The following is a 72,089-nucleotide window of genomic DNA, read 5'->3' as shown; positions in this document are numbered from 1 at the left end:
TCATTTAATCAGGTTTTTCCTTTAATTTGTCACCCGAGTGTGTGTGTGTAATATATATATATATATATATATATAATTGACTAAAAAGTCATGGAGTGTTCAGTTGGAATTTTGAAGTTATTCATAGGGGGCACTCTTCTCCCAGTCGTTTTTAAAATCTCCAACATAAAGAGGCACATTTGTGCACACGGCTTATTTACTTTCTTAATACATCTACATATTTATATATAACTCTCTGTACATCTTCAAAGATAGGGAGACTGATCCAGTTATATCAGTCAAATCACTTGGAAATGCTTGGCAGCCCTTAGACGAATGTGAATCTGATTCAAAATAAATTTTCATTCTAGGCCAGATCAGATGTTTAATAACAGCATTCGTCTTTGAGAGCTTCTCAGAAATACAGACAATTTGCAATGACTTTGTGCATCAAGCTGTGGTCTGGAAAGCTATAATGCCAGAAACTGAGAGGAAGCAGAAGACTTGGACAGGCTTGAGCCTTCAGAAAAGTCAGGCTCATGTCTCCTGAACATCAAGAATATCAGCAAGAATACATGTGTGTGTGTGTGTGTGTGTGTGTACACATTTTTACAATTTAGCACAATGGGTAGCAACTAGCAACCCATTGAACAATCAGTGCCACTGCACTGTACATCCAATGCTTATTTCCCTGAAACAGAGTCTGTTTGCTGTTTTTCTCTTCCCTTCCTTTAATGAATGAATGAATGAATTAATTTTATCCAACAGTGTCTAACAGACTCCTTGGGCTGGTAAAGTGAGGCCTACACTGCTCTTGTGGCTTTGCGTTCATCCCAGAGAGGCCCCCTCACTCAAATGATGAGCCAATTCAAAGCCGCTGTAGAACTGGGCCGAAAGTCATTGCCGTCCTTTTTGTGCTTGTGGGACTTCTAATCTACATTTCTGGTCATAATTTATATAATATTTATATATTTCTATTCATAAATATATCACTATATAAATCTATTTATCTACTCATACGACAGATCTTTCCTGCTGTATGACTGACACGTACAGTGATATTCAAAAGTTTTGGCAGCTCTGGTCCAATCACATTTGATAAATTTTCTTAGTGAAAAAAAGTTAACACAACATCTGTAGTGAAAATGTAAAAAAAAAAAAAAATTCATTTTAATTCCAAATATTTTTATTTAAAAAAAAAAATCATAAATGTGGCACGTACAAAAGAACAAAAGTTTGGGCACAGCACGCTGTCAGTCAGTACTTAGTAACAAAACCTTTGGCAGAAATCACAGCTTCCAGCCACTTCTAGTAGCCAACAGTCTATTCTTGGCTTGCAGAGAAGGTTCAGAAATATACTTCAGTCTTCCTGCATGCACTGCATGCTTGAGATCCTCCCACAGATTTACAATAATTTTCAAGTCTGGGGACTTTGAACTGCACTACAAACCCTTCACCTTTCATTCCTTTAAGCAGTTCCTGCTTGGTTTTTGGGTATGCTTTGGATCACTGTAAATATCCAAACAGTTTTCAGCTTCATTTTCTTCACCGTCACTGGGACATTAGCTTCTAGGATTTGTTAGTATTGAGTTTGATCCATCCTTCCATTCACATGCACCATTGCACATATGCAAATACAGAGAGATCCATAATACTTGGGACAAAGGTATTTTTTTTCTTGATTTGGCTCTGTACTCCATTTTCATAAATTTTGATTTCACCATGTAGAAATCACAGCACTTTTTACGCAGACTTATCTAATTGTCGTGTTGCATACTTCAAACAATGACTTCTGAGATCACAGGAAAGTTTTATTTCTGGCAGCCCTTCCATGCAGATTATTTTTTGATAGCAATGATGCATATTGGACCAGAGAAACACTACTCATGGCAGTTAAAACTTTCTGCAGGTCCTCTGCAGTAATATGTGGGTTTTGCCTTCTGTACCTGACCAGACTATGAGCAGTTCTATCTGAAATTTGTCTCCGATTTCCAGATCTTGCCGTGACTTTAACAGTTCCTCTCAAGGTCCGTTTCTAAATGGTGTTTCTGACAGAGGATACTCCAGACCGGGAGCACTTAAATATCTTCTTATAGCCTTCCCATATTTTTTAAAGGACAATCTTCTTTATTTTTTAGTCCTCAGTCTGATGCTTAAAGGAGTCTGGGGTCACTGAGAGTAAGCACAACACTCTGAGAGGTTACATGTGTCAGAGGGGAAGACAACTCCACAATTGTATTTGCCTAGTTTAATGTAAGGCCTCACAAATCAATCACATTTTGAACCTTATGTAAAGGGATGAAATGGAAGGGTCCCTAGTCCCATTTACTTTTTCAAACTGTTCGGTTCAGCAAATAAGTACTAACTGTGCATTACATTTTTCAGCAATATAACAAGTATGTTTAATTTGGTAGCCTACAGATTACAGAAGTTATGTTAACTTTTTTTAATTTAGAGATTAAACAAATCATGCAATTTGACCAGGGCTGCTTTTTGCATACCAATGTATGAAGTGGACTGAGCGATGTGTGTCTGAGTGAAGTTTGATTGACTTTGACCGTCCTAAAATGAGAAATGTGTGGGTTGTATAAACTTGAGTGAAACGCCTGTCAAACTGCCTCACAGTTGTGATTGGATTGTTTAATCTTGTTCCATTGCCTGCAATGCATATAATTCTACATTCTAGCATGACATTCCAACCATTTTTAAGCTCCTCCTGCCTCTGCCTCCTGGGAAAAGCAACAATGGCCCAAAGGCATGTGACAAACTGCACAATCTAACCCAAACACAACCTGCAAGCCAAGAGCATCTGTACCATAGACAACTTCTGTGAATCCTTCAGCAGTTTCTCAGAACCAGTCATATTTATTCTTTGGTGCCAGGGAGTCAGTATGCCAGAATGGCCACTGTTGCAAAATATTTAATGCACCAATAAAGCTGTGGGAAACAAATCTTGAACTGGGAGAGGTAATTCTGTTAGAAAAGCTGATTCTTCAAAAACGCATTTCAGAGGAAACTTCTCTCATCCAGTTATTGTTGGATGGCATGCAAATTTAAAATGATATATTGTGTCTGCTAGCTGTTTGTTCTGAGAGTGCAAACAATAATAAAAAATGTATGGATATAAAAGCAGAAATATGCAGCAACTCCCCTCTGCGCACATCTCCACCAGCCTCAACCCCATCGGCCACATGCATGTTCAAATTGAAAATTTCAATCGGTTTTTCTGCGGATCTCTTCCAGCAAAGTTGTTGTGATACTGATACATGAAGCTCCCACATTAATCATTTTCCTGTCAGAAGCAACAGCATCACAAACCCAGTAACCTGACCGCGTTATTTAAAAAAAAAGAAAGAAACAGCCTGGCTTAAGCCTTTGAGTGGGGCCGGACCACTGTGGATATGCGTCAACAGTAAACTTACAATACTGTATAAACTACATTTTGTTCTCAGTTGCAGTGTCATTCTAGGGTAGAAATATTTGGCTTGGCAGCCTACAAATTTATAGTGATGCACACACGACATTAGTTTTCTATTTGATTCCCACTTTGTCAGACCACTGTTGTATTTAAAATTCTGCAACTTAGCTGTTACCACAAACTCCGTATGCCAGAGCATATACGCAAATATATTTTTTCTGTGGTGGTTAATGACTTTCAGGCTGATACTGCAATAGCGGAAGAGTTGCTGAGACCAGCATAATAATGAAAACAATTATTTGTGTTTGTATCGGAAAGTGAGCCATTTTAAGTCAAAGTTAATTCCAGGAAAAATAGAGTCTGAGTCAAGATAAAAGTTTTGTTTTCTCTCCTGTCTTTTCTGTTTTATTGGCAAGGCATGGCCAGTTCACCCCTCTCACATGGGTAAATGAACACAATATTACTGAAGATAACCATACACTGTTTTATTTGGAACAAGGGGAAGTACACTTTTTCTTGTCACTTAATACTGCAGCTGATCATGGGGTGTATAATGTGTCTGACAACATCCAGATGCCATCTCAGATCATCCAAGGAAGTGGACGTTTCCAACATCAAAAAGTCACTGTGTAGAAAGCCTCTCTACCACTCTGTGTATTTAAAAAGAATGTCTCTAGGTAGTGTTATATTACCAATACTACAGGAAACTTTGGACAAACCTGCTTGCCTAAAGTTTGCCCATGGCATCATTGTGGATACACAACCACAGCTCAAAGCACTTTTATACAGTTGTAAGTGACAGAGAATTGCACTGGCCTGGGACAAGTTCATGCCACCAAATTGCCTGGGATCGCCACGGACATTCTCATGCGAGGTTACCTTGGTGATCCGCAGCCTGAGTCAGGGCCTGAGCACTTTGTAATAAACACACCGTAAGCACATTGAAGCCTAGCCATGTGGAGAGGAAACTCACGGGGGGAAATGCCTTCAGGGCCAGAGAAATGGGGTAAGAGTGTAAACAACTTTTTCATCATCTGCAATTAACAAGCAGCCACGATAAATCATACTAGCTCAGTATGCCACATAAATTAATGACTCCTTCTGTGTGTGAAATGCATTATTTATAGTGCACTGGCCATTGAATCCAGGTAGAATTTATTTCTTAGGAGCATAACTAGACTTGAAGGGTTTGCAATGTTTATTTTTTATGTTTATCTTCACTTAAATATGCATAATATTGAAGCAATATATTTGATCTCTCTCAAAAAAAACGGAAATGCTTTGATGTGTTGTGTTTTGTGTGATAGTTATTTTTTAAAATTCATTTCATTTCCTTTTTTCATTTAGAATAAAAAGTCATGTTTATATTCATACAGCACGTCAATAACTGAAACATAAATCTGTCTACAGGTAATAAGTAGAAACATCAAATCATCCAAACCTAATTAAAAGATCTCACTTTTAGTCATAAGTAAGGGTTTGGTACATTATATGTGTCCTTGTGGTGTTACTGTGTTTAGAATATACAGTTGTATTCTGACAAAATACTTGTAGGAAGGCATAGACCTTTAGTGCATTGTATTTCAATTCCATTTTTAATTATGTTACAGCACCAACAGGAAATGAACGCAGTTATTTACCATTATTTGTTCAGTGCAACTTGTCATTGCACAACAACTCTGTTGTTTTCCACAACACTTTAAAAAATATGAACTGTCAGGCTTTTTGAACTCATTTCCAGAACTAAATGGGGTAAAGGTTAATTAAGATGAAACCTTCCCCCTCCATTTTGTGGTGTAAGCCACTCCCACACTGAACAGGGCAGCCAGACAATTGCAATTATTTAAATTAGTGGGACAGAGAACACAAAGGTAACAACTATGGAATTATCGGGATATGGTCAATTTTATTTATGCATTAGCATATTTGTGTGGACCTGGTTTTGACCCACTGATTTGTGGAAGCAGATGGAAAATTTATTGCCCCGCTTTCTTGTTTAGGGCCAGTTTATTGAGGAGTATAAAACATACAGCATACGATTCCTTTGGTGCTTTCAGCCTCTCCTCCCCAAGACAAAAGTTTATTAATGCTTTATTGGAGCTGCTATGAAGGGTAAGTGGTTTTGCCCAGAAAGACCCTTTTAAACAGAGCTGTGTGACTGATTCCGTTTCTGGCTGGGCCAAGGAGGGGTGTGCGGCGTCTGCAAAACACACCTCACACCTTCCCCTGCATTCTGAAGTTGCACTGCAGGTCAGCACTTCATTCCAAAACCATTTTTGTCTTGCAAAGCATGCTGGGTGCTAATGAGACGTGGAAAATATGAAATGTGTTTGGCTATTAAACTGTGCTTACCAACTGCATTGTGCTCCATAACCCATTCAATCTCAAATAATACACAGAGGCTTGGTTAAAGTGTGATATATCCTATAAACTATAAACGAAAGAAAATGCATTAGTGCTGTATACACTAATATAAATATATTGATACCACACTCAGTGTATGTTGACATTGGTCAGCTCTCCCCATATAAAACAGTGATTTTTGAACCACCGCCGTTTCAAAGCCATTCTCAACGCAATTTCACAGGTGAGCTACAATCGTCATGGGCTCACCAAATACTGATTATGGTATAGCTACAGTATGATATTACAGTGTGGATACCCCCTAAAAATTGAAGTGAAAGTAAAATACTTTTGTAAATCATTAATTCTTATGTGAAGTTTCTTATGTATGTGTGGTTGATTATCCATGAAACGTAATTTCAATTTCACACACAGGGCTATATTTCCAACCATTATTCACATAAGCCATTTGCCATTACCCATTAGTGTAATAAATTATACACATTTTTTGTTTTGTAGAGTTGTATATATCACTGTAAATATCTTTATTGTTGTTATTGTTGCTGTTCTTGTTAGTAATTACCTTATTTATTTGAGTGCTTTCTTTAAATTTCTTTTCTGGCTAATGGTAGCTGTGAACAGCTTGAAAAGCCTCCAGCGGCATTTAAGAGAGAAATGTGTCCAGATAAAAAAGTTTTAAATGCTAGTTTAAATCACAGGCTGTGACAGGACTGGTCATGTGAAACTCCCATTAATTTCCCCGTAGAGAAATGATCCTTTGATTCGGAAATTCTGAGGCCCATGTATACTGTACTTCAAACAACATGTACTCATCACTGAAAATTAAGCATCAATCAACACAGAAACTGTGAATAGAACATCCACTCCAATTTGTTTAGTGAGTTTCTTGTCAAAAAAGTTTATTTTCTTTCCTTGAAAGAAATGCATAACAGCAATACAAATGAAGGTGTAACATTTCCTGTAACATTCGGATAAGGGGGATGAATCAGCTTTGCGTATGAGGTGTTCTGATCGATCGCTGGTTGATACCGTTTCAAAGACTAATGCTGTCCTAGTTCAGACTGTTCTGGGATTGCAGTTTCAGATGGATTAAGTCTGATCAGTGCATTTGGTATTCCCTGCCATTGACCGCTGGCTTAATCATTCCGATTGACTGATGCAAGTAGCAGAAATGGGTGAAACAAACTGTGGAAGTGGTGCCAGTTCTTTTTACCAACACATGCTTCACCCATTTATCGTGGACCTTTCGTACATTATATGCAGAAAACATAATTGTTTTTCATAAACTGAATACATTATTTTCCCCCTTTCTCATGAGGATAACCATTTTTATTGTTTTCAAGATTATTTATGCAAGACGCTGTATGTTTCATCGGCTGTTGAGGTCACTCCTGAAAATGTGCATTTCCACTGTATGAACACCATACAAACTTACTGAAGTTTCTCATCAGTTTATACCAACAAGAATACTTGCAATGAGCAATGATACTGTCTGATGCTATTTATCTTTAGACTACGCAATTAAGTACAATCCGCATGTATTAGACATACACTTGAGTAATCAGAGTCACTCTTATCTTCAAACACAGTTTGAAGACAAACATTTGCCCCAGGTAAATGAGACACAATCGGAAATCTTAATCAGGGTGCTGAGTAAGACTGCCATCTTTCAATCACTTCCTCCCCATTAACCACCCACACACAATAAAATGGATCTGGCTGTTGTTTGGTACATGGAAAAACTCTTTTACAACAAAAGTTCTATATCATATGAGAATTTATATCTGATTATATTCAAGTGAAATTCAAATACACTTACCATATACAATAACTTTTATCATTGCTGCTGTGATAGTTTATTTAATCTTAGCTTCTCATCATGAGTAGCTGTAATTGTTTGATGTTCTGTTTATGGCATTTTTGTGTAAACAGAAGAAGCAAAAATATTTGCACAGCATGTTCAAATTTCCCAGTCAATTTGAAAGCAAGCCTTCGAAGCTGATGTATTGCTTCACTGTTTATTTTGGAACTGTCACTCTCCAGTACTGGGATAGTGGTGTTTATTGCATCAGTGTTCTAATAACTGACAAACAGGCTAACACGATCTTGTCCTGCCGCAGAATGCAACTGTGTTGCTGTATCTCATCAGTGGAGAGCTCGCTCACTCAAGAACTGTTCCCTCTAAATATACATTGTTTGTCACTTTACAAATGGAATGGTCCATGATAATAGTTATTCCCGGCGATAGCACAAAACAGCACGATAAAAAGCATGCTGTGCTGTTCTGACATTTTGCACAAACAGACAAACAAAAATAGTCAGATTTGTATGTCTTCCATTGAAAAGCTGCACCTGAAGCACATATGCAAAGAGGAGACACAAGCAAAATGCGGTTGGCAGACACACTTGTACAGTAACTAAGCAGGGAGCAGTGTCGGATTTGCATACAGGCCGATGAAAATTTGCATAATGCCTTAATTAGCGCTGCAAGGTTTTTGTTTCTTACGTTGCTTATCTCTCAGCACCTTCCCCTCCTTTCAAAAGCAAAAGAAGTTCCTTTACACCACGAGCATGATTCCCTTTAGCCCTCCTTTTTAAAAATGTTTCACCATATGTGGTGAAAGCAACAGTATGCCGACAAGCAGACTGCAAATATTAAGCACCTCCCAGAGGGTTCGCAAAATGGCAATGTGTAATTGAGTTTTAACACTAACCCCCACCGACCAACATTTCCCAAAAAAGAAAGGAAACGCTGTGAGCGGAGGCAAACCAGATCCACAAACAAATCCTGGCTTAATGAGGTGCAAAGTCAACTGTCTCTAATTACCTTATGCAGCACAGTATAAACAGTTTGGAGGAGGTCCTGGGTTTTTAAATGTCCCTGGTGGTTGAGTTGGAGCCCGTGGCAAGGGCGGAGGGGAGGCGAGAGGAGGAGGAGGTTAACTCCAGGATGGGAATCAAAAATGCTCCTTCAGAGGTGATGAAGCACATAAACGCTCCTTTACCACAGGCATCTCCAGAGTGTTTCTAATAAGCCTTCCCTGGCAACCGTTTCAATAACCACCCAATATATTTTTATTTAATCACTACATCCACCTCTCATTGCTTTGCCGCAATCCCATCAACACAACACATTTTACTGTGGTTTTAGCCTTGTTCAGGAAGGGGCACGCGGCACGCAGTTACACCGCCTACCTCACTGTAACTGTCTAACGATCACTCGAACCGCGATCGGTTCTGCACTCTGTTTAAGACGTGATGATGCATGCTGTCGGAAATAACTCTTTACGGGACTGAACTCTGTGCGGCAGGAAATTGCCAATCAAAGGATTCAGAATGCCTGCCATTTTCAGACCCGGAGGAATTGAATGCAGTCATGACTCCGATCCAATAATCGCCACAGTACACGCGGCGGCAATATTCCTGCGATCAGAAAATGCAAGAAATGCACACATGACTGATGACTTCCAGAGAGGGCTGACCCTATTACTGGCATTCATATTGAGCCCAGATAAGACAGGAGAAGAGAGAGAGAGAGAGAGAGAGACATTCTGAGAGAAAGAAAGAAAATGTGTGATAGAGAGAACAAAAGAAGGAAAGAAAAAAAGGAAGCCTTCAATCATTTTGTGTTCCTGGCAGCCAGCTAAACTTTCGAACGTAGAGGAAGACCTTTTATGAGTTTTAGAAGACCTGGCTGAAGTGGTTTTATTTCAATTTTATATCTCACTTACCCGCCCCCTCTCCCAGATTTCTCTTCTCTTCTAATATCCAGCTCTATCTTCACTTTCCTATCCCATTATGTCACAGAGAAGGGCCAGGGAAATCACAGCCAAGCAAATATTGTTCAAAAAGGATAAGTAAATAAATCCAAGTAATTTGGAAATTTGGTCATTTAACACAGTACACACAGTCTATACTGCAAAACCTTTATATTACGTCAGAACCTTATATTCATCATTAATTTTTGAGAACTTAATTTAATTTGATAATTGTCATTCTTTTAAATAATTAAATTTTACACATAATTATGTATGCAAATATTATGCCGGGTTAATGAAAGCATTATGAATGTTCCAAGGAGACGTCAGGTTAAAACGTTTTCAAGTGTAACTGAGCTTAATTTCCCATAGTTACTCGTAATACATTATGTAACAATGTTGTTGTAGCTGTGGCTTTAAAATCTTTAGCCCATCATATCACTTATAGAGTCCATAGAGGCTTTATGATTTATGGTTATGATTCAATTTTGTTTCAGCTGATGCTTATTATTTTTTATCCATTTTTTCTCCAATTTCTTATTTTTTTAAATTATTTTGTATTTTGTTTTATTGTACCTCGACACCATTGCAAATGAGGGTCCCACCCTCAATATCTCACTGAGAATGTTAAATGAAATAAATACATTTGCAAGAGTGCATTTCTCAGTGTTGTATCTTGTTCTGTAATCAGACACGTATCAGTACGGTATCTACCCTTAAGAAACTTATACACCCGTTAAGCAGTCTGCCCATCCCTTTGCTCTCAGCTTCCCTTGCAATAAACAGCCTGCACTCCAGTGATATGTGCCGATTCAATTATTGCGGTCAATTATTTTGCATTTGATGCGTGAGTGGTGGTGACATACCATCGGTGCATTTAGCATTTTCCAGTCGCATCTCTGACTGGGGGTGGGGGGTGTTTCACTTGGGGTTACTGCCACCACCACAGTTGCCTTTTCCTCCTTAAGCATTTTCAAAGTAATGTCCCCCACGCTAAATATTTCATGGTCAATATGTGACCTAGGTCAGTCTCCCTGTAGACTCCATGTATTATACTGTATAAAGTCATTTGCCCAAAGTAATGAGCTCCACTGCTGTGGCAGAGAGCTATTATTGAGCTGGAGGGGTTGTGGGCACAATGTTGAAGTAAAGTAGTGTATGAGTGTGTGTCTGTGTGTGTGTCTGTGTGTGTGTGTGTGAGAGAGAGAGAGAGAGAGAATGAGAAAGTTATTACATTTATCATTATTATATTTCAATATTATTATTATTCTACATATTATTTATATGTATGCATTGGCAATAATTACATTTCATGCCAATAAAGCAACATGAATTGAACTGGATTGAATTGAGAGAGATAGAGAGAAAATTGGTGCATGTGTGTGCCTGTGTGCATGTGTGTTTGTGTGTGTGCTTGCAAGTTTGCGTGTGTGTGTGTGTGTGTGTATGTATGTGTGCCTAATGTATATGTGTGTGTGTGTGTGAGCGTGTCTGTATGCATATGTGTGTGTGTATTTGCATGTATGTGCCTATGTGCATGTATATATGTGTATATGTGTGTATACATGTATGCCTGTGTGCCTGCCTGCATGTGTATGTCTGTATATACGCATGTGTGTGCCTGCATGCTTGTGTGTTTGCCTTTGTATGCGAGTGTGCAAGCATCTGTGCTTGTATTACCATTAGCCTCAACAGCATGTGAACCTTGTAACATGTTCCAGTCTGCTCATCTTACAACAACTGTGCTGCCTGGACACAAGCTGCGTTTATGTCTGCAGGCGTGCTAGCGTGTGCCGCTGCTGTGTTAGCTGTGTATGTGTCCTTCTTTTCTCAGCTCAACTCTGACATTTCCTGGTCCTAAGGAGATTTCGTTCCCCACATTTCCCCAAGCCACTACAAGACTCTGCAGAATAAAAGAGTCTGAGGTTAAGTGGGGATCACTGTGATGCACTGCAGCCACTGGTCATGGGTTTGATAGCGGACCCCTCTCTAAATCAGCAGGGCGCTCTCTTTCTGGCCCTCTCGTTGGCATGGTAATCCTCAGTGACGGACTGTGAGACCCATGTGACCTGTCTTAACACACACCTGAGGAAGACGTTATTATAGAACGACCAGCCTCCCAGTCCCCCTCTGTCAGTTATACTTAAAAAACCCACAAATTACTCCTTTTTCTGAACGGTGATATGCACAGAGGCCCAATTGATTAGGGAAACTGGAGGGAACAAAAGTAAGCACAAATATGAACTTTTTTTTTCTCACTGAATGTGGTATTTGAGATCTATGTATGAATGGCATCAGTACACTTGCAGACCAATTTTGTCACAATGTCCATCAAATGACAAACCAAATTAACTAAATCAGACAACAAAAACTGATTAGTATTATAAGAAGCCTTCTCTGAAAGGAATTTATGGACATTAACAAAGGTGACCCAAAGACATCTTGCTTTGTTAGCAGTCCCTGACCACTGTTTGCAGGAGAGAAAGAAGGCATAGCAGGTGTCTCTATCAAGAAGAAGCAGGTGTTCAGACCAGACATTATTATAGCTGACAATGAGAACCACCCCACCCGCCCCCTCTCTCTCTCTCCCTCTTTCTCTCTCTTTCTCTGAATTCATTGTCTCTGTTTAATAGTTCAAAGAGAATAGGGTATTTCATGAGTTGGAGGTTTTGGAGTTGAGTTGTCTTGCTAAATGGACAGTGCATGAATTACTAAAACATATTAAGCTAGAGGAGAAATTCCTTTTAACCACATGACTAGAAGGAAACACTTATAATATATGTCGGGAGATAATTAAACAAATACGCCATACATGCTTGGCAACGACATAATTGAGACCCAATGTTTCTGCTAGTTTCTTCCTTCGATCGTTCCCATTTGTAAGTGATAATGTAAAACTTCAAAACGCACACAAACATACAAACACACAGCCAACACAGCCTATTAAATGGATGGTTGGCATATTGACTGACAATAATCAACAGTATTTCAAGCCCCTGCTCGCAACCTTTCGGTTTTTAAAATAATAATTATCATTCAGAGAGACCTGTATTTTCATTATTCTCCTTCTCAGGTTGCCCTTGGGCACTGTTAGCGAGAGGAAATTTTACCTTTTGACGGATAATAGTGATTAAAACTGGAGTTAGCTATCTCTTCAGCACTAATTTTGCTAACTTGTCCCATCATTTGATCAGCTGCAGCGTACTTCTATTAGCTCTTAAAGAAATGATATAACCTAGATCCTGCACAAATGATCTATTTATAGCCAACCGAAGGAAATGGTTGGCTCTAAGCTGATAGCACTTCATTAAATATCAGTGTTAATGAACTCTGCCTCCATATTATTTAACTGCATATAAAAGCATGAAGCACCTAGTATTATGTTGGGTTCAGGCCCTTAAAAGATGAAAGGAACTACCAGTCTCTGAGAATAATTGCATTTTTGTTAAATGACTGGATAGATATATTAAAAGAAAAATTAAGCTGTTGAAGGAAATATAGATAACTCCACACAAGGTTTGAATTTAAATCGAGCCAGAAAATAAATAAAAAACTAATATCAAATTCTTCAATAACTTCCTCCTTCAGATTGATATCAAAATGATCTCAAAAAGTAGATTAAAGGATGTCATGCAATGACTCCTTCATTCAAACAGAATTTGTGCAGTCTGGCAGGTTACAGTGTCCCCAGGTTACAGTGTCCCCTATCAAATTTAGATACTGCACTTGCCATTTTTTTAAATTGACAGCTAAATACCTCCAAATAACTTGAGATTCAGTCCAGTAATACAGCTAAGTCAGTGACTTGTGAAAATCTGTTGGTCACAGCACCCCTTCCTATGTAAACGAGTGCGTTAAAATCATTGGAGAGAAGCAACAGCATTGTTAGCCTCTGTGGCTACTGAGTGTGATCTGGGAAGTGGCAGTTGTTTTGTATTTCCATTTAAAATATGTTTTTATACCCTCCAGTGGAATTTGATCTAAATCAATCCTGCAATTTGAACAATGGTAGGCTGTCTCAATGATGGAGCTCTGTATCCGCAGTCAAATCTCAAGTATCAAATGCTGCCAGTAACTCAAGGCACTGGCAGATTAGGTAGTGTTCAACTCAGGTTTGCTGGTTGGACACAACGGACCCGTTTCAATAAGAATAAATTAACTGTGGGTGTTGTGGAGGCGTGGTTTTATTATTGCCAATCAGATCACCCCATTTATTTCACTTTAAAAACAGTGCCTTAGCGTCAAATCCAACAGCTAATCTTGTCTTGGCTGCAGATCATACAAAAACACAGCTTGGATTTCAAATAGTCAAATTAAAATAAAATAAAAATCATATATTTCAAGCATCTGTGTGATAATGCTTTCACATGTGCAGTGCATTCATAGCACCACCAAAATAGCACAATGTGGCAGCATTTCAGTTTAAGCCGGGTCAGGATTAGTTTAAACGTAAATGCATTATTCAACACCGAACTTGCACAGCGGCAAGTGTTTTTATTGACACACCCCCTATTGTGATGCTATTGTGATGCCCCATGCTGATTGATGCAAATAAGTTTATTGCAGACCACAGAACTACCAAACCCGGCACAGGCAACAAGCATTCCATTTGCATGAGACAAAACTAGAAATTCTACTTGGACTCAGGCATGGTTGTCCTTATGTTGTCACCAAAATAGGGTCCGTGGTGACACCAATGGGGTACAGAAGTTTATTTAATTATTAAATAAAGACCTGGGATCCTGATCAAGAGCTGGGATAATTACCTTAGAAATGACAGTATGGGTATATATAGGTATATACACTACCTGACAAATATATGAAGTCCTGACATCCAACATCTCATTCAAAATTGCGGGCATTAATATGGAGTTGGTGCCTATATAGCCGGTTACCAGCATAGCTGGATACCAGCGTGACCAGCATATCATGTGTTTTGGACAGTGTTCATCAGAATTGGATGCCGGAATGGTTGTGGCTGGTCACCAGCATGGTATGCTGATGTGATGATATCAGCTGGACTAGATGAATATCATAAAAAATGTCACATAATGTTTCTTAATGTGAGTGTGCTGTTAACTAGTTAAAGGCTATTTATGCTTTCCATGCAGTATGATTATTTAATAAATAAGAGCAATAATCAATATTAACAGAACAGAACTTACTAGTTCTGTTATTTCAGCCCACCCGTGGTGAACCACCCACCCACACACACACACATTTAATCATTTCCGTTATGTTTTTCTGTTATGCAATGCCCAGCCCTCTTCCAACTCTGTTTTTCTTTTGATGCCACTCCTTGAAGTAGACTGAAAAGACAAATGCAGATACATGTTATCAGAGTAACACATTTGGTCCCAATTATGTATTTTAATTATGTATATTTTTGCATACAAATGCATGTCCACTGATACATTTTCTTTTGTCCAGCAACAGTCATGGCAGGAAAACAGCAACAGCAACATAGCAGAAAAATGTGTGCATGAATTAGTTTATGTGACTAATATGCTCTGCTGATACATATTAGTAGAATAATTCAAATTATATCCTGAGTATGCTTTAACCACTGAGTGGAACTCATATAGGTTTAAAAGGGTCTACTTACCACACTTACATTAACATGCATAATTGCTCCATTCATTGCCTATAAAAGAAGTGGAAAGAAAAGGGGCCAAAAAGGTGGTGTGGAAATGACTTATCAAGCTGACGCCTCTGTCACTACAGAGCAAAGAAAATATTAAGCGGTCTGTATTGAACAACCCTACCCATAACACATTTTTTACACACACAGCATGTGGCTGCTGCTGGAAAGATTGATGCACCCTTCATTGTTTGAAGTTTCTGTGGGGTTAGATTCTGTCTGGAAGCTTTTGTTGTGGGACACTCTTTCCCTGTGAGGTTCATCTCCCCAGTGTTTTGGTTTTCTAAATCCCCACAGCCAACTCCTTCGCATATAACAAGTATTTTATGTTGCTTTGGGTTCTGGACCAAGCCTCCTTCTGTATATGGATATGTCGCCCCCCAAATGAATCTGAGAAAAAGCCCCAAAACAAATATAATCAGAGCATTTGATTATATATATATGCGTACAAAAATGTTAGTAATACTTGATATTATTTGTGTAATTGGTATTAGCATATTACCTAACAAAGGCAAGCCCAGATGTGATGTTTTGTTTAATTTTACCTGTTTACAGTAGTTGTTCTGCTGCTAATGTTATTGTAATACTTTGGGACTTTGTCGATCAAAAAGAGAAAGAACATGCCAGAAGTTTGTGAGATGATGATAAACATGAGAACATAAAGAACATGTCAATAGGTAATCAAGAAGCAGCATTTTATGTGCTCAAATAATTCTACGTCACCCCCTCCCAGTCAGAGATAGACAGTGGAAAATTCTATTTTTAGCTAAAGAACACTCTCTGAGGTCAGGGAGAATGAAAAGAAATAAGTTGTCCTCACCACTGAACTTTGCTGTTGATGAGAAGTTCATTTTCCTCAGCAGATGTTGTTGTAACTCTGTGTTTAGAGCTCTTAATGTTTTATTTTTATCCTCAAGTGCCTCTCTATTCAAGCTCCTTCAACCTGCAACAGTAAATAAAATATGTCTTGACCAACTGACATTACAGGTATCCATACTTAAATGCTCAGTGAAAAGTATTAGATGAGGTATATGGTGGCAGGGTGGACGAGGCTACTGATAAGAAAAGAACCTTCCTTTCTGTGCAGAGACACATGCCCGATGAAATAGTGTTGCACTGGGTAATGGTGCATAAAGGTCTGGTTAATACCAGCAAAATCTTTAGCCTCTGTAAGAAAAGAAGGGACTGTTATATAAAGATGAACAAGGTTTGTCACAGGGAAATTCTGAATATCCTTGACTTCAGAGGGGGTGTCTACAAGGAAAAGTTGCTTACTTTTACAAGCAAAGCTTTTCATACTTCGTAAGGCATAACCTTTACCTTGAATCAACAACGGTACAGCGTTTCTGTGCACACATTTATTTCAGGACTTTGTAAGGGGAAGTGAAAGTTATTTCTCCCCAGTGCATCTGACTTCTGTGGACTGGTTAGAGCAGAAATGAATGATTTTGAAAACTGGTGATCAGACTCACATTTGTGACTTCCCAAATGTGCAGGAGAGAGCAGAGATGAAGGGCGGTGTTTTCCAGAATCAATGTCGCATGGGCACAGTCAATGGGATGAATGGCTAGAATGAAGTACGTCTTGAAGTGGCAGATCTACTCACAATGTTCAGTTTGGAGGCATGTTGGAGGCAAGTACTAGAACTGCAGAGCAGCGTCTCTCAGTGCTCTGTGTGTTTTTTCAGCAGCTACTTCAGCACTTTTTATACATACATTTCAGGGCACCATAATGTTTGGGACACATAAATGGTGCTGTGTGTAAATGACAGTAGTCATGTTTGGTACATTGTCACATATCCTTTGCATGCAGTGACTGACTGAAGTCTGTGGCCCATAGAGATCAGCAGGTGCTGAGTATTTTTGGTGATGCGTCCGGCCTGTATTGCAGCCACCTTCAGCTCCTGCTTATTTCAGTGGCTAACTGCCTTAAAGTTTCTCTTCAGCATATGAAACACACGTTCAATTGGGTGAATGACTTAGCCAGTGAAAAAGTTTCTAGTTTTTAGCTTTGAAAAACTCCTTTGTTGCGTCTGCAGTATGTTCAGGATCATTGTTGGGTTGAAGGATGAAGTGTTGTCCAATGAGTTTGGAGGCATTTTGTTGAATCCGAGTTCAGATGTCCTGCTGTTTTTAACTGAAGAAGGACTCTGAGGTAGTCAGACCCCAGCCTTTTCATCCTTATACTTATTTTCAGGATTTATTTAAACATTTTCAGTGTCTACATATAACTACATTTCTGTACTAAATGCTAATCGGAGGCTCTTTGGAAATAATATGCTCATGGTATTTGTTTTATCGCTTTTCATATCACCTCATAATATCCAACATCTTAATTGCACACTTTCCTCATATTATGCAGCTCTATCAAGTAGTGGCATCACATAAGTCACACAAAATATGTCCCTCCCGTCCCACCTTGCTCTCTATGTAATACCAAGCCTTGTATGTGTCATTTGGTTCCCTAGGCGACCACCCCTATATTTACTCAAAGTTCTGTACAAAAAGCAGTTTTTATTTTCTTTAACAAGGAAATAGTATGATGATAAATTAATGGATTTTTAAACCAACCTTATAAACTGGAATACTTGATAACAATCTCATTGTTTCTCAATGAGTTGATTACATTTCCATTTCTCAAACATGAAATGATTTGTGGGTTGCAATATACACAGGCGCTGTGTGCAATGGTATTTTTACAATGTTGTATTTAATCAAATATATTAATGGTTGCATTTTTAAAGTATGACACATTTTTGTTTTTAAATGCTTCAATACAGATCCTCTGAAGCAATTCCTATGACTAGAAAGGCTTACATTTTTGCGCCTGTAAAACTGATCCCCTTCGGATGTTAATAAACTTTCAAAAATATATTTTTTTATTTATTTTTTTTACATTTTGTTTGAAAATGATGGAGAAGGTGTTTAATGTGCAGCTTATCAGACTTGGGATTTACAATAAATGATCTCTCCTCCACTTAATGAACTCATCGACTTTATTACTTTGATATTGTCCCCAGTCCATCTCTTTATATTTAGAATTAAACAGGACGTTGTAGGAATCACCTCACCTTCACTGGAACAAAAGGCACATACATCCCAATTTACGCTGCTTGGAATTCTGGAGTCGATGTGCCGCATATACCATAAAGCACAGCGTGGACAGCCCGTAGACAGACCACTTTGATAAATATGGTTTGGAAAAGGAACAGTTATTATGCCTCATGAAATAGCCATTTAAAATGATTCTGTGCCGCCTTTCGCTTCAGTGATGAATATAGTTTAGATATCACAGCCTTGAACTAAATATGTCATTGGACATACAAGCAGTAAAAATGAGACGGGTAACAGGATATTGTCCTTGAATGCTACTATCTGATTTTTTCTCCTCTTTAAATTACGCAAAAATATGGAGACTGTTATCTGACAGGCAAATAGCCTGCAGAAAATCCCTCTCATAGCGTAGAGGTACCAAGGTGCTTGAGGAATATCATTCGCAGGGAAATGACATGCGGTGCTTTCCCATCTGACTTTATCTGATATGCATTGTCTGTCAAGCTCAGTAATCAGGAAAATACTGACTGTTCTCTGCAGATATGGTATAGTCCATTCAGCCAAGGAAAAAATGATCTGTGATTTTTTTTTTTAAACATAACTGTCCACAGATTAGTGTGTTTCACATTGGGGAATAGTTCATGTGAGCTTTACTACACATCATGAACATATATATCTTGGCTACTGATTCAGGACCTCTTTGTCACTCACTTTATACTGATTATACTTTATGTCGATTTCCCTTTAAGATTTAACTAGTATTTTCTTCCATTCAGGCTGATTAGCTGATAAGATTAGTGCTGTGCATTTAGATTTAATAAAAATATAATTATCAGTGTGAACTGGTGCTAGAAATGAAACTTGTGTCTGTTATCTGCCAGAATCAAACTCATTTACTCACTGTTTAAGTAATAAAGATTGAAACATTGAAATCCAATGAAAATCACAAAGGCTTTATACCTTAAAACATGCAATGCTCACACTTTTCCACTCACAAGAAGCATTTGGGCTAGCAATTTCCAAAAATGTGGCAAATTCCTCAAGTAGTCAAAAGGATTTTCAAGCAATTACCCAAGCAGATACTCGCCCTACAAGGTGATTCCATGGAATGCATGTTTCAGACTTTTCCTAAAACCCTAGAAAACAAGATGGGGCACCTGGTACTTTGTTGTGTTGTACCATTCCCAGTACTTACATTTCTCATCCAAATTTGTGGACCTGGACATCACACCAAAAACTACAGTACAGGGAAATTCAAGGAGTTGTTGTATGACAAAGGATAAGGGGCACTGCTCAAGTTGTTCACTGAAAAGCCGGACAAACAGACAAAAGTCTGGGTGAAATTATCTCATGGTTTAAGAGTACATACTGTATCAGAATAAAAATACAAAACACTGGCTCAACAGACACAGCACTGGCAAATGGCTAAAATGCCCACCGTTTTAAAACATTTAATAAAATTGCTGAGAAATTGATAGAATGGACTCAGAAAACAAAACAAAACAAAAATACTGTTTTTTTCAACCAAATGATTGGCACACAAACCAGGCACAGCACTGATTACTTGGGAAGTTCTGAACTGAGGTGACAGCCTTTAATTGTTTAAGCTTACACAGCTGTTTAATTGTTATAATTAATTCTATTTAACAATTTTTGTATAGCTAATATAATTGCAATTATTATGCAATGACCAACTTTCCATTGCTTAGAAAGGGGAAAAAAAAAACATGAACATAGCTGAACATCAAAAAAATGTCTATGTACAGAAAATAGCACATCACAGTGTAGTAATATTGCTGCCAAAAACTCACTGTGCTTAATGCAATTGATGTAGATCTATTGTACAGGGAAATGTCACAATAGACACACAAAAAAGGCTCTACAGACTTCCAGCTGGGCGATGACTGAATTGCAGGTGAGAAAACTGCCCTAGATAAACTGGTGTCTCACTATACCTGTTTAATGTTTGTGCTTTTGTAATTCTGTACACCTGCCCAGGGACCAGGAATAAAAATGAGCTGTTTAGCTATTTTTCGGTATAATACATCAGATTTTAGCCCTTGGAATTTATATTTAGTCCCTGTCAACTGTATCAAATAAATTTAGATAAAAATAAAACTCGAACCTGTAAGATTCAATGCAGCTGTTTACACTAGGTAAATGAATCAGTGAGGTGAACAACAACCATGATGATGTCAACAGTTTTTTTTCATTTGTAGTTTTTGTTGATATTCTTTAACCGTATTTTGTCCAAGTCGGTTGAAACATTTCATCACAGAACATAGCCATAATAAAAATTTAAAAATTCATTATGCAAGGGATAAACCCTGACATGTTGAACAGTTGTATGAACATGACCCACTAAGAGTGACATGAGGGTCAAATCTGAGGAACCATTAACCCTCTATAGTCAAGTAATTTCAGCCAACATAGACGGCTTAGCCAATATTTTTGTTTGCTACAGCTCAGAAAAGTCATACCTTTTGGGAAAGAATTCAGATTTCACAATGAGTCATAGATTGTTCTCAACAACGCAAAGCTTGCACAAGAGACAGGTGGAGTTCAGCGACAATTCTGTTACTGTCAAATAGGGAGGCAGTTACAACTGGATGCTCCAAAGTTGTGCTGAACTAAAGCAACTTCATTTATAATTGTTGCTTGCTTTACTGGCTAAGAAGGATTTATTTTCAACTGTGGAGGATTTTAAGTACATGCTGTGTCTTCCAGACTATAATCCCTTTATACAGACAATGTGCTATGTTTGACAGCTGTATTCTTTTGAAGAGTGGTATGTATTCTATTGTTGCTCTCTTTGTCAATTTAACAAATGTACAATGATGTATTCATCATGTTTCATTGTTATCATGTTTATTATCCAGGAGGTAACAAGTAATGGTATTACTTGGACACATTTTATTACATATTTCTATACTATTATTATTATTATTTTTCATTTTTTCTGGTGTCCTATATAAGACTATTCTGCCTGTCAGTAACTAGCCACCTTCTGTATTTTCTTTTCAAATGCCAAATAGATCCCCAATTTCATGTGCAAATGTCAAAACAATGTCGAGATATATTTTTCTGTGTGCACAAAATATAAGAAACAGTTGATTTGGAAAGGTACATTTTCCTTTCTTAGGAAGGGGAGGGGAATACTTGGAAATTAGCTAAAAGTATATTCTGCACAGATGTTAGAAAGTTTTTGTTGTTTTTTTTTTTTTGTCACACATAGAGTTGTCACTGTAAGGAATAGCTTAACAGGTTATGTAGTTTTTTTTTTTTTAATAACCAGGCTTGATATGGTGCTAGATGTGGGTTACTTGCCTCTGCCTAATGGTACTTAAAAAATAGGTAAACATAAAAAATAGTTGGGAAAATTGCTATATTTCAAAGGGTTACCCAAGCTGAAGTGGTCTATTTTCATACAACTGCACAGCTCTTTTTTCTTATACTACGATTATTAGCAATAGACATAATTAAACACTCAAATTTAATTAAACAAAATGTTTGTAGTGTTTTGTTGTTGTTAAATTGTTAATTTATTCATGTTGATGTCGCTGCTTTTGGCAGTTTCTAATAGAATGTGAATTTGAAAAAATGATGTTCTACGGGCCTGGGTGTTCATTTGGTACAGTGATAAGGCAGTTTCCTCAGGAACTCTTTCAAAGCCATGCTTTGTACTGTCCCTGCACTGCAGATTGTATTTTTGCTTGTCACTTTGTCATAAACTGTGATCTGGTGTGGAGGCAATATTATATTAGTCTTACTGAAGTATTCAGCCAAAGCTGTACCGAGGTAATATAGTCTTGCAGATGGGAACATGGGATAGGAGGATGTTATGGCCATGGCAGCGACTCACTGTGATCACTGAGGATCATGGGGTGTACCAAAAGAACAGGAATGTCAATCTGAACGAATGTGATCATGATGGGAATACACACATGTACACACACACACACACACACACACACACGCATGCATGCTGAACACACCACCAAACAGACTGTGCAGTATGCATTGATGCACCTAACACCAGTATGATTAAAACTAATTTTACCAGCTGATATAGCCCAAGAAAATGGCCTCATTTTTCACTGAGGAACACTTAGGAGCTGAATACAGGATTACAGCTGACTCAAATCTCGGCCTTACACCACTTTTGGCTCTCCAGCATGGAGACACATAAATCAAAGATGTTTCCGTCCGATGCATTAATTACTACAAACCTCTGAGAGGTCAGGCGTGGCAGCTCCATGCAAAGGCATTACAAATAGATAATCTGTGGTATATCGTTCACATAGCATGAATCCTTGGATGGGCAGTATCTAATCCTCTCTTACATTATACTAAGACATAACTAACCAGTAAACCAATCCTATGCCAAAGCGTTGATTATTCCAATTATAAATCATATGGTCATGGTTACCCATGAGTAATTGAGAGGGGAGCCAATATAATCATATATCTCAGAACACACTGCTATAAGATTCATAGAAGGAATCACAAAATAGTTGGCTTTTATCATGTACAGATTTATATTTCCTGCTGATTGTGAGTATTGCAGATCTGACATTGTTCAGACACATGGAGGGATAAGTGATATATGTGTGCGTTTCAAACCACTGAAGCAGAAAGATTAGAAAATACAGAACAGGTGTTTTATTTTTTAGTCCAAATGAAAGTGCATATAGGACTCACTTTTTACCAAAATACGGCACATGCAAGTACGCAAATCTCACATTTACATACCCATCTCCAAAGAACTCACTCAGCAATGCTTGGTTTTCAACAGCTTAGATCATAACGTATAAATTGTAAAGTATAAATACTGTATATATACACGCTACATTTCCAAAAGTATGTGGACACTCGATCTACTTAGTGGCTTCGGTTTTTTCAGCCATGACCATTGCTAACATTGCATAAAATTAAGCATACAGCCATGCAATCTCCATTGACAAACATTAGCAATAGAATGGGTCATACTGAAGAGTAGGATGCCACCTGCTATAGCTGCTATAGCTGCCCCAGTCAACTGCAAGTGCTGATATTGTTAAGTGGAAATGTATAGGAGCAACAACCGCTCAGTTGCAAAGTGTTAGTCTACGCAAGCTCACAGAACAGGACCACTGAGTTGAAGTGTGTAGCGCTTATAAATCATCTCTCAACACTCAATACAAACTACCTCCAAACTACCTCTGGAAACAACGTCAGCACAAGAACTGTTCATTAATAGCACCATGAAATGGGTTTCTGTGGCCGAGCAGCCGTACACAAGCCTAAGATCACCATGGACAAGAAACCTGGTGAAAAAAGAATGCTTTATTATTTTTTACCTTACGGATGTTGAACAAAATAAATCGAGCATATTGTTAATAAAAACAACAAAAAAGATTTTTTTAAATGTCCTGCCTCATCCCATGACCCAGTGAAGCTAAAGCAGTGAATGCAGACTTGCTTCCAACGGAAAAAATGAAATCTTCAGTTTAACAAAACAGGTGCTGGAACATTGAAGAAAAACAGAAATACAATCAGAACATTATGCAGAGTGTTGAAATGACTTAATGTACACCAACACTGTTGTTATAGCCAGGTATGTGCCACTTTCTGACCAAATAAACACAGAATCCGAAGTCTGAGAGCATGCATGAAATTGAATTAGATGAAGCCAATATCAGCATGAACACAAAATGAAATAATGTAAACCTTTTTACACAAATCAGCATAATATGTAATAAACAGTGTGCATTCGACAGCAATCAAAATGTCCTTCTGTGCATAAATGGCACTAACTAGAGTGCTTTACTAAGTGTGTGAGATGGCGGACACTCAAAGCTTTGTCATCACAGTCACTCTATGGGGCTACCAGCCATATGTGGCATTATTAAGTTTTTATATCACCACTCAAATTAAACCCAGTTAAAAGGAAGCAACTCTTTGATTCTGGGAGATGCTGAATCTTTACAGACCACAACATCAGTATAATCCAAAGACCTCTCCCCAGAGTAATCAGATTCAGTAATCCACTGGAGACAGGGAGCTAAACAGGACAGCTGTTTCACAAAGAACAAACTCCAATAGCCCGTTATGGTGAAAAAAATGTCTAGCACCGTCCATCTTGATTCAATTTGCATATGGCTGGCTGCGCTTTTTGATCCCCTGAGACTGCTTCTCTTTTTTTCAGGCGGATAGTTCGGCTGTAAAAACATAGAAAGGGCTATTATGCATTTTTTTCCACTGACCCTGCAAGAGAAGCCAGCCGAACACTAATGTACAAGCCACGTCGCCGGGAGCGATTGTTGTGTCTGCTCCGCTAATCGCACTTTGGGTTAAAATCAACAAGTTCAACATAGCCTTCAGTAGCAGCGGTAGGATATGAAAGGTTTACAAAGGGGAAAAAACATCCACACAGTTTAAAAATATTTACAATTAAATCCACTCCAACCGGGTTAATTAAATTCTGAGCTTAGATTAGTCTTGTAGGGAATATTTGCACTCCTGTTTCAACACTGCCATATTCAGTGCTCTGCTGTACAGCTATACAATGCTGTAATTGTTAAAATATCCTGTTTCAGGGCATAGACATTACAGGTGCAATATTCAAATGCTCAACTATTTTATCCATTAGATCATAAATGAATTTCATACATCAGTATCTAAATGGCTGCTCATGAACTCAAAATGGCTGATTTATATGTTATCCAATTCCTCAATATTTTTTATGAAGACCCACATAACCTTGCAAGAAAAGAGAGAGAAAATTCTGTTATTATGCTTCCTGAGACACCTGAGTGAACATACCCTTCATGTGGTTCTTGGGGGGAAACAGAATCCCATTATGTAAATACTGGACCTTGTAAGTCACAGGACATTATCTGAGAATAAAAATGAATCTTAATGTGCAGCCTTAACTGAAAACATGATGCTTTTTAAGTCTTATACTTTTCAAGCGGCACATTCACCATTCTGTTATTCATACATATGGTACAAAAGGGCATATAAAATGTTTACAGCAATCTCAATAAAACAAGTGAGGGTGATTTACTTTGAAGCTGTCTCTGAATTAAACCGTTTGCTCGTTTAACAGGAGCACAGTTGTTGTAATTCAGCGCAGATAGCATAGCCTTAGGGTACATTATTTATGTGCTTTTGGGCTGATGAGGCCCGACAGTCACTTGCTATTCCTTGCAGTAGGTTGTCAATAGAAGCAGATTCATTATTAGGAGGTCATACACATTAATGTTGCTTTGTCTTGGAATTTAAAAATAGAACACTTAGCACTCTTGAGTCAATGACTCCCCTGGAGTGGCTCTTGAAATGATGGTGCTTTGACATTCAGGCCTTGCAAAAATACAAAAGGGAAAGGAACAGCATATGTTAAATTTAGGCAAGCTATCCATTGCTGTGGTTTGCATTATGGGAGGGAGTAGGGAAAAGGGATCAGCTTTTTGTTAAGCCGAATGGCACCTATGGCCGGGATTGTGAAATAGAAGTGTTTATTTTTTATTCGCAAGTACAGTTTAGCAAGTCATCAAAATGAACTCTCCAAAGAAAGAAAGAACAGTTGCATTTATTTGTTAGTCAAAGTTAAGGATCAAATGAAAAAAAAAAAAAGTTTTAGCAAGATGCTACTAAATTGTCTAGGGTGTTATTTGAGCTTAATATCATTCTATGTAATTCATAAACTTCAATAATAGATCACATTGAGTGGGTGCCTGAAATTTTTGTTTTTGTTTTTTGTCTTGCTGATGCTATGTAAATACATCCATGCATATCATCAGAAACAAAATGAACACTTTATATTTAGTCATTTTAGAACCCTGTTTTTCATGGTGGGGGACAGCAAACAATGGGCTTGCCACACACTTTCATGAATATTTTAACATTTTAACATGAGTGGGATAATAAATTCACCATAAAATGATCCAATAACTGGAAAATATTAGAAGAGAAACAAAACAAAGGAATAAACAAAGCAATGAAATGTGAAAAATATCCCCAAAGCAACATCTGGTGGCATGGTCAATAAATGCAAGCTTGGCCCACAAGCAATATGAATTACATGCAGCTAAACACTGAGTGGAAAGTAAATGAAACTCACAGACTATTGTAGAACTGGGACACAGGCTATTGCAGTAGACACAGTCAGTCTGAAAAAAAGAGAGACATTAAGGACAAGGAAAAAAATCTTTAGGAAAGAATAGCAAAAATGTGTCATGTTTCGTGAATAAAAGCATAGTTATTATGTCTTAGTGAAGTACAAATAGAAGATTCAATGAAGCCCATTAAAAACAACCATCTGTTTGTGTAGTGCATTTTCTGTGATATTTTGTATTGGATACAATAACGAATAACGCTGAAACTAAAATTCTTCTGCCTTATGTCCTCGTCAAGCCGTACTCCCAAGTAATATTATCATGTATGTATTATTTTAACATGTCTGAAAAGTGAAGCAAGCTAATTTTAGTGGGCTAGCTTGCTAGCAGGTTGCCTTTTAGCGATTTCAGTAACAAAATGAAGATCATATAGACAAAAAAGACCAAAAAAATCAGATTGTAAGACATCATGATTATAGTCACGCCTACAGGTATTTCCATTTGGCTGTGTTCATCATGATATACCCTGGACAATATTTCCATTTGAATTCATAAAATTACACACTATAGGTCAAAGTAAATAGTGTTAGCGTGGCAGTAGACCAATGAGTAATAAGTACTGGGCTTGATTTTTATTTATTTTTTACCTGGAGGCTGCTGGTTCTAATCCCAGGTGGGCAGTGCTGTGCGGTAAACCATGTAGGCCAAGTAATCTGTGACAAATGAAGGTGTCTGCCATGTTAAATAAATGATAATAATGATGATGTGCACCACTAGGCAATGCAATGGCATTACCATATCCCCAGATGGCAGGGCCCCTTCGCGAGAGGTAGAATATGCAGCTACAATGCTCCGGCGTGCCCTATCGCGCTGCCTGGCAGAGGTGATCGACACACTGCCTGGGGTCTGAGTTTGAAGGCTGGGAACCACTGAGTTCCTTTATTATTCAATTTGGAATATGCAGGAGAGTGTGCTGTCCTGCTCCAAAGGTAATATATGACCTGCACACTGCTTTACTCCCTCGACTCTGGAGAGAGGAGACAGTGGCACATATATCAGTTTTTTTTTTTTTTTTCATTGAGAGAGAAAGAGAATGAGAGAGAGACAGGTTTAGATCAAAGCAATGCAGCATATTAAACGTGGAGGCTTGATCAAAGTCAAGTTCAGGGTGTTATTGAGAACTGGATTGGAGCAGTCGTTTCAATGAACAAAGTGAATTATCCATGGTGCCAAAGTAAATTAATTCATTGTATATAATTAAATATGGCAATGTTTATCCACCTTCATGCATGTTGTCCAGTTGCTTTCCGTACACCTATCATAGTAGGGGTAGTCTTTCAAGCCAGCGAATGCCATTTTCCTTGGAACTGAAGCTTTCCTTGCTTTCATTCCATTAAAAATGTTCGACAACAACCCTGGCTCGTTTAATTTTCGCCGTGCATAATCTTTCCCGATCAAAGCTCACTCACGCTAAACAAAAGTGACACACACAGGGAAGAGGAACGGGATTGAGTGCGACGGGTCAGTGGAGTTCATTTTGACTGGGAATCATTCGCTTATTGAAAGATTTCAGGAAGTGGAAAGAGGAACGTATTGGCGTGCTCACAGTTTATAAAGATCGATGTGAACCTTGGAATTAGCCTCCTGTCACGGCTGTATAGATAGTAAGGAGCAACTGCCCCTCATCTCCATGTGCTATCGGTGTGACAGACATGGGCATCAGGGAGGGCACGCACAGCCAAGCTGACGCTATTAACCACAGAACAACTTGCAGTGGAGTCCAACTGTCACTTGCGGAGTTATTTACACTACTGCACTTTGTAATTGCTTATCAGACTGCCCAATTCAGAGCTTCTTACAAAGGTGATTTTGTTTTGCATGCTATCAACTTTTACAGTGGGATATTTTACTGAAGGAGTTCAGGTTAATCACCGTTCTCAGTGCTATAATAGCAGTGCCTCAGTAGGTCGTTGGGAGTATACAGAAAATGGGCTCTGTAAAGTCAACTCTTACAGAGCAAGAGTCTTGTATGGTCCCAGTTTGACTCATACGTACTCTGTTAGAGTTGATTTAACACTGGACATTTTACTGTGTACAGGCTACATTAGCACCAAAAATACAAGAGCTACATTACAACATTTAGCTAAAGCTTCATTTGAAATGCAACATATAAGTATAAGAATAAGTAAAATAAGGGTATACACAGTATAAAAAAGATAGCTAATGCACTGCTGACAGATATTATTTTAAATGCCCTCAACAAGGGTTGCCAGATGCCCAGTTTTGGACTGGAATGTCCGGTTTTCAAATTATTTGTACAGGTCTAGTCCCGATTGGACAATATAAATCCGTTTGCACTGTTAAACCCCCCCACCCCGCCCCCTGCTCCCGGGTCAGCGATTGGTTCTGACAGGCTTGAATGCCCCATAAAAAAGTGGTTTAGAGAGTAAAATGAGAGAACTGAATATAACATCACCTGGCATCTGCTGCTCTGCACAGAGTGCATGGTGGTAACTTACCCAGGCTAGACTCTTTCAGGCAGGGCATTAATAATTTAATGACAGGGGGAGGGAGAGTTATATAAACCCTGATTTCTAAAGAACTATTTTTGCTTCTTCAACTTATTCCCTGGGAATATACTTACTACGCCGATGCAACAGTATCTGCTGAGTCCATTTATTATTAATGATGACAAAGTCTGCACATTGCAAAGAGCACGAACAGTTCAGAGGGGCCATTCTGTGTACATCTTAATTGTAATGCAGACTGTATCTGTTTTTGTTCATTTAATTTGTTTTTTCTTGACAAGTGAGAAAGTAACAGATGCACCTGTCTCATCAAATAAGGTCACTTGGTAATTTTAAGTAGTTTGTCATACGCCGATGACCTTGCTCGTGTACTTTTATAAAAATCTTATTAACCATTTAGCCTCCACTTGGCACCGTGTCACCTGGTTCTGGGGACAGGTGCACAAAAAAGGTGACTTTGGTGCAGTTATTTGTCTTACTGGCAGGTACACCTGTACCCTGTTCTCCTTTTGAAGGGAGCTGCAAATCTCCTGTTTCTGGAGCACTGTGTGCTCCCCATGGTGACAAGCCTGAAAGGGGACTAACCTGGCTGGTCCCATACGACAAAAGGCTGCCCCAGGGACTGAACATTTTAGCCCCTGGAGTCAAAGAAAGAGCATCTGGATCCGCCCTGTGCAGTAGTTTATAATGGTAGCGATTCAAACAGATTTAGGGTTGTTCACATGCATTATATCATTTTCCTTTGCTTTTTTCTTTTTTTTTTTGCATGATAGATTAGTTGTTGACTGTGAATTTGAAAGACAATAGGGTATGTATTCGAATGGAATCATGCTTGTAAATAGGCAGTTTTAATCCAAGATCCATAACAGTTAAGCAGCCAACTGTTGTTCGGAAGGCTAAAAGAGGTTGGGACAAATTACAGGACTGTCATTGGGAGGAACTGGATTCCTGGATATGTAACCTTTATATATAAAACTCTCACTCTTGCTACGAATTACATTGTGATTACGCTGTCTACCTGCACCATCTCCCTACATGTGGGAAATCAATGAGTCCCATAAGTCCCCTTAGGTTCACATTCAGTTAAAAAAAGAAAAAAAAAAATGTTACATTATTCTAAGATTTATGTTCTGTTTGTAGGCAATTTGTCTTACAATCAAGAACAGCATGGGTACACCATTGTATTATGCACAGAGAATGAAACAGAGGCAGCACTGTGGTTCCTGTTTAATAGTATGGGATCGGTGGAAGTGGGAACACTGCTATTGCACAGAATTGGCTGCATTGTTTTGCTGCACTCCACTAGCATTAAAAAGACAATAACTTGCTTGCCCAATAATTTTATCTGAACAATGTCGTGGCAAATTAAAAACCTTTTTAAAGGGGTTTTACTGATGTTTATAACAGTGTTTAGGTAATGTCATGGTTCAGCTTGGCTGATACAATTCAATCCAATTTAATCATAGGACAATAAATAAATAAATAAATAAAATATGGTTGGTGCAGACATGAATACCATAGGATATTTTAAATATATGCTGTACATACTGTATTGTACAATCATATATCAATATAAAAATCATGTGGCATGTAAGTTTAACAATTTATATGTCAGTGACCTAAATTAGAAATTAGAATAAAAAGACATTTGCCTGAAATGTAAAATGCAATCAGCTAAAATGTAAAACATTTCAAATGCAATCAACTTGTCCAAAAGTGGAGTTGAAAATAGCAAGGACTTTCAAAATTGACAGAATAAGAAAGGAAGACAGAACTTGAGATTTGAAGTGCTGTCAGGGGAAAGGGAGACTGTAGACAGGGCATGAGAGGGAGAGGGAGATGATATGGAGCATTTTACACCATAAAAAAACAGTTTAGGAATAACTTTAAGGTTTGGTCTAGAACTTTAAAAATCCTAACAATGTAGATTTATCAGGCATTTGCTTCACATACTATGTTAACGTTTAGGGATTGTATAATTGATTTTGTTATATATATTTATACATTCGCATTGTGCTAACATGATTCATTACATCAATTCATGTTTTTTTTTCATTTATCAATAAAATTGAATCCGGTCTTACTTTTTTTTAGTACATGTTCATGACGGAAAGATACTGTGGAAGATCATTTGGACGTGTGCACATCCATATAACAAGTAATTAGATTGTGGGCATTGATACAGTACGTATTTATGGCATTTAAAGGGTCTGATTAAATGTGAAATTGTTGTGGTTTCTCCAGTTATTATCATGGCTTTTCAAAGTTAAGTTGTTGCTGTCTGTCAAACAGTTGCATCAGTAATTCCCACATTGGCAACAACCAGCATTGCTGTTTGTCTTGGCATTGTTCCTTTTGGCATGGGTTCAATTATGATTTTCAGAAGTGAGGCTGAGAAATAAATACAAGCATTACTTTTTTCTTTAGAAACACAGATTGGTGAGTTGTTTTTGGTTATTGCTAGCCTGTGATTATGATGAAAAAAGGCTTTCAGTTATTAGCAAGTAAAACAATTACTACTGTTGATTACAGTAGATCCAGAACTTTGTCTCTAAACAGTTGTTCTGTCTGCTTTAGTTGTGTTTTATTGCATATTAGAATGGATAGGACAGGTAAGCAGATCAAGCATTCATTATACATTGCATAATTAACACCTGTTGCTTTATCCTTTTTATAGTATTTGGCCTTCAAAGTACTTTTAATGACTAATTTCTCCTTTTCGAGTAAGAATGACTGACAGGGACAAAAGACTCACCGGAGCAACCGAGACGATAATGAAGCCTGACACCAGTATTATTTATTTATTTATTTTGCAGATAACTTTGACACAATGTCACTGCAAGAGACGAGAGGGGGAAAAAGTCACAATAACACATTAGGCACACAAACTTGATGTAGCTCATTTCAATTCTTGGCAAGGCTGATGGTTTTCGACAGGCAGCCTGTTGTATCAGTTGGTGTAATAACAAGGTGATCAATAATTGGCTCTTTGGCTAAATCAGCTTCCTAGACTTTTGAGGCAGTTGAAAACGAAATCCCAGCCCTTTGAGACAAACTTTTAATAACCGCAGAAGAAACCTTGGGCCGGGTTACTCCTGAGCACTGTCAAGCAGGGTAGCTGCTGGCAGTGTAATTGCTGCTCTGCTTTTGGTGAAGGAGAAACTGACAGCAAACAAGATTTACTGTACTCTCCAGATGACCTGTGCGAGAACAGGCAAAACAATATGCCCGGTGTCAGAGCAGAATGCAGGTGTTCCTCTGTTTGCGAGAATAACAAATTCTCTGGATGCCACCGTAGAAAAAATAAGGCGCCGCTTTTCTTGTCATTGTCATCGCTTTATCTGATTTTATCTACTGTGTATGAGCAACAGAAAAAGCGGCCATACTGTTTATGTTTAAAAACCAATTTGGGGAGCTGCTGCCTGATGCATCCGTCCGAAGTACACTGTTTCAGTGCAGAGATACACCTGTGGTCTATATCTGTGTGTGACTGGTTCTGAGAGCACCTCAGGGCGATGCATAATTGGCCACGGCGTGTCTCTAGGACCGGAAAGTTTCAGTGTGCAGTGAAAACCCTGCCATACCCAATAAGAACTCTGCTTGATTGGACATCCCTGATCTTTCTGTTCCAACTGCTCAGTCCTCAGAAGAAGTAAATAAAAATTAATTAATTAATTAATTAATTAATTAATTAAAATCCGCACACACTTTCAAAATCTACAATATATTCCTGGCCTCTACATCTACAATGATTTACTTAACAATCACCACTCAAAATAAATGAAATCCTATACTATCCAGTTCTCCTCTAAAATTTGTCAAGAAGTCAAGAACTCAAAAAATGTATAAAATGTGTTATACATTATGCATACTCATTTGTTTCTTTTATTTTAGAAAATGGTCACAAATGGTACCATTGCTACATTTAAGTGCGTATATTTCTATCATTGGGTATGAAACCAGAACGTTTGCATACTCAATTTAATTAGAAGATTTATCATTTCATTACAAGCGTAATTTGTATTTGATGTTTTTTTAATTGTTTTTGGAAATTGGCCGTAATCTTTCATCTTATCTATTTATTGCATTTTCGTGCAACTAGTCCTGAAATTAAACAAATAAAAGAATGCAAACAATTCATCTTTCTAATGGTCTCATTCATATTCAGAGATTTCAAGTCCTTTGAAAGAATGTCTAGCAGCCTCTTTCCATTCAACAGTGGTGTGTACTCCAATCTTTGATGCAAACCCTTAATTTGAATTTCCATACATTAACTATTACACGTTTCAGTTGAATACATGTGAATCCAATGGCCTTTGGTGCAATAATATGATGTAAATATTGTTACTATTTATTTCTTTGCATAGATCAGGTTTTTGCATATTATTCAGCAGGTAAGCCATATACCTCTGAAGGACCATGGGCACTGCACAGAATGATGCACCTGCAGAACCTGGGATTTGAGCCTGCAGCCCCGCTGGTGTTCCGAGCCCCATGTCCACACACACTACCCCCCCCCTCCCCCAACCCCCCCTTTCCGCTAAATCCCACGGCAGCACTGCCTGCAGTCCGCACAGTGCAAAAGTGGGAAAGTTACCTTGCCAGTCATCTGCAGAAAAGAAAAGGAGCTTTTCTCTAAATAGGCACATCAATGTCAGGTGGGATTGCTGTTCGCCCCAGAACGCGGTCGCAGTCAGTCAGGGTCTCACACAGAGACTGCAGAGAGGATCACCGCGGCCCTGAGCGACCGAGCCGGTTAGAAAAAAATAACCCAGCTCTGACAGGTAACCGCTACACCGGCGCGTGCCTGTAGACGCTGCACCGCTATTCCATCCTCCCAGGGTATGACTGTGGCCTGCAGAGGGTGTGCGTGTGTGTGTGTGTGTGTGCATGTGTATGTCTGTGTATGTGTGTGTGTGTGCATGCGTGTGTGTGTGTGCATGTGTGTGTGTGTATGTGTGTGCATGAGTGTGTGTGTGTGCATGTGTGTGTGTATGTGTGTGTGTGCATGCATGTGTGTGTGCGTGTGTATGTAAGAGAGTGTGTCTGCGTGTACATTGCATTTACGCATATATAAGTATGCATGCGTGTGGGTGCCTGTGTTGGTGTGTGCGGTTCTGCATACTACGTGCGCACGTGCATTCATGCGTGTGGCCTACATACAGCAGTACCCCAGGGACAGGATATGGACTCTCCATGTCACTGCAGGCTAGAAAAGGTGCAGTGTTTGCCCCCCGAGCTCTCTGTTCCCTCCTCCTCTTGCTCCAGAGGGGGGCTGTGCCAATCAACATCACTTCATTAATATCTGACCCTGGACTGACACAGCTGAAGACATGTGAGAAGCTCATTCCCATTAGAAGCGCTGTCAGCCGACAGCTGCGCCTGGGTCAGTAATGGAATTAATTGTAGTCCTAATGGCTGGGCTGAGACCATTTAGATCAAAGCGAAGGCGGAGAGAAGATAGTAACTAATTAGGATGTCGGTGGAAAAAGAATGGGATGATGATGGGGCTACGTTGAGTTATACTCATCGTACATTAGAAAGGAGCCGCCCAGTTAATTTCTTTGTATGCAAATTGATGTGGACTTCATTTCACAACATTCGTTTCGAATCTCGTCACATGGTTCGCCTCCATGTTAAAGCATAACAAATATTCCACAGGAAATGTAAGAAACTTAACATAAACGTGCACCATCCCATCCACTGTGAAAATTATTTCATGCAGAACGTATCTTGTTCTTGGGATGTATCTTCATAATGCCATTAGCTTCATTAAAGTAAGCATACTTCATTAGAGCCTAACATTTTACTATGCCATCAGCAGTTAGGCCTGATGAAAGAAAAAAAAAACTTCTGAAAAAAAGGTTAATTAAAACTGCATGAGCCTGCAGGACTGCATATGGAATTCTAGCTAAAAGTGACCATTATTTAGCAACAGATGCAAAATAATAAATTAAACAGACATTTGGTTATCCCATAAAAGTGCTACTGGTGCAAAAAATATTCTCTATATTTCTTATCTGATCATGTTGAAACCTGGTAGACTTTACATCATGACATGCCTCACTAACATTTCTCCACAGCCAATTTTTCACTTGATATAATTTAATTTTCATACTTTACACAATGGTGTTGCTATGAAAACAACAATTCTCTTTCTCTCTCTCTCTCTCTCTCTCTCTCTCTCTCTCTCTCTCTCCCCGTTTCCATCATCTCCTCAGGGTATCCAGCAACAGTGCGTATTGTCTTCTTCTCTCTGTAACTGTTTCAGAGGCAAAACGGGAGCCTTCATTGTGCTTTTGTTTGAAATTTACTTTGAATAATTTGTCACGGCATGTACTACAACCTTGCAATGCAAATGTGAGATTTACATCTAGCTGAAACATAAAGCATATTTCCTGCGCATAACTCCCTGCAAGTCCCCCGTGGCCATTTTCTTCTTCTCCAGAATGAGGTTAAGATACCGTGAACATATTTGCCGTGATTGTTTGAGAAACAGTTTGCCTCGAGAATTTGTCAAGAATTTGGATTGCTAAGAATCAGTGCCTCAGACACCGCGGTGCCAGGCGGACCCCCGCGGCTGTAGTTTGGGCACCGCTCTGAAGCAGTCACCCAAGAGTCAGTTATTATTTTACACCCCACAGTCCACACACTATTACAGAACTGGCCCCAATCAGAGAAAAAAAAGTGATGACAAATGGTAGCCTGCTGGTAGTCTGCTGGCACCTCCTGTGTTGTCTGGCTTCTTACAACTATATATTCTCTCAGAACGTAATACATTCCCAATGGTGCAATATCGCTGACCTTTTGGTGAAAATTTACATTCGGCAGAAAAAGCCAAACCTGGCAGCTCATGTGCATACTTGTCATTGGCATAGTCTTTTTCAGTTAACTCTGTCTATGTCATTGGTAAATAAATGTTGTACTTATTTCACCACCTTTAAATAAGCATTTGTTAAACCAGGACAAAGAGTTTTATAGTTGTAGATTTGTTGTTTTACCTAAATGGACTGATTTTTCGCTTATTTTATCTGAAACTCTAGGACCAAAGATGGAGCATGAATTTTTACTACGTAGTTACACAATAATGTAACATTGCAATAGGAGATAAAATAGGATGGAGAAAAGATTACTTCAAGAGCAGAAATAATCACATTTGTGAAAAAAAATGTATTATTTTTAACCGCTTTCACCACAGCTTTACCTTCTTTGGTAGACAGATGGCATTGGCTTGAGATTTCCAAATCAGTAAGGTAATCCCGGCAGGGATGGTTACCCTGGGGGAACCGGTGTTTTTGTGCCGAAGAAAAAAAAAAAACCTATTTGAAGCCTAAAGAACTGAGGTAAACTTGAGCTGGAAAGGGCAGATTTAGTGAAGCATTTGATGGACTGTAACTAAAAGGAGAAGCTTGGGAATAACCTATTTGGCACTTTCCACAATGTAATTTTCCCCTTTTATCCACAGTCTGTGCCTGTCTCGTAAAATAACGGTTTTAAGTGATGGATGTAAATGTATTAGTTTAATGGGCTGCTGGACATTTTGATGAGACGAATGGTCTGCTTCATACTGTAGGTGTTGCGCCTCCATTATAAATGTGTCCAAAATTGAGTCGCGCTGAATTACAAAGCATATGTGATGCTAATGCTTTGCATCCCATGAGATTTCCATTTCCATTTATCATTTCGATGTAAGCTGTCTCTTGTCAGTGTCACTGATAATCAATTTCTATCTTCTTCATTTTTTTGACAATATAAACAGGTGTCGACACATCAGTGTCAACATTACATAACATCTCATTGCTAACTGGACTCATTAAAAAGTTTTATCACGGACTCCCAGATAAAGAATTTATACTTTTGGGTTACAATACATTTAGCATTCAAGTATGGTCAGACCTATTATCCTACATAGTTTTGAAACTTATGAATAATGCCTTCAGTTTGTCTCCCCATGTTTTCTCGCATGGCATTTCAGTCCTCTGGCAACTAGTGCTTGTGATAGCCCGTTTGTCAAGTCACTTCTCAAACAATTATCCCATTTGCACCACCCCAGTAATCTAAGCTTATAAAGTAATTGCCACTAATTAAGTACAGACGATGATTGACAGCAATGTTTACAAGTGACACTGATGTGTGTAATTCAGTTTGATTGCTTACTACCATTGACATGTTACAATATTTTTCAATGTTGTACTGGGGCATGTTAGGTTTCGTTAGAAGCGGTGGGAAATACACAAATTAAAAATTTTAACAGTCGTAAAACATTTAACTTGCACAAAAAAGTTAAATAAAAAAAAAATAATATGATTCAACTAATTAGCTAACATTTGGCATATATTTACTACATACCACTCACAAAATGGTTGTAAGAAGTAGGAATAGTGTATTCATACCGTACATAACAAAACATACATCAACAATTCAATTTACTTGTTAAGCACTACTTAATATTCAGGGCATTTCATTTCGCAGAAAACATTGGATTTTGACCATGACTATCTCAGATGTTTCCTGTAGTTAGAAGATGAGCTTTCATGTAGCATTATTTTGTAGACATATAATTTGATCTGTGAAAAATCAAGCTAATTGAGCAATCCAAATTGGACATTTTATTTTGGCATGGTTCACATAATATTCTATAAATAAAGTATGCAACATCCTATTTGTACCAAACTGTTTTCTGATAACGATTAAGAGGTCAAAATCGACTCTTACAGAGTGCCTATGGTTCCAAACAGAGTTGAATTAACACTGGCTTTTTACTTTGCATGGAGCAATGCTGTTTGTTCATACTATTGTATCTTCAGTGAAAATGTTGTTGTACCCCCCCCCCCCCCCCCCCCCCCCCCCCCCCCGCCCCCCCACAACAACATATTGGGAATTAATACAGATTAATTAGGATTCCACTGAGCATGTCGGTCAGTGCACTCCTGTCCTCCAGACCATTACACGCAATGCACGGTCAAACACATGTACTGGGTTCTAAATCTGTATGCTGTAATATATAGTTTACTATATTTAGTATAGGACTAAATACAATGTTCATATATGCACACATATCCCCAGATAAATTCATGTATGCTTTTTAGTAAGAACAGTGGCCATAATAATACATCAAAACCCACATGACACGTTAAATTCAGCACAATTTCCTGTTGACAAAATATAGGAAACACTAATGCTGCTATACTAGAAGTATAATGAATGCATGAAACCTGTTGACCGTAAAATTGCACTGAATTTTTCATATGGACTGCCCTACATTCTTACCTCTTTGAAAGGAAACAAAGAATAAAAAATGACAGATGAAATGACAGATGTCACTCAGCAAGGTAGAAAAGGAACCGCCTTGCTTTGCTCATTGTTCTTGCTGGGTGAAAAGGAAGGGATGTAAACTCCAATGGGTCTTTTTTACACAAGAATGAGCTAATAACCTGGGAATGGGAAGTAGCCTGGAGGAGGTAGAGAGTCCAGGACAGTGGAAAGCTGGCAGCAACTATCACTGGTAAAGGTCACTGGAGCCCCGCCTCCGCCTTCCTTGTAAGCTCATTGTGCAGTAGACTGTGCAGTCAGGTATTGTTGTCTTCCTCTTGTTTCCCTGGAAACACCCGCTGATTCCTGGTCTATGGAATAATGGCCAATAGCTATTATATGTATATATATATATATATATATATATATGAGAAATAAACCACAATGAGCTGTTCCATTATTGTAAAACAGTGTATGACAGAGGAGGTGATGCTTAACCATCTCCGAAGTACATTCTTTTCCAATAACGGGACAGCCTGAAGTGGCTTATTTTGCTTATACAACGGTCACCAACAATGCCTACATATTACTTTTATTTTTATTGATTTTTTATCAACTTAATCAGCTTAAATTTAAATATTCTTCTGCGGCTCATTGGGCATATTGTTTTACCATTGTCAAGCAAAACTGGTTGATAGTTCTATTTGTGCCATTGTTAAGCAAAAACTTCTAGTCGTTAATTATTTGAAGCATTCTCCTGTACGTTCAGTGTATGTGTGTGCGTGTTTGTGTTCTCAAATATGAATAATAGAAATGAGCACAAAGCACTGACTACACCAAATTTAGATCTATAGACACTCTTGATCAGATCTCCAAAAACACAGGTGTGTCTTTTTGAACAGAACAATCATTTCCAGGAATCCTCACAGAAAAAAATACCCCTAAAGTGGTCTATGAAAATACTACTGTGGGCCCACTGCAGTGCCACTGTTGCATTTCTCTATTTCCCAAGCCCAGCCTGCTGTGCGAGGAGGCCGACCCAGATATTGCTTCTTGTCTTTTGTTCTATCTTCAATAGCAGCCTTCATTTGTCGGCAAAGAATATAATGCAGAGATTGGGATGGCAGGTATGCCATCCCGCCAAGTTACGCCTTGGCGGGGGCATGCCCCCACATACCTATACAGCACCGAGAGTTTGGCACTTTTCAGGGTTCCCCACAGAAATAACCACAACAGCCACAGACACTCAGCCCTTAAAAACATTAAATTCTGTACATTCTGACCCCATTTCAACAGACAGAATTCATAAACAACTTCACATGTCCACACAATAAAGCCCCAAACTAAGGGGATTTTGCGTTTTCTCCTTCTTCTTCTTCTCTTTCTTCTTCTTCTTCTCATTCTTATTTTTCCTGCCGCCTATCCCACTAACAACATGTCTCCCCATTGGACATTTCACTAACACCAGCCAAATCTGCCCTACACGACCCAATCAAAAACGCGCATACACACGAAAAATACCCATACATTTTTATTCTGAAACATTTCCCGTTCAAACAGCTAGTCCGCCTGTGGCCTAGTGGGTAAGGTTACAGTCTTGGGAACATGGGGTCCTAGGTTCAAGCCCCGCTTAGAACACGTTTCTTTAACCTGCTTCAACCCTCACTAATAATTGTCTACTAGCCTACTTATCAATTATTGCTTTTGCACCATATTTACCCGCCGTTCACCGTTCAGTTATTAACCGGCTACAATATTGCTAAGCCACATGGATTCAACGGGAGCTCTTCTGTGCTTACTGGCCTGTGTTCTTTAAAACCACCGGCAGGTTTGCTAATGATATTTCACGCATTGCATAGCTATGGCATTAGCTAACGAAGTCACGGCAAATGTATTCCTTTCATTAAAAAGTTATACCAGTTCACCACTGTGCCATTTCTATTAACTATATTTCTTCACTTGGCTACCGTACAAAACTTTCATATCAGCAAACGCCACGTTTCTATTTCTACATTCATGTTACCTCGCTCTGTTCTCTATCTAGCCACATACGCTACAAACAATTACTACTTATGTACATTCTGCAACTCCGCAATTTGAACAGCTAATTTATCCGTGGCCTAGTGGGTAAGGTTACAGGCTTGGGAACACTGGGTCGCATGTTCAAGCCCAGCTTGAAACACGTTTCTTTAACCTGCTTCGATCCTTACTAATAATTGTCTACTACTTCTTAATTATTGCTTTTGCACCATTTCTACCCGCCGTTGACCGTTCAGTTATTAACCGGCTACAATATTGCTAAGATATATGCATTATGACTTACCGTCTGTACGTTCAGTTATTAACCGGCTACAATATTGCTAAGCCATATGGATTCAACGGAAGCTCTTCTGTGCTTACTGGCTTGTGTTCTTCTTTAAAACCACCGGCAGGTTCGCTAATGATATTTCACGCATTGCATAGCTATGGCATTAGCTAACGAAGTCACAGACTGGTAAACCTCACTCACTCACGGCCACCCATATGCATTTCATGACGCAAATGTATTCCTTTTATTTAAAAGTTACACCGGTTCACCACTGTGCCATTTCTACTAACTATATTTCTTCACTTGGCTACCGTACAAAACCTTAATATCAGCAAACGCCACGTTTCTACATTCCTGTTACCTCGCCCTGTTCTCTATCTACCCACATATGCTACAAACAATTAGTACTTATGTACATTCCGCAACTCCGCAGGTTGAACAGCTAATCCGTCTGTGGCCTAGTGGGTAAGGTTACAGGCTTGGGAACACTGGGTCGCATGTTCAAGCCCAGCTTGGAACCCGTTTCTTTAACTTGCTTCGACCCTCACTAATAATTGTCTACTACTTCTTAATTATTGCTTTTGCTACCCGCCGTTCACCGTTCAGCTATTAACCGGCTACAATATTTCTAAGATATATGCATTATGACTTACCGTCTGTACGTTCAGTTATTCACCGGCTACAATATTGCTAAGCCATATGGATTCAACGGAAGCTCTTCTGTGCTTACTGGCTTGTGTTCTTCTTTAAAACTACCGGCAGGTTCGCTAATGATATTTCACGCATTGCATAGCTATGGCATTAGCTAACGAAGTCACAGACTGGTAAACCTCACTCACTCACGGCCACCCATATGCATTTCATGACGCAAATGTATTCCTTTTATTTAAAGGTTACACCAGTTCACCGCTGTGCCATTTCTACTAACTATATTTCTTCACTTGGCTACCGTACAAAACCTTAATATCAGCAAACGCCACGTTTCTACATTCATGTTACCTCGCCCTGTTCTCTATCTAGCCACATAGGCTACACACAATTACTACGTATGTACGTTCTGCAACTCCGCATTAAAACATTACATTTAAAATCATGATTCACTCATAAGTATAACTACTAGCACTGAACATGAGAAAAACACATTCGTGCAATAGATTACATTACAGGTAAATAATGTGTGCAATGTTATTTGACCCTCCACTTCAACAACCAATGTTCGATACCGACTGTTATATATACCATTTGATAAGGAATATAAGCTCGCTCATGGTCACTCCATTTACTTCGCACTATACTCCGTGATCATGTCAATCTTCACCTACATGCCCATTCTGCTAAAAACATATTGTTTCAACTACGGAATTTCGTAATTTCATTTTAATTTCTCCCGCACTGTTGTTATTCTCTCATATGCAAAGCCTGCTGGGACATATGCGTCTGCTCCTATTCTCCACTATCATGTTTTCCGGTTTTAGTTTAGCAAAACGGCGAAGATGATTCCTACCTGCAGATTAGCCTATCAAAATGCCTTATAAACCTTACAAACACTAAAAGTGCATCTCCACGAAATAACAGACAATGGAGCAGGACAGAAGGATAAACCTTACAAACACTAATAGTGCATCTCCACGAAATAACAGACAACGGAGCAGGACAGAAGGCTACACAAGTTGCGACCTAGGGAGTTATAATTCTACGGGCGTGTTGATTATTTTGTCAGTCAAGGCTCGTTGGATGGACGTCAAATCCGTGAGTACATACCATATTCCATCTGCGTTTCTGATGCGTTTACGCTTACGCCACTGCATCCTATCTCACAGCCACTGTTTTACATATATAGCAAACCGAAACTGCTGAACGGTACACGCTCATCAGACTGTACAGATTCACACAACGATAGCCATAATCCACAACCGTTTCTTGCAGGGTCGCATTTCTCACTCTCATAATAAAACGCTTTGCAAAAAGAACTGATATCTCATAAAAAACACGTTTTCAACGTACAAAAATGCCAAGTTACTAAAAAGTATTGATATCAAAATGACGCCAAGTTACGATACTACAAACAATATAGGCTATCTTGCCTCACCGAAATGACATAAGATGTATCTCAAAGCAATGCTACCCAATATTTCCTCAGTTCTTTCAAGTCACTTGGCCCTGTGTTTTCTAATCTTACCATTTCACAATGTCATGCAAACTTTCTGTCAGATCAAAGAGACAAATATTTCGAATTGCCTCATGGAACATGGAATTGTACATTGAAATTAATGTATAAATTAATTAATGTACAGAACTGCTGCTGAGCAACGACAGGAAGCACATTTCTCCAGAAAACATGTTTATACTTGCTTCTGAACTGAATTTGAGTACATGTGCAAGTTATTGTATATTTGCTACGTACAATAAATACTGCATGTAAAACACATATTGTACATACATACATAGAGAACTTCTTTATCCGCATGGGGACATTTCCCTGGCAGCATCTTACATTCACATTCACGAACACACTTGTACCAAGAAACATACTATCATTCACGCAACAGAAAGCCTGGGCAGCGAAATACATAGGCCTACATACCAATACAAATTGGACATACACACACCTATTCAATCAATCTTGACTGTGAGAGAGCCATCCACACATATATTTGGCCTGTTCATGTAGTGCATGCTTATACACAGGGCCAAGTGACTTGAAAGAACTGAGGAAATATTGGGTAGCATTGCTTTGAGATACATCTTATGTCATTTCGGTGAGGCAAGATAGCCTATATTGTTTGTAGTATCGTAACTTGGCGTCATTTTGATATCAATACTTTTTAGTAACTTGGCATTTTTGTACGTTGAAAACGTGTTTTTTATGAGATAAATATATACTGTATATATAAATGTAGAGATCTTTGCTGAATCATCCCACATCATGGGAAAGAAAAACAATAAAAAAAATATTTTAATTTAAAGAATGAAAAGAAAAAAAAAGAAAAAGATTTTTTTTAAAAGACCCTCAAAGACAAAGCCTCAGTCAAACAGGGCTGTGCCACTGTAAAGCTTTAAAAGCTAGCTAGCTAGATATTTATTTATTTCATCAAAGTTATCTTTCATTCTGTATACACTATTTACCAACAGTTGCAGCGTGAAGGTTACTCAAAGGACAACTGTGGAGCACGTCCCAGATAAGAGCAGGAGGACGCACAGGCACTGAGTGCAAAGAATAAAGCTTTAACATTTCTTTCTTCTTCAGGATGCATAATTCTGAGGAGTTCCTACTTGTCCTCAAAACTGCCATGAACTGGACTGAAATGGCAACGTTCAAAGTGAAGAACCCCATTGTTAGTAGTTTAGTCAGCTCAAGTCTACACGGTGGACGCACAATAGGAGCGGTGGATCAAAGGAAGGTAGGAAAGCGAAGGAGCGAAACCAGTTTGCTTCCATTGGCCGCGTACTGTTGGCAGTGCCTCCGTATGTGACAGTTAACCTTTCTGTATGTGTGCAAGCTCACAAATTACAGTACGTTGTGTTTTCAGAGTAATTTTTCCAGCTATTATTGTAATTTGCTGAGCCACAACTGTGTATACAATGAGCCCATTTCTTAGTTTTGAGAGGAGATTGTTGGTCACTCTAACATTTATCTAGTATCTTTTTTTTACCGCACAAAACTTATATATAGATATAAATATGCTTGTTCATTTAACAATATAGGGAATGCATAGAGATCTTAAAAAACAAAAAAGCAAACTTTTTTTAAAAGTTTTTATTTAATATTGTTATTATTAGTAGATGGAATCAAATACTATGCAGTCCAACTCTCAAGAAAAATAATCACATCATGTAGTGCGTTTGCTTTGTAAATTCTCTTCAGTTGATGATTAAAATAATTGTTGCTAATAGATATACGAGTAGTGTAAGGCTTGAACTCTTTTGTTCCATTGCATTTCCACCATGTTGTAGTCTCTGTATACTCTAGTATTTCTCAAGAGTGATTATTCATTTCAACTACCATTCTCAAGGCTCACCGGAAAATAGACTGACTCTATGCACAGCCACACTTTTATAGATTACAGAACAATTCTATCATGCATGATTGGTATTTCAAAGACAGTAGCTCCAAACCTCTAAACACGAAACATAGCACTTAATTTAAAACTCAATATGTTAACAGAATAGTTGACTGTGATTGGCAGCATAGTCAGTTACGCTCGCCGTACAGTTGAAGATTCAAGCACTTCTTCCATTGCTGCTTGTTTCTAATAGTGCTGGTATTTTCAAGGAGACATCATTACTGTTGCAATCCTGTTGTATGCATTTGAGCACTTTACTTTCTGGTTGCTCTGGATAAGAGCATCTGGTAAATGAATGTCATGTAATGTAATTCAATACATCCATAAATGGGCAGTAGTTCAGACACAAGAAAAAAAAAAGAAAAAAAAAGCAAACAGCCAGTGAGTCATCTATGGAATTCTGTTGATATTTGCTGCTGAATATTTTAATGTGAATACAGATATTTGGCTCATCAGTAGGCAGCTGTAACCATGGACATGGACACAAAGTAAGCTTTGCAAGAACAAGCAAAAGCCCGCTAACTCCAACCTTACACGACCCAGTGCTTCTGGAAGAATTCTCCTACAGAACCAGTCCTGAGATCGCAGAAGAAAATTACCCACGGCAAGACAGGAAATGGTGACATTAATGTAAATGTAAAATACATGCAATGCCCCTGAAAAATAAAGGAGTATAGTAAGGATAATAATTATGTAGCTGCGCAGCCCTGTGTTAGAGCCTCACTCCACACGAGGAATCAAATGGGTTGTAAAGCAGAACATCCCTGCCTTAGTCTCACTCTACACGAGGAATCAAACCATAGAGCAGCAACACAGGCCGGTCGGTATCAGACTCTCAAACCAACTGCAATGTCAAAACAGAAAATTCACATCTTATCTCACATTGCCGGAGATATGATGGGATGGAGTTTACAGCGTTAGGGAGCTTTCAGTTCAATTACACTTTTCACAAGGACACTGTCACAAAGATGCCTTAGAGAAAAATTGGGAAAGTCTGGGCCTATAATAACAATAACAATACTAATCTTCATCATCATCATCATCATAATAGTAATACAAAATAATAATAATCCTGATTGGCAGAAATCTCAGGAGGAAACCCATATAGAATGTGAACTCATCGTCCTCTGTCATGGCCGTGTGAAATCTGTATGGATAAGTCAGTTGAGGGTAATGAGGCAATGGGACAGGATTACAGCTGTAGCTGGTATTCCAAACTGGGAAATAAAGTGCAATGCAAGCAAAGTCCAACTATCTGAAAGATTGTGTCTGAAATGTTGCCTCCCCCCGTCCCCAAACATCAATCTCCAGGACCAAGTACATAACACAAAACCCCATGCATCATGTCGCAATACTCACCTGCAGTTTACCTACTTCATGGATGTACAGTAATAAATCATTTTTAGACTACATAAGCAACGTGAGGTGTATGAATCATTTTGTAACCACTGGTACTGTGGATGCACCACAATGCAAACAAAACAGCCATATACTGTCCCAAACAGACACATACTAAAATAAGTAAAAACTGCAAAGAATACACAGAGGCATCTCTGAGTTGGCACTGGATTGTGAGTCTACTCGCATTCATTTTTAAGTTCTGCCTTTAGTGTCAGCAACACCGATTGGTAAGTTTTTATTTGGTAAGAGTTATTGGTAAAAGTTGTTATTGGGTGCATGGTCAGCACCGTGAGAGTAGCATGCTGTTGAGCCCTGAGTAAAGCTGCATTTTAAATGAGTTCTGACTCTAAGTGAAATCGATGCATTACTCTGCCCATTTACCATTTCACCTGACTCCACATTATTGCACATTATTATTAAAGTGATGCATTATTTAGAGTTATTATTATTAGTGAGTGTGAAACTTTCCTCACTGCCTTTGGGAGAGAAGAACCACTCAGTCAGCCTCAAAGAACCAAGGTCAATCTGAAGTCCACCATCCAGCTTCCCAGGAGAGTGTCAATGAGCCGGGCCCAAGCCAGAGTTCAACAACAGCAATCATCAGAGAAGAGGCATGCGAGGAGACATTCAGCATCACATTTGGGTTTGGGGCACAAATCTGTTTTTGCCAACTACGCTAATGGCTAACATGAGATCACTTAGAAATACGATTGATGAGCCACCTCCTGCCTCCTCTAAATACGTTTGTTAATGCAGTGAAAGCCTGTCTGCTGTGCTTTACCACAACCCTGTACGCAGCAGGCCTCCTCTGTCCTGTTTCTGCGTGGACAATGTATGCCGATGTTCAGAGCACTTTCTCACTGGGGATCTGTTTGCAGCAAGAAAAGGTAGCTGTTAACTTAGCAAGCAAGCACGTTCCACCACACACGTTGTTCCAGTGCGGGAATCATGTCTGACACACAAGGCCACCAGGGCACATGCAGCTGTGCACCATAATGAGTAAAAATGAGGACTTAAAGTAAAGAGCAATATCCTGCATGGCAATCTCTCGCTCACCTTTTTTTTTTTGATCAGGTGAAGCTTTTTCATGTAATATACGCATTATTACATCTGATTTGATATGTCCAAACTCTCTGAAGGGCTGTAACCATGGTCTCAACTGTAAATGCAATACATACAATACTGAACACGCATATCGACATCAAAAACAGCCTAAAATGGCAAATTATACTTATGTAACCATAATGGTTAGACTGTTTTATGCCCATGGCCAAATTTCTGTTTTTTGTCATGAATATCACACTTTTTCCCAGTCCGCTTTCTGCGTGAAGAAAGCTGGGAGGTTTCTGGGTCTATTTCACCAAATGTCGGGATTAATGTGACCAGTGTTACTTGCATTCTGCTGTTGTCAAAATATAATTATCTTTATTATTTTTGGTCTTTTTAAGCAATTATCTCTCCAGCCACTGAACAGAGAATTCTTCTGTCCACTTGAAAAAATAAAAATAAAAAATCTAAACCTAATTGCGTCCCAGTGTCATGTTAATGACAAACAGAATCGCAGTAATGCAGTCTCCACATAAATTTTTTTTTTCTGCTACTTCATCGGTTATGTACTGCAGCAGTAAGTGCAAGATAATGACCCACGCTATTATGCTTTTTCCCCCCGCTGTTTTCATCGCAGCGCTGAGGGCAGTTATAAAACCGCAGTAGAAATCCCCTGTCTCCGGAGGATGCGTGCCGTGGCTCACGCTGAGGGGCTGGGAAACAGAGGGAAAGCGGGAGCGATCGAGTCACCGCGTGCATTACCGCTCTCGCTCGTTCGTTATTTATTTATTCTGTAAAATGGCCGAAAACCCGAGGTGGCCCGCTCACCTTACGTTCAAACCCACTTTGAACACGGAGACGAAAATCGGTTCGCGCTCGGTCAACCTGCCTCGAGGCGGGTTACGCGGTGCGCCACACCATCGCAGGTTCAGGGCCAGGCTGTGTCATTAGCCAACCGCGGCTGGGAGCCCCCAGTAGCAGGGACGCGCTTGGCCTCAAACCCACATCCCCCTCCCCCCCAGGGTTTCCAGGGTTTCCTGAGTCACCGCTGCATTAGCACCTCGCTGCGATGTGGCGGGCGCCCGCATGCTGCCAGGCCTTTCCAGTGAGAGGTGCTGCAGCTCTTTCCTGCAGCGCTGTGCGGAATGTAAAATGTGTACCTGTAACTGTCGCTGTCTCTGTCGTTTCAGCTCACCTGTGCAGGGGTGTGGGTGGCAGAGCCGCAACTCAGTCATGGTCTGCGGTTCCACACTGGCTGAACAAACCGTATCTCACCTCAAGATTTGAACCTAGACTTCTGGTTAACTCATTAGTAAAAGTCATTAAGTTTCACACCCGTTTTGTTGCATCTTGTTATTTTGTATTGATAAGGGGACATACATTTGAAGAGCGAGACAGGGAGATAGAGATAGAGACAGACAATTTACAATCAAAATGGATTGTGAGCAGGACATTTATTTATTTATTATCACATGTCAGAAAGGTGGCTTTCTGAATGAGAGAGAGGGAGAGAGAGAGAAAGAAAATAGGTATCAATATAGGGAACAGTTGGATCGTAGTTATTCTTTATCCTTTTTCACCCATAAGGCAAGCAATGGCCTCCCAGGTGATCCTCCACACACTCCACCCCCCATTTCCTGCCCTGCAGAACAGCTAATACTTATAATGCCTAACAGATGGCTCTGTCCTACAGCTGAACAGAGTGTATGAATCATTAAAGACAGAGGTATAAATCAGTTAACAAAATTAAGCATTAACTCGTCTTAGCTCTCCCCCTCAATTGTGGCACTATCCTAACATTAATAAGTTCATTCAAGATTCCAGTATAATTAACGCTATTTAATTAACAATAAGTATTATCATCTCCCTTGAAAACCTTTGTACAGACTTACAAGAGTATTATGACTGTGTAACTACCACTGAAATATGAAACGGACAGCATTACCTAATTATCACAATTAAAGTTAAATGAGTGCATAACTGGGTCAACACCAGGCTTTGATTCTCCAGGCCAGCAGAACTCCACCACGCTAATTAGTAGTGCCTTGAAACTAAGGAACAGGTGTAGGCTAACAGTGCTTATGCTCCAAATTTGGTTCCATATGCTTAACAGAAGAGAATGCTGAATGAGCCTCATTCATGAAGCATGCGTACGATTAGACTTGATTATAAAGAATATTTCCGCATTCATATTCTGTTCTTATCTTTGACGTATCTCCAAAGGTGTTCTTTCAAAATCTACCTGTGCTTGGAAACAAGCATAAAGGCATATACGCAGACGAGGGTTCTATTTAGGATGTTTTATTATTCACGCAAAGTCAATTTAAGTGGTTACGGAGCTCATAATAACAAGAAAATATTTATCAATGCAATGTTATGCATAAATACATCAATGATTTTAACCACATTAATAGACTTATCTGAATAAGCTAAATCTTTCACTAGTTTTTAATTGTATTTTGTTGTCAATTTTGATTAAAATTTTTAGTTTAGTTTGATTAATGAGCTTGTTTGCTAGATTTTTTTTTTCTTCTTTTTGTTTTGCCCTGCGATACATTGGCGACTGTTCAGGGTGTATTCCTGCCTCTCACTCAATGCATACTGGGAAAGGATCCAGCACCCTGACCTAGATAAGCGATTATAGATAATGGATGGATAACGCTTTTTTTCCCACCTAATTTTTTGTCTTAGTTTTAGTTTGCAGCAAAAACTTTGTTGGTTACACTGGTAATTAATTTCCTTTATTGATAAAGAGTGACTGAAGATGATTGATGCATACATAAAAAGACCCACAAATGCACAGTCAAACCCAGCACCTAGCGATGGCGTATTTGCTGTTTCTTGATTACTTGGATAATCAAGCCATGGGGATACAGAGACACCCTGAAGCCAGCATGCCTTATATGGCATTGCAGCATTGCTAGGATATTTCCTTATGCTAATCATGTGAATAGGCACATGCATCATCTGATACACAGAAAAACACAGGCCTGCACATGTTTTACAAATCAATTTTTTGTAGGAACATTTCTGAAGCACAAAAGTAAGTTTTCTGAATGAGGTCAAATTTGTGAAATTTATGAAGACGATGACAGGCATTTTATTGTATACAAGGCAAAAGAAATGGCTGTTTATATTTTTTAAAATACAGTAGCTTATAATACAAAACTCAATAGTAAAGAATAACATTTATACCCCAGATATGCATTGACATTGTATATAGAACATTTTAATTTTGCATACTACATATGTGCATGCTTTTGATGTACCATTTTTTCTGTGGTGCCATTCAACTACAGTATGATAACTGAAGAGAGCAGAAAATAGCAGGTTAAAAATCCTTTTGTCTATTGCCATGGACACCCACTTCTGAACCCCTGACCTGACTCTGACATTAGGTTCATTATAATTCTTGTTTCCTGATTAAAAATAAATCCTGTTCTGTTCAGGTTTGTTCTGAGATTTCCAAGGGGGTTTTAAGCACATTTAAATGAAACTGGCCTTGAATGACATGGTGTCAACATCTGTCAGCACCCCCCACCCCACACAGACACACACACACACACACACTGAATCAGGCAGACACATAATACCACATCCCCGTGATGATGTGGGCTGCTGATTTGCCTTCTGTGTTGATAAATGCAACAATTACGGCCAATCCTGATTTAAATTTTCAACTAGATTACTTACTGAGAAGCTGCTATAACTTCTCTAGACTCAATTAAATTTTTCAATTCAAAGTAACTCTCCTGTGAAATCGTTTGCCTTTTAATGGCTTTGTTTTCTTAGGGGAGTGATGTCTCGAAAGGCTACCACCTTCGAGTGACTCAGTGCCCTAGCAACGACTTGGTCAGGTGACTCAACCTTGGTCATGGAAGGCTGCGGTGTAAACAGGCCGCATTGTAGCCAGATACTGTCTAATCAAATCGACAAGGGCTGTTCGCATGTAGCCGCAGCATTCTAATTGGAACCCATTTGCGACAGCCATGGTGTCAGATTCGCAAACACAACTCACAGAAAATGCTTTCTGAGAGGTATCAAATCTGGACTGCTAAGTGAGTCACGAGTCACAGCCGCGAATCCCCAAATCCAAAGAAAAATAAGACATGCTTGCTGGGGAAACACAATCCCAAGGTTTCTTTCTGTAATCATATTTTAACTATGACATATTTCTTGGCATGTTCACATTGTTGTTTGCCTTTTTTTTTTTACATTTCAACTATATATCGCAAAACCAATGTAAGTACCCGGCGAGCAAATGCCAGAATCGGGATGTATAGAGGGGTTGTAAAGCTACACAGTAAAATGTCCAGCATAATTCAATTCCGACTGCATTGATTCAAGTCTAACAGATAACACTGGTCCATCTGGACCAGAGTGGGATCAAATATTATATGTTAAGAGTTGAATTAACACTGGGCATTTTACGGTGTTGTCTGTTTTGACATAAACGGACTAGGTTAACTCCAATATAGTTCAAGGTTTAACTGTATATAGCCTGGTTACATCCTAGTCAGCTATAATACTTTTCAACAAAATGTTGGCGGGTTTTCACCTGAATGCCTTGATGGCATTTCACTGACTTGTCACCGACTTTTATCCATTAAAATGTTCACTGGGTAATGTACTGTAATAGGCTTTGATAACTGCAACCATTGGGCTTCTACTGTAAGGACTGATAAAAAGTACATCTGTAATGACAGCCTACTGAACTCTCTGTTTAATTGGCTTCGAAAACGCATTCCAGTGAACAAGCTCAATGGCAATGACGAAGACTGCCAGCTAGTTTGCAGCATGAAAAAATAGGCAAATATCCAGCTAAAAGCTTGCAAGGAAACAATCAATAGTGGTAAACATTATCTATTCCAAATATTGACAAATAAAAAAGGTTTTCGAATACCTTCTGAGGCCTAGACCAATCAAGCATTTGGTTGTTATTTGTTCAACCTGTGGGTAAATACAAGTAATTATCCAATTTTGGACATTGTTTTTCTTTACCCCATTTCCCAATAAGGCACCTGCAATTAATTTTTAGGCCCATTATTGTTTTGCTTATAAATGAATCAAACCTATAGCATACCACTTGAAGAAATTCTGAGAATTAAACAAAGCAGATAAAATACATCAGTAACGCCAGGCAAGGAACAAGCTGGTATAAAGGGTAAGGAGCTGGAGTTAGATTCCTAGGTGCCGTTGTACGGTAAGGTACTTCAGTTGCTTCAGTATATATCCAGCTGTATAAATTGATGCAATGTAAATGATATATAGAATATTGTGCTGGATAAGAGCATCTGCTAAATGCCTATAGTACTAATATGAAATATGACATCACTAAAACAGATATTAAAACAAAACGTTCACAAAATACAGTAGATTACAGTAGTATAGAGTGTTTGCCTTCATTTGAAGTGATATGTTCTACTGCATGGGATGGCTTTCCAGTGGCCCTCTATCCTAAAAAAATAAATAAAAAAGATGGAAACCTTAATAGAAAATAGCTTTTGAAAAGATGTTATTTAAAACATTTGCATTATAAAGTTATTTTCTTTTTTTGTTGAATTCATACTTGCCCACCCTTCTCAGATTCTTTTGAACCCAATACGAGGGATTCACATGAACATGGTGGCCAGCTTTTTCTGAAAGCCACTTCTTGGCTTTATTTGATCTGACTGCTCATGTGGTTTTCAGTGGCATTATTGAGCAGAAAGTTATTAGCTGTGTTTCAACATATTTCTCCTTATCTGAGGAACAGGGCCACCCACAGAGAGATTAGCCAGACATCAAATAAACGAGATTCAGGCTCAAGAGGCTGAGTTTCTCTTTTCATTAGTAAGAGGTCCGGACTCAATTCCTCTCAAACAAGAAGGGAAGACGGCACAAAACAAGAAGCACAAAACAAAGCAATTTTCTTCCTAAGAACATCATGTTAGATTATAATAACACTGTCAAGTTCCATAATAATGCTACAAGTACGACTGGGGAGGAGGTGAGTCTTCCCAGATTTACAGCTGAATTGAAAGCCAGTAACTAATTTATTGTAGGTCAACAAAAATGGTTCATATTCCAAGGACGGAGGAATCATACTCTGCTCAGGCTTACTCATTGGGAATAAGTTCAATCAAACAAATGTCATTGTAGTATGCTATTTCAATGTTGAGTCCATTGCATGGGCATTTTCCAATGGCGTCCTGGAGAATGAGTGAGAGTACTGACGGTATTTCTTTTGTGTGTGTGTGCGTGTGTGTGTGCGTATATGTACAATATGTGTGTGATGGTGCACGAGGTTACATACATGTTTGTGTCTGGGCAACCTTAAAAGCAAATTAAGAAAAGACTGCTGATAAAAGAAATAGCCTACCTCTATTTGATTTCCACTTTTCTGATGATTCTTGGATGAGTCATTCAACTAAACATCGTTCCTTCCTGAAAGAAACGTCTTTGAAAGTGCACCCATGGAAAAAAGACACTGCGCGGTTGGTTAGAAGCTTCCATTTTCTTAACCCTCAGGTTGTATTTGTGCCTTGTTTCTATTGTTTATACTCCCATCCTAAATCGGTCAGTTAGTTTTAACAGTTTATAAAGCAATCATGAAGAGTGAATTATCACCGAATGTCATGATAAAAAATTATCCAACTTCATTCCCAGTTATCATCTCAAGTCTTACAGGTTTTTTTTTTGTTATTGAAATTCTTAGTCTATAGACCTCATTTACTAGCAGTGTAGTATCACACGTAAGGAACTGATCTTGTATCTGAAAGGCTGCAGGACACTGAGTAGGACACTGCCGTTATACCCTTGAGCAAGGTACTTAACCTGCATGGCTTCAGTATACAGTATATCCAGCTGTACACATGGGTGCAATGCAAATCTAGGTTAAAAAAAAAGTTGTGTAAGTCACTCTGGATAAGCGCGTCAGCTAAATCCCTGTAATGTAAACGTATATCCAAATGAACATCTGTTTCTCAATGCAGGCTTGAGATACTCGCACTTGACCATTTCACAGGCATGGTGATAAACCAAAAAATTAATGAAAAGTGTGAGCATTACTTCTATATGTTCAGATTCCTCGTATGGAAAATCCAAGAAGCTGTATGGCTTACATAAAAACACGTAAATAGGTTAAATTTGACCAGAACACAAGCAAAGGGTTAAATCTCTGGCACTTGGAGCGAAGTATCACAAAATCTCATTTTGTTTGGTCCTGTCCCATTGGATTTGCCTACACTGCAGTGATGTAACCTCGTAAGATTTTTCTCCCTCTCTCAGTCCCGCAGTCATTTTAGGGGGTCATTAAGTTTCACAGTGCAGCAAAGTGCCTCTGTGATCATTGCGATGTGTGCTGAAAGCCAGCAGAGGAGAGCCGGATTAACAGGAGGCGAAGAGTCGCTGACTTCTGAACTGTGAATCAAACCGCGCTCCGGCACTAAATTTACAGTTACAGAACTGCTAGAAGAAGAAAAAAAAAAAAAAGGAATTCTGAGTAGACACGGTTGCAGAAGGATCTTGTGTTGCATTGCAAAAACTCTTTCTTTTCTCCCACTATATTGAGATATCTGGACTGATATGCTAATTTGTGCCAACCAGCTACAAGGTATTATTTCAGTCACATCTGCATGTTGTTTATTTGTCTGCTAATAATATTCTTCTGCAAAATTAATTTTGTTACTTTGTGTCTGAGAGAAATCTTGTTGGGTGCTAAATTTGGTGAAGTTTGCCACATATATCACTAATAATATAGCGTAGGAAAAATGGCAACCCATAAGGTAAAAAAAAGTGGCAACCTATAAGGTAAAGAAACATTTAAAGGTCATGTACCCTATCAGAAGAAAGCTTCTGAGAAAAATAGTTAATCTTACAATCATCGAGTCATCATCAAGTCTGAAATATAACCCACACAATAGTGTTCTGTACTGTGAACCCCAAACATCTCCTACTTCATCTACAATCAAGATCTCACATCTCATACGATTATTTTTATTATTATTATTATTACTTATCGAAGACAACTTACATAACATCCACATCATCCATTTTCACAGGGAGATGTTTCCTGAAGAAATCCAATTTAAGTGCCTGGCTCAAAGGCCTAGCCCCTCAGCTTGTTCTATGCCAGCAAGATTAGCAGTGTTCATGATATAACCGCTGCAATAAGAGCCCCACCCCCCTTCTCCTGGCCAAACAGCCTTGCGCTGTGCAGACACTGGCTTTTGATAAACCTCCAGCGGATCACTATCACAGTTTTAATTGATTAACTTCTTTCCATTTTTTTCAATTGGGCTGTGGAACCAAGGAAGCACCGAGCATAAGAGTAAGCGAGGGAAATTCTAAAGGCCACTTATAAAGGCTCCCACAGCTCACCACGGAAACCAAAAGAAATGAGGTGCTTAGCACAAATGGAGGTGTTTGAGGACAGCGACCATCGCCGGGATTTCTGCGTCGCTCAGGAACGCATCCCTGGGCTTTACTCCCATAACCTGTCCACCTCTCGGGAGGATAAGCCCTCAATGTGATATTACACAACAGCAGCCTGTGGCAGAAAATGTTTGTGGCACTGCTTCACTTTTTTTTATCCAAATAGAGTACTGCATCCGGGGCAGGACTATGTCATTAGATGCTTAGGATCAGGTGCCTGCAGTGGCCTGACTTCTTGGATCCCTCAGCCTCGGCCACATCATTCAGATGTGCTCATGTTATGATTACATTAATTTAGCTAAACAAAGTGGCAGGTTACCGGTGAGTTGTCATCTGTAAGTAAATGTGCTGCTCCTCCAATCAATGCTACTCATGTCACTCACATATTAGCCTTTGCAACATTGCGTGCGTGCTATGCCATTAGCTCTTCTCAGTAGAGATTAATATTTTTCTCAAACATAAATAATTATCTTTCCCAGGAATTGATGCACACTGTCCTGAAAATCCTGGGAAACTGGGCTTGTTTTCATGGCATAAGCTACCAGTAAAAATGTTTGTCAAATATCGGGCAGTACTAAATAAAACAAGGAAAAACATGCAAAAACCTAGCCTATAGGTTCCCAGTTATCATCAAATACTCATATCACCCAATCTTTTATCGAAAGAATGGCTAAAGATCTGAAACCATTAAGTGTGATGCATATGCAATAATACAGGAAGGGGGCAAATACTTTAATGGCACTGCACAATATGTTGTCTCTTTACAGATAGCCTACATCTAGATGCAGGGTATGCTTACTCCATTGCATTGTCTGACAACCCAGAGAAAGCTGGGGTTGCAAGGAAGCTTTCGGGTGTGCAGAGCTGTGAACACTTACAAAAATGTTCATAAAAAGTTTATAAAAATATGCCTAAAGTATACTTTTTCTGAACTAAATCCCAGAGTGTAGGCTATGTAAAGTGCACTTCCTTTTTACTTTCCGTAAGCAAATGGTTTAAAAATAATTAAAGTATACCACTTTAGGATGCAGATGTCAGAATAAACGGTGTACATATTCCAGGAAATACTTTAGGTATACTTAAAATGGGTTGGATTAGTTTTATAAAGTACATAAAATATATGAAAATATATAGGCATCATAAAAATAAACTTGATGTATGTAAGTAGCCGATGCTTAAAAAAATAAACGTTTATGTAGGGGAGAGAGTATTCTAGCAGGAATTAGATGCTAGGTGACCAAAAAAATGATGTGCCAGTCTGTATAAATGTAGCAGCTGTTGCAGTTATGCTGCCAGTTGCTATAACAAACAATAAATATGTTTACAAAATGCCATCTAAAGAGAAACTAGAGAGTTGGTACTAGGGCAGGTCATGAGGGGGCTTCAGATTTGGATATTTGGGACAATAGGTGGTGCTGAAGACCATCTACATGTAGTGTCCTTTTGGGGAGACCTTAGGCATTTTAAATGGAGTTTAATATTTATTAACCCCTTCTGTACCACCTTCTTTTTTAACACAAGCCTGGAAATGACTTTGACTACAGGCATAATCCTCCTCTCTTCTGAAAGGTAAACCTTGGGGGTTTGACACAATTACTCTAAACATTACTGAAAGAAAGTAACAAAAGCTCAAACAGAGTGGAAGTTTCTTCTCACCTAAATTTATTTATTTTTATTTTTTCAGTGGCAACAGATGCTTGTGAGTGAGTCAGGTGGGCTCAGAAACACAATGCAGCCACATGCATTAGCCCTAACCCAAACACGCAAATTTTAGGGATGCCACATTTTTCTCGTTTTATTGGTGCAAATCTCCAATGCAACACCTTAGTAAATGGAAAAAGACTATTTATCTCAGTAGTGTCTATAAAAGTACCACAAATCCTTAGTAAATATGGTCCTATGTGCTCTCACTTTATAACTAAATAAATAGGCTGTGGCCTGTAAAATTTCTGAGATAATAAAATAAAAAATATAACAAAATGGTGCATAGTAACTATGAAATATACTTTGGCATTATACATAAAGCAGACAGTGGTCAGTCGTCAATAAAACAGATATTACCCAATTTAAAACAAAACAGACATTGTCCTTTAGGCTAAATAAAAGGAAATAGGCAACGGCCTTTAATGACTCACATTACTTATTTTTTTTCCTAAGGAAGTGCATCGATGGACGCAAGTGATTTCTGATCTTTGTACTTAATTGCCCACAAACAAAAAATGCTCTCTCTGCTACCACAGATGCAGCCTGGATTGTGACAAGCATGTCAAACAGCTGTTTCAGATGTCTTAACGAAAGTAAACCACATATATTTTGTAAAATAATAGCACTGGTGTGAGCTAATGAAAAAAAAAACATTTTCCCGTTATTATGTTTTTTGGGAAATGGGAAATGGTTTGGGCAAGAATTCCCGGGAACCCATTTCCTGGTGTTAAACCTTAAATTTCCAGGCCTAAGCCAAAGCTATCTGACCTCAGAATGTCTGCCTGCTCTGATTTACAACACAGAACATTTTATGAGGTTATGTTTGGGCTGCAATGGTCATAAAGCAGTCCACCATACGGATCTGCTTGGGCGAGCAGAGGAGCAAACGTAGAACAAGCTTGTCAATATAAATGACTGGGCACTTAAAATGGACACTTTCCTGCTCTTCTACACTTCTCTAGTACTTGAGTTCTATCAGCTTTGTACTTTATAGTTATTATGGTACCTGTGACAGAGAACTAATTCTATTTTTCCCACGGCACGCAGGCAGGACTGCCGCCGTGGGCTATGCATGGCAAATAGTGGTCTGTCACTAACTCACTCATGGACGACCTTTGAGGGACGTTTCGTGAGACTCACGCACAGGTGGTGCTTCGTTTAGTAGGATGCATGTGCAAGTGGTATGGCACGACATTTTTAAGCACAGCTTTATCGCCTAACGTTACTTTAGCTAACCCTAACATGTTCGCGTTTCGCCTACTTTAGTTAACCTAGTTAGCGCATACGGACTGCCTACTTTAGTTAACCTAGTTAGCGCGTACGGATGCTATCCTGCACGCATGAGTAGGAGCTAAGGACACACAGCTACAACCACCGATACAGATGTATGGACACACGGAGGACAACAAATAACGTTACAGAGGTGAGGACATGCCATAGCTAGCTAGCTATATAGTTAGTACAGGTGCGCCGTGGGTCTGGACGACTTCGTGCGTGTTAATTCTATGCTCCAAAGTTCGCGGTACGCCTCGCCTTTTTACAAGCGTATATATTTTAAATGCGCCACACCGTGTCTGTTTCAGTTTGTTTGTTTGTTGGTTGAAGTTGTATGGGGAATTGTCAGTTTCCATCAAAACAAAACATTACATTTTTACTCTTAATCATTGCGAACTGTTTATATGCATTTTAACAGGTGCACACATTACTTTGTATCCCCAATACGCTACGTTAAATCACAGTTATACTCACAGCGAATCGTTTCTGCAGCATTTGGGCAAAGGAGGGCGATGCACTAATCATGGTGGATTTATGCCTTGTGGGTAGTGTAGTTTACAGTTTATTGCAGAGCGGGAATCTGTCTATGTAATTGTGATGTATTGGTAGTGGGGTAAGCATATTTGTTGAGTGTGTGTATGTGTATTTTCAGGTTTATAGGTTGGATATAAAATGACACTTTTTATGATTTATGTTTAGTTAATTGATTTTAATGGTAAGAATGGTACAGTCTGAGGGGGGTTAGCTTATTTCAGGCCTCCATTTGGGTCAGTAGGAAGAGTTTGGGATTGAGTGAGGAGCCTACTAAATCCTACCAAGGAAATGTTTTTGGAAGTGATTGCATGGGTGTCTTTATTTGCTTATTTAGTTTTGTCATTATTTAGTTTGTTGGTTTTTGGTTTTGCACTTTAATAAAATAATTTTACCGTTCACCCTATTTCTACTTCTGGTGCTTGCAGTACTCCTTCTTATTACACTTGTAATTACACTGTGTAATGTACCTGGGCAGTTTTACTCTACATTTCTTTGATACATATTGAATATATTGATATGGAAGTGGGAAAACATGGGCTGAGTCAGTTCTCTTAATCTGTGAATCAGTTTGACTGTTGAGTTCTGCTCCTGAACGCTCAAATTTGTTGTAATGGGAACTGCCAAAAGCCTTTTCTCCCTGAAGCTGAATACAATTTTAATTTACTGAGAGGCCTGCAGTGAATCACAGAGTGGTCAAGAGAGGGGGAAAAAAGTAGGCTACTTATTTTTAAACTGATATGCATGGTGACTGGTCATTCATTTAAGCCTACAGATTCATTACGGAAGTTGCCTTCTGTTCTTTTTTAAATTAAAAACTTAAACTTTTTTTCTATAGTGTGAACATTATCTAGCTTAAGAACCACTGGACATTCTGAGACAAAGTTTGCCAGTGGTCTACCTACAAGCATGTACGCATACACATCATCTAAATGCAAGAAATACAGTAAAACTTGTATGGTATTAGGTAGGTATTGTCTCTGTGTGTGTGTGTGTGTGTGTGCACGTGTGCGCAAATATACGCGTGTGTTTGTGTGTTCATATGTCTGCATTTGTCTAGTCTTCAGGGAACTGTATGAACAACACAACCATACATCTTAAAACCAGGAGTGAATAGTGAATCAGGCAACCAGCACACCATGGCTTCACTCCAGCAATGACCAAGCTTATAGCAGCAGTGGCCAGAGAGCATGTGCATCGCTGGAAGAAGCCTGTCACCAAGTCTCATTACCCAGAAGATAGCAGCATCACTTCTATATTCTGCCTGACATGGCTGCCGGAGCCAGCGACCTCTTTGCACCGGGAAAGCAGACAGCTGACACTTTGAAAAAAGGGTGTGTTCCCACCTACCACGTGGCACCAGGACAGCACTGGCCAGCGAGAAACCCTTGTACCAATCCGCTGTGCTCTGGAGCTGGGGAGCACAGCCAATGAAAGGAAACCTAGAGCATCGTGCACAATTCAATCTTCATAAGAAAGATCTGCTCTCATATTAGGCATCAGTTCGTAATATGGAGTACTGGCTGTACTATATTTTGACATTGTTCATTTGCGTCAGGTATTTTAGCAGCTTCAGTGGAGAGAGTGTGTATATACTTCAAATGACAAAACATTCTTCATCGTGCATGTGTTTGATTCACTTGACATCTCTGTAATCGTCTGAGTGAAGACAAGCGGCTTAACTGATGTACAACATTGGCTGGTCACATTAATATGAATTTGTTTATGGAAAGTGTGCGCATATTCTGAGAGAGAGCTGCAAGCGCAGTAATGTGTCTCCTAAAGATCCTTCCATGACTGTTGCATATAGGGTTGCAGTTATTTATTTCAGTGTTATTCTTGAATAAATCTGCTACCGTGTCACGTTTACTCAAACCCCACTTTCCTTTTGCAAATGCCGTTGTTGTGCTTGTACAGAGAAGAAGAGCAAATTACGTGTAGTCCGATTTTTCACCATTAATGTTTTTCAACAGCATTGGCAGAATGAAATAGAAATTGTTTTGTCAAACACTCGAAAAACAAAGAGAAAAAATTATCCCATATTGCATATATTGTATTAGCTGGCATGTCCCCTTTCTTTTTTGTAATTGCATCAAACACTGTTTTGGAGTGGGTCCAAGTGAGTCTATGGTGTCAGATTAGTAATCTGAAAAAAAGCATCTTGCTTGATTTTTTGCTTTCATTTTTCCACACTTCATCTCATTCAGCCTAATTAAACAAAGCTGTGATAGGTTAACGAGGGCCTTCACTGTTATAGCGAATTACTCCATTTTGTGAAGCATATAGGCTACAGCGTAGCAAATACATATAGCACATGTACTTCTGCAGAACTATAGTTTGAGTGTGCCGCACGTTCACTGACAGCCCTGTGTAAATAAAAAGCAGCAGGGAAAAAATTGTAATATTTCTAATTTAAAGCACTGCTCATTCGCCCTTTTCAGACACCAGGGAAAAGCGCGCGGGTTTTAGCGGGAAAGCAGCCTCGCCGGTCACGTTCAGCAGCACGTTGTTCTCATGTCTCTGCGTCGGGCGCATTTGCAGTCTCCTCCTCGCCCGTTGTAATTTCGGCCAACGAACGTCTGGCTCTGACATCCCATCATATTAGGCATGCTGTTTCTCAATTTTTATTCCCCCCGCGGGGTCCGGGGGTGATGGACATATGGGCACATTCCGCGCAAAGTCTTTTGGATTTTCTAACACTCAGAGCAATATTCCACATACGAGAGCTGTCACCAAGGTAACGCAGCACCCTTTTTCCTCTGCGGAAAAGCTGCCAGCGCTTGAAGTCACGGACCCTGAATTTTCTTAAAATGACAGCCTCTAACAACTGGCTTTCTGTGCCGCAGCGACGCAGGGCAGCAAGCACTTTAAAAAAATAAAAAAAAATTTTTTTTACAAAATGTATTATTATTTTATTTTAAAGGAGCATGTTTTGCATTTAATGACAGCCCAAAACATAAAATTGCTTTGGCCTGTTCCACCCTCTTGTCAATCACATCACTCTTTTCTGCTCTCTCTTGTCAGATGGTAAATACGCTGCTAATCACTGCCGCGAGGCTCGTTTATCACGCGTTTAATTAGAATAAGGGGGAAGTCTACTTCACTCGAACCCACAGCGACCCTCCGGCTGCAGGCATCTTCAGCTGTTAGCGAATGCATTTCCCTCTACTTCACTCGCAAATTGAAACTCATTTCCAAACAATGTTTTACATTGTTGATTTAGTTTGATTGGGTTTCTTCACACTTGAGCTGTTCCTCATATTAACCAAACAGAGAACGCGCTGAAGTTGGTTGACAAATAAGGACCCTTATAATAGTATTAGTGGCACTCTCACTCTTTGCCTAAGTATGTGCGCACATACACACACACGCTGCAGTTATACTTATGACTAGATTTACAAACAACAGTACTTGTTGCTATCTATAATAGAAATTTTTTTTATGATAATAATGTGAGTGAGATCTCTCTTTTAGAAAAGGATACTGGGTAGCTGGAAGGGAGGAAAGGGTTCCAATCTGTAGGATTCTTGGGTTTCTCCAATCCTGTCACATCACAGACCAGTGAGTCCTCTTTCTGATCAGGCATCTGCAATTAGCCTGTGTCACTGCAAATAAAGTTTGTTCTTCTGTACAGTGACAGCGCTGCTCAGCTGGTGGGCTGTGGAATGTAAATAAGTGACAGCAGACAGGTAGCCAGCCTTGACAGTAGCTTGGGTTTCCTGGAGTTTTTAATCACAGGGCTAAATTTTACATCATAACCCTGTCAGAATCACAAAGAATGGTCAGGAAAGGACAAATGAGAAACTGTTAGACATTACAGTTTGTGAACGATTTACAGTAACAAGGGAGAACTGGTCGTTTTCACAAGAAGTATTACCATATTGCTATCTAGTTATAAAAACATGTGTGCATGAATATAATATGTTAGATTAACATTGGTCCTAACACACGGGGGACTGGAAACCAGTGTGGAAATCATTTGCATGTAAAGCTAGGACTTTGTGTGTGATGAGATTATCCACAGGAGACATAAAAGAAGGATGAGGATGGCAAGCTGCCAAGAGGCACAAGAAAAAAAGTTGATATCCCATGAAAGCATCAAACACAGGCAGTGAATCACTTGAAGAGCAGCCTCTGGGTAGCATCAGTTGCTATAGGCAGGCTATGGGAGTAACGTCCCATAATTACACATACAAATAGAAACTAAGATGAGCACCAATCGTCTAGGTGCACCTGTGTCCCAATCAGCAGAAAAAGGCAGTGACACTGACTTTTTGCGAGTGCTTTTTGAATGCGTTTTCCAGGCGTTTGCAGCCATCTCTTAGTCTCAAAGGAAACGTGAACCTTGAGTGAATGTGCACCAGAAGTGTGCTGTGGTACCATGAGATTCCTGACATTTTGGCATCCATATTGGAGACAGTGCTGCTTAAGCCATTAGAAATGTTTCAGTGTGAGGAAAGGGGGCAGCGTATGTTTAAATCTAGAGAAATCCCACAATTGCCTTGTTTGGACAGTCTGATACTGAAGTTGAATCGGCCAATTCTTCAATAGAAGATGAAAAATATATGCTCTGTTACTAGCAGAAACACAAATAATAAATGCACAGCAAGATTAGATTGATCATGGTACTTCCCAATGGGCTGCTGGGCAGAATTTATGAGCAGTACCTGCTTTAATTTAATTAATGTCAAAGTGTCAAATATTGTTTTCCTAATTAGAAAGACTACACAAATTGGTACGTGTCACAATATGACAGAATGAATATTTGTCTACTTGCAATGTTGTGTTACATGTTCCTGCACAGTCACACTGCACACACACACACACACACCTAACACACACACACACACACACACACAAAGCCCAAGGCCTTTGTTCTTACATTTTTCCATAACAAAGTTTGACAAATTCATAAATAGCTTGCATTTACTGGCACTTCATGCGTGTGAAATTGAAAAAGTAGATTGTTTACTTTTGATTGTATTTAGCATTCATTTATTAAATTATTTTGCATGGGAGGGGGGCTCCAATTAGACTCAGCAGGTCAAGATTTCAGCTGGGAAATGTTTTTGTTTTTTTTTCAAATTCCATTCAAATGTGTTTTTTTTCTGTAATTACACTATGCGGTAGCCAAATCCCAGAATTTATGAAAAGTCTTTTTACAGAAGGTGAATTGAACAAATTAACTGAAATTATTTAATTAATGTGCGCAATGCCAGAGGGTCCAAAATAGCTTGGTGTCTGCAAATTAAAAGAAAGCTGATAGTGGCCAGCAGAAGTTAAAGGATCCAAGCGGAAGCAAACTGAATCTGTGTGTGTGATCCTATAAAGTAATGCTACATGTAATGGGTTTACACTGCATTTGCACACTTAAATCTCAACGTGTGCATTGACTGCCACCTTGGGCTTCATGCCCTGAAGGAAGCAGGTTAACCTATTGACCCATCTCTCAGCAAGCTTTCCCAGGCATCGAGTGTTGAGAAAAAGATTCCCTCTTTCCTCTCAGATGGAGAAAGCAGAGAAGGGAACAGATAGAGAAGGGGTCCCGGGTTAGAAAGTGCCATGGCTGGGGACCGAACCCCTGCTCTCACGGAGGGACTGGCACAGAGCTGGCAGCCCCACGGACTGTGCCACACACCTCGCCAGATGAGAAAGAGATTTCCAAGCATTAGCTGAAGATTTTGAAGCATTACATTTTTAACAAAAAAGAAAATTAAAAAATGAAACAGGGCTTACTACAATTGAAATGAGGCAAAATACATCATTATTGTAGCTCCTATTAATTTTTTTTTCCAATTTCATAGTGATCAGTATCACAGTAACAATATTTTCTGGTGTTAAGTTGCACAGGTTACTAATTTGCATACACTGCACATATAGGAATCTTTGGACAGCAGCTTTTTCTACAATTGTCAGCTGAAGTCACAGACTACTAAGTTAAATTTGGTAGACTTTACTTCATGACAATTCTGATTGACACTGACATTTCTCTAAGCCCCACCATGTTGTCAGTTGGTATGATTACTGAGTTGAAGTTGTTGTCAAGAGACAGGAAGAACCTAACAAACTATAAGCAGATGGTAACATTCCAAAACAAGGTGATTGAGGTTGATTCCGCCTTTTAATTTATGATGGTCTTTCTTTTTAAGTTTCATATTTTTTCATCATGTAAAAACTAAAAACCGGGCTTTAATTTTAGGAAAAAAAAAACAAAAAAAAACATTTGTTTTCCTTTGATGCAAGAAAGAAAATAGCTCCTGTTACATTCCTATCACTACTTGATTATGGTGACGTGTTGTATATGAATGCTTAAGCTCAGTGTCATTAGACACAGTTTATCATAGTGCTTTGAGGTTCATAACTAATGGTAAATGTATGACTTGTCAGTATAACTTGTGTTCTGTGGTCTCTTTACAAGCCACTGGCTGAAATGTATTTATAGAGCCATCTTGGGGATGCTCCTAATGTACTAATCTGTCCTTATGATCTATGGATCTCAGTACAATCTGCAGACCCAATACTTTTGTCTGTTCGTTGTACTTAAGACTCAAACTGAATTAAGTACAAAAGCATTTAGGGTTGCTACCCCATCTTCTTGGAAACTGATTTAAAACTAAAGGACCTAATGGTCATTGGAACGAGATTCATTTGGAAACCTGTTTTTGTTTGTTTTAACTGAGATTCTGATTGGACCCCAGTGGACCATCTCTCTCTCTCTCTCTCTTTCTCTCTCTCAAAGAGAACAGGAACCTGAGAATCTGTGGACGCTGGTAGATTGAAATCAGGAAGATAATCCATTTTCCAATGTCTGTCCTCTCTATGACACTCAAAGAGCCTACTAATCCCCGATTTGGATGAAAGTCCATGTCTATTCATAAAATCTAAATCCATTTACTGAGTATCCATATTAAACTGAGAGGCATCCCCTATTTGATCAATAACTCCCTTGGTGACTTCATGCCTCCATGGCTCTCAACAGAGCACATGAAGGCTTAACACTGGGAAACATGTTCCCAGGAATTCCCATCCAAACCATTTCCCATTTCCCAAAAAGTATAATAACGGGAAAACGTTTTTTGAGATGATCACTAAAAATGACTTCTATCAATATACAACGCCTCTGTCCAGATTCCAACATGTAGAGACACATGTCTCAGTCTGGGGTTTGACATGTAGAGGATTGATTACCTAGGTTTATTTATTCCCCTGATCCAAATCCAGGCTCTACTTTCCAGACAACTCTTTCATTTCCAGAAGTGCCAGAACAACACATTAGCATGTGCTCCACACACTCTGCAACAAGACATGCAGTGGACAGTGTTATTAAACTACACCACTCTCACCGGAAGATCCTGTTTCTCAGCCTCATAATGACTTCCTTGACTTTCAATGACACAGCTCTCGGTCCTCATGTTGACAAACGCCAATAAAAGGCTAGAATCAAAACTGGACACTGAAAGCTCTCTTAAAGCTCACTGTATAATATATAATGTATAATATATAATCATGTGCATAAAATAACTATGACTCCTATTGTAAACATATTCTCGCAAAAGGTATGCCACTTATTACCAACCCCTGACTAGTTTAGAAGCGCTGAAAAGGACTCTTAAATACCTGCATCATTAAATACTCTCACAGCTAAACCTGTTAAATCTGTTCTGAATAGCTTTTATTCTTTTCCAAAATTCTGCAGAATTTAGGCCTGTCTCAGGATCTCCAGGCACTTCAGACTCCTCTCCTAGTCTGAGATGCGTCATGAACACGGGCTGCGGTGGGGAAATCACACGCTGCTGAACACACGGTGCGTGACACGCTCGCGCTGGATCGAGCAAAGTTATTTATTTTCAGAGCAAAGTTAAAACTTGTAACATAACTCACGTGTATCTGCCCCCCACCCTACCCGTTAAAAAAGGCTATTTTATTTTATGCCCAAAAAAACACCTCTAATGGTTTTTTTTATTATCGTTATTATTTTTTTTAGCTTCCGCATAAATTGTGCGTTGCATGCAAATGCTGTGATTTATTCTTTCATGGGCTCCCTCCTCCTAGGCTAAAACAAAATGGATAAGAGTGATGATAATCATCAAATTAATATCTACAGACGCTGAATTTTTCATTATAAAAACCTTATGATGCACCATAATTTTCTGCCTTCAGGTGGAACTCACATAGAATCCACATAATCTATTATTGCAGGCAGATAGAGCACTTTCTCCATTCTACTAAATTAATAGGAAAGGACTATGACAGTAGATTGAATACTTATATACACACTTTTCATTCCCATGTAACCCTCAAGTAAATCAAGCGGAACCTATTCACGATGCATGTCAGCGGTAATATATGATGCGCACAGATAAATGCATACATAATGCATAACTGCCTTGTAATGCAAGCTTATGTTCTGTATGTCCTCAATCATCAGGAAAGAAACATTATACACAAATATAATTTAAAAATATTATTGGATGGGGATACTAATCTGTTAAATTGATAAGGTGGTTGTACAATGCATTTCTGAAATTTAATTTGCAAGATGTAGTATTATATAATTTACTACACAGTCATATATTGTGTTTGCACATCTGTGACTAAAATAAACTACAGTACATTTTTCTAATCCACATGGCAATTTTTTTTTTAAGAATCACAGTAAACATTTTGAATAACATTGTATATATATATATACAATGTTACACACATTTTCTTTAATGCAGAGAAAAATCCTCACCAAGTCTTACCATAAAAACTCGCTGGTGTCTCTCCCAGAGCCCCATATTACAGTCTAATCTATTTCAGCATGCAGCTCTGCTTGCTCAAATACTGAGGCAAAGCCTCTGCATCATACACATCACGATAAGCAATGATGAGTCAGGAGATCAGTGCCAGCAGGAACCTGTGTCGTGCGTCTGAAGATGTTTTTAGCCTCTGTTCCATTACAGAAATTGAATGTGTGATAACTTTAGGAATTCTTGAAAATACAACGATAAATATATTTCATGACTGCATATTCTATTGCAGTATATCAGAAAGTTTAAAAAAATTATGTTTGACTTTATACTTTTAAATGTTGCAGTATCTTCATTTATTAATTGTATCTCCAGTATAATCCCCTTCTGAGTGTCTTGTTTAGCTTTTTATGACTGTTTCACATTAGTGAAAGAGGGTAGCCAGTCAGGATGGTCTGATGTTATACACTATATCAGGAGGCTTCTACAAAGATGCTTTGATTTTATTTAGATTTTTTGTAGTACACTTTGTCTGTGATCAAATATTGTTTATTTCTATTTATTTTGTATATCATGGATTTGTACCCATCGTTCATTCCGTTAAAGCCCTATATAGAACTGCATTGGAAATAACAACTCAGGGACAACTCAAGAATCTGCTATCTGACTCACAGCAGGAGAAGATGTGAACAGACAAAAGGTGAAAACAAGATACTCTTAACTGATATGATGCACACTTCTGCACTGTACTCTATGATGAGGCCAGGGGCCACACACACATGCACACGCACACACACGTTTGTGTCCCAATGTGACCGCAGAGTTGAGCAGCAGAGGGTGAAACAAGGTCAATGAAATCATTGAAGAGGGAGGCACAAGTGCCCAGTCATCCGTGTGCAATAAATAAAATAAAATAAATAAATCCACCATTGTCCAAGTTTAAACGAGGACACACTTCAGGAGGGAGACATCCTGAGGAGAGGGGCTAGCAGAAACAAAAACGATCAGAGCAGCAGTCAGTCTCAGTCGAGTGAGTAACAGTTAGATACTGAAATCTGCTGAGAAATGCTGGAAGGAGCAGAAAAACTGTTCAGTCCTGGGGGTTTTACTGTCAGTTGAGTTCTGTTTGACTTTCACAAATAGTTGTTTAATATTATTTATTTATTTGTTTATGCATTTATTTATTTACGTGTGCCTCAGGGGGACTGGCTTGGCCCACATCTGTGGATGGATGCAGACCTATGAGGCTCGCTTCAGTCTGCAATTATTTGTCCGAGAGTTTGAAATGTTGGTTTACATTTTAAAAATTCATCTTTAAAAAAAAATTGCTGCAACTGTCATGGTGTAACCCCAAGTTCGCCTGATCAAAAATAGCTATGAGGCTGGATAATGAACTGTTTTTTTTGTTGTTTTGTTTGGTTATTTGTTTTTTTCATAACTGGCTCAACCCAGCCGATCAGAAGGAATTTCTTTAAAAGTTAAGTCTTAATTTCTGAAGGTCAAGCGTGGCTCTTGAGAAATTGCTGTTTGATTTTGGATGGCATCCCCTAGCAGAAGTAGCCCCCTGGGGGTGAAAGTACAACTGTTCAGAAAGCACTTCAATTTGCTTTCAATGACCCCGTATAAAAGGGCCTTTCTCCTAGAAAATATGCATACGTAAAGACATGCACCACCAGAAATCCTACCTTGTATCCTAATCTATCATCATGATTTATTTTTGACTCCTTATCATAGAGAGATAAGGACTCAAATAGACCCTTTGGACATCTTTAAAAGTATTACTGGATAAGAGTGTGTTGGAGGGCACTGTGATCCCACTCCGCTGGGAGGGACTTAGAGGATTGTAGCTGGGACAGCAGGGAGGGCCTCATCAGTAACTGGGCGGCGTAGGAAACTATAGAGCATGCCTGAGCTTCTGTGATGAACTGGGATATCCTGCGCCCCAATAATCTGCTCTCCACTCTCCAGCCTCCTCTCCAGTTAGCAGACCTGTAATAACATGGAAGAAACAAAATGACTTCTGTCACGGAATTCAATGAAGCTGAAATATGAGATGGGGATAAGAGAGAGAGAGAGAGACAGAGTGAGAGAGAAGAGAAGGAGCGTGACCGAGTCCACTGCCTTTGAGAAAATAAGCAAGAAATATGAAGGGAAAAAGTTGTCACGTTAGCACTAAAGTAAGTGCCTGTGGATGTGGAGAATATTCGTGTTGGTTACACAGGTGATATGGGCACAGGTAGTTTCAGTTTGGGGATTCTTCACCTGTAGCTTTTTTCCCCTTCAACTTTAACTTAAAATATTATGAAATAATTAACAGATAATTCGTTCTTAAATTTTGTATATCTGATCGATTGTAATTTCTTTGTTAATATTTTTCATATTTTCATATTTTAGTGCTCCTGCTGATTTTAATGGCATAACCTAACCTCTTCCCATAAATCAACAAATACAAATAATGATTGAATCTACAATAAGAGTCATAGGTGTAAAACAGAGGGATTATTGTCTGGCCTTTATTAATCCATCGTTTAAAAGGCATGATGGCAGAGAAGTGTGCCTCTTCCAAAGATGAGAGCTCCTTGATCGCAACCATCGCATGAGTCCTGTTCCAAGCGGCAGCGAAAGATTTCACAGTCGTGCCTGACTTTGGGCCGACGCCATCACAAGGAAGCGTTCGGGTCAAACGAGGATTAAAGAGGAGGGCTGGTGTCAGTGAGCGGGAGCGGGGAGAGAACGGGAGGGGGGAGGTGGGGGGGCGAGACGCTAGCGAACCCACCGCACAATTATAAGCACCCCAGCAGCCCCCTCATCCGAGCAGAAATTCCATCAAACAAGCGAATGAATAAATAATGCCGTTGTGTGATATACCTCTGCGCGCTACGCCGCAGATCGTTGTCGGCAGCTGCGGCATCGGCCACGGCAGATCCCTCGCAGTGAATTTATTTTCTGATAACGGAGGACCTGAATACAGATTTGCCCCGACTAAATATCAGATTACCGGGGGGGGACAGGTGGTCGCAGATTCAAACATATGCTACATTGCATATATTCATAAGGCAGAGGGGTAAAATCAGAGCATATGCCCGCTGCATTATTGGGAATTAATGCGAGCAGGTGCTCCTGGCACGTCGCAGGGCTGCGGTGACTCACTGTCAAACCCGGGCTTACCCGGGACAGGTGAGGACACCGCGAGCTTTATCACTTCGTACAGCGGAGGGGACCGCCGGGGATCGCGAGGATTCGCAATAAGATATTTCCGGCCCCAATCGATGGGGCGGGTGTTGAGATGTCAAAGAGGGCCTTGCTGGAGAATAAAAAGTGTAATTTTCTCCCGCCGACATTACTGATACTTATAGCGCACAGCGGATCGATCGTGAATGATGACACAAAGGGAAAGAAATGAGAGTCATTTCCACTTGAACGTCTGGTTTTTAGCCAGAGGAAATCCATACTCCTGTTTAGTTTGTCAGAGTCCTCTCTCGGCCAAACAGCAATATAAATACCTCGGACCGGCACAAAAATGGACACCATAAAGATGTCACGTTGCTAGAAACGTATATTGCCAAACAGACAATAATCAAAAACGCCTGCAAACAAAGACTTGCAAATATGTTTTCCAATCTGTGATGACGTGGAAGGGGTGCTGGTGGTGGTGGTGGGGGGGATTCCAAGGAATTCCCAAGGAATTTGGCAGGTGTGCACAGACAACCATGTCTGTGCATCCATTTCAGCTTCATTTTCCGTTAAATGTGTGTCTCATCTTCCAGTTATCTTCCACATTATTGGTCAGCCTCAGGAAGAAAATAAAAGCTGCTTCCAAGCTGTGTCCATTATTGTGCTAAATACGTTAATTTACTTTACTTACTCATATTTATTATCACATGGGTGATTCAGGCGAAATTCTGCCGTGCTTGGGCACACACATTTTCTGACTTTGTTGTGAACTGCGCATTGCTCGTCAAGGTCAAATTTCACTGGTGCGGTTATTTGCCAATTCTGCTAGTGTCCCATTTATGAGAGGCTTCCTGTCCTGAGCAATCCACACTTGAGACTCATAAAGAAACTGTCAAAGCAAGTATTCTTGTACATATCAATCATTACCTCTGTGCTCATTAAAGGAGAGTGGAAATGTGTCACATCCATCCAAAATGCTTTTCTTATGAAGGGATTTCATCTGGTTGACATTGTTTGAGTAAAAGCATAATCAGAAGGACCTAGGAGACTGGCTTCATGGCAAACCTTTGGCTGCAAGTGATTTAATTTGCTTTTAAAGGGATGCGCGTTGAGTTGCGTAATTGCACTTTTAGCAGGAGTCTGCTGAGTCCATTTGCAATACCTGATTTATTCCATGTACATCTCAGAAAAACCAAATTAAATCTCATATGTGGGGTAGGTCCTCTTCTTTTCTTTTTTTAGTGAATGTTTTAAAATAATATTTTTAGCTATACATGCAACAGATGCACTAATCATGCAACAAATGCAAAAATCCCAAACTGGAAAATATATATATAAAAGGGTGG

The 72,089-nt window shown here is 39.1% G+C and overlaps 1 long non-coding RNA gene across 3 annotated transcripts; it reads right to left on the bottom strand.

The window, feature by feature from the left end:
- Nucleotides 1-13,937: 13,937 nt before the first annotated feature.
- Nucleotides 13,938-58,818, bottom strand: LOC135255686 (uncharacterized). 3 transcript variants are annotated; one of them, XR_010330234.1, is made up of 5 exons: nucleotides 58,781-58,818; nucleotides 26,318-26,366; nucleotides 15,981-16,103; nucleotides 15,125-15,550; nucleotides 13,938-14,828 (listed from the first exon to the last, which is right to left on the bottom strand). It is a non-coding gene; the product is annotated as an uncharacterized LOC135255686 (long non-coding RNA). The 3 variants fall into 3 exon arrangements; XR_010330235.1 differs by having other exon boundaries at nucleotides 13,939-14,828; nucleotides 15,125-15,501; XR_010330233.1 differs by having other exon boundaries at nucleotides 13,939-14,828; nucleotides 15,125-15,163.
- Between the last annotated feature and the right edge of the window lie 13,271 nt (nucleotides 58,819-72,089).

This window comes from Anguilla rostrata, chromosome 5 (genome assembly GCF_018555375.3).
Source record: "Anguilla rostrata isolate EN2019 chromosome 5, ASM1855537v3, whole genome shotgun sequence".
In the NCBI taxonomy this organism is placed as follows: domain Eukaryota; kingdom Metazoa; phylum Chordata; class Actinopteri; order Anguilliformes; family Anguillidae; genus Anguilla; species Anguilla rostrata.
Note: the sequence above shows the minus strand (reverse complement) of the source record. Positions and strands in the feature narration are given on the sequence as shown.